The following is a 72089-nucleotide window of genomic DNA, read 5'->3' on the forward strand; positions in this document are numbered from 1 at the left end:
ATATACTATGCCACAAAGCAACTCTTAGCAAATATAAAAAAGTAGAAGTACTAATGCATTTTATCAGCTCATAATGGAATGAAATTAGAAATCAATGATAAAATAAGGAATAAAATCCACTCTAACACCTGGAGACTAATAATACTGAATGAACAATGTGTTGCAGAAAACATCAAAAAGGCGATTAAAAAAATTTTAGAGGTGAATGAGAACACAGATGCAACATATTGAAATATCTGGGACAATATGAAAGCAGTTCTAAGAGTAAAGTTCATTGCATGGAGTTCATTCATAAAAGAAGAAAAAGTCAACAAATAAATGACTTAACATTACATCTCAAAGCCCAAGAAAAAGAAGAACAAATCAACACCAAAAGCAGCAGAAGAGAGGAAATAATTAAAATTAGAGCATAAATCAATGAAATTGAAACAAAAAAAATTGAAAAAATTGACAGAACAAAAAGTTGCTTCTTTGAAAAAATAAATAAAATTGACAGACCCTTAGCCATGCTGATGAAGAGAAGGAGAGAGAAAACTCAAATCACTAACATATGTGATAAAAAAGGAAATATCACAACAGACACTACAGAAATATATTAGAAATATATATTAGAAATTATTTTGAAAACTTGTACTCCAATAAAATAGAAAATATTGAAGGTATCAACAAATTTCTAGAGTCATATAATTTGCCCAAATTGAATCAGGATGATATACACAATTTAAATAGATCAATTTCAAGTAATGAAATAGAAGACACCAACCAAGAAAAGCCCAGGACCGGATGGCTATACAGCTGAGTTCTACAAGACCTTTAGAGAAGAACTAATACCAATACTCTTCAATTTATTTCAGGAAATAGAAAAAGAGGCAGCACTTCCAAGCTCATTCTATGAAGCCAATATCCCCCTAGATCCAAAAACTAGGCAAAGACACATCAAAGAAAAAAACTTCAGACCAATATCTCCAATGAACATAGATGCAAAAATTCTCAATAAAATTCTGACAAATCAAATACAAAAACATATCAAAAAGATTGTGCACCACAATCACATGGGATTCATTCTGGGGATGCAAGGTTGGTTCAACATATGGAAATTAATAAATGTAATTCATCACATCAATAGACTCAAAGATAAGAATCATATGATCATCTCATTAGTTGCAGAAAAATCACTTGACAAAATACAGCATGCCTTTATGTTCAAAACACTAGAAAAACTGGGGATAACAGGAACATATCTCAACATTGTAAAGGCTATCTATGCTAAGTCCCAGGCCAACATCATTCTAAATGGAGAAAAATTGAAGGCATTCCCTCTAAAAACTGCAACAAGACAGGGAGCCCTTTTTCACCACTTCTATTTAACATAGTCCTTGAAACACTGGCCAGAGCAATTAGACAGACAAAAGAAATTAAAGAGATAAACATAGAAAAAGAAGAACTCAAATTGGCACTATTTGCTGACCATATAATTCTATACCTAGAAGACCCTAAAAGTTCCACCAGAAAACTTCTAGAAGTAGTAATATGAATTCAGCAAAGTATTGGGATATAAAATCAACACCCATAAATCAAAGGCATTTCTGCATATCAGTGACAAATCCTCAGGAAAGGAACTGAAGAAAACTACCCCATTTACAATAGCCTCAAAAAAAAAATATATTTGGGAATCAACTTAATGAAAGAGGAGAAAGATCTATAGAATGAAAATTACAGAACCTTAAAGAATTAAGTTAAAGAAGACCTTAGAAGATGGAAAGATCTAACTTGCTCTTGGATAGGCAGAATTAATATTATCAAAATGACCATATTTCCAAAAGCACTATACAGATTTAATGCAATTTCAATCAAAATTCCAATGACATTCCCCATAGAGATAGAAAACAGAATTATGAAATTCATCTGGAAAAATAAGAGAGTCAGAATAGCTAAAGCAATCCTTGGCAACAAGAGTGAAGCAGGTTTCATCGCTATACCAGACCTTAAACTATACTACAGAGCAATAGTAACAAAAACAGCATGGTATTGGCACCAAAACAGACTAGTAGACCAAAATGGTACAGAATAGAGGACACAGAGACTAACCCATAAAATTACAATTATATATTAGACAAAGGTGCCAAAAACATGCATTGGAAAAAAGCCTCTTCAACAAATGGTGCTGGGAAAACTGGAAATCCATATGCAACAAAATGAAATTAAGCCCCTATCTCTCACCATGCACAAAACACAACTCAAAGTGGATCAAGGACTTAGGAATTAAACCAGAGACACTCCATCTAATAGAAGAAAAAGTAGGCCCTAATCTTCATCATGTGGAATTAGGCCCCAACTTCCTTAATAAGACTCCTATAGCGCAAGAATTAAAACCAAGAACCAATAAATGAGATGGACTCAAACTAAAAAGTTTCTTCTCAGCAAAAGAAACAATCTGTGAGGTGAACAGAGAGCCTGCATCTTGGGAGCAAATCTTTACCCCTCACACATCAGATAGAGCAGTAATCTCTAGGGTATATAAAGAACTCAAAAAACTAAGCACCAAAAACACAAATAATCCAATCAATAAATAGGTCAAGGACCTAAACAGACACTTCCCAGAAGAGGATATTCAATCAATCAACAAATATATGAAAATATGTTCATCATTTCTAGAAATGAGAGAAATGCAAATCAAAACTACTCTAAGATGCCATCTCACTCCAGTCAGAATGACAGCTATTATGAAGACAAACATCAGTAAGTGTTGGCGAGGATGTGGGGAAAATGTACACTCATACACTGCTGGTGGGACTGCAAATTGGTACAGCCAATATGGAAAGCAGTATGGAGATTCCTTGGAAAACTTAGAATGGAACCACCATTTGACCCAGCTATCCCTCTCCTCAGTCTATACCCAAAGGACTTAAAAACAGCATACTACAGGGACACAGCCACATCAATGTTTATAGAAGCACAATTCACAATAGCTAAACTGTGGAACCAACTTAGATGCCCTTTAGTAGATGAATGGATTTTAAAAATGTGGCATGTATATACAATGGAATATTACTCAGCAATAAAAGAGAATAAAATCATGGCATTTTCAGGTAAATGGATGGAGTTGGAGAAGATAATGCTAAGTGAGGTTAGCCAATCCCCAAAAAACAAATGGAGAATGTTTTCTCTGATATAAGGTGACGGGACTCATAGGGGCATGGGAGGAATAGATGAACTCTAGATAGGGCAGAGGGGTGGGAGGGGAACGGAGGGGACAAGGGGTTAGCAATGATGGTGGAATGTGATGAACAACATTATCCAAAGTACATGTATGCAGACATGAATTGATGTGAACATACTTTATATACAAACAGAGATACAAAAAATTGTGTTCTATATGTGTAATAAGAATTGTGATGCATTCCACTATCATGTATTTAAAAATAAAAGCAATTTAAAAAAAGATAACCATTACCAAAAACAACAAAAAAAGGTAGCCCCTAATTTCCATCATGTGGGATTAGGTCCCAACTTCCTTAATAAGACTCCTTTGGTGCAAGAATTAAAATTAAGAATCAATAAATGGGATGGACTCAAACTAAAAAGTTTCTTCTCAGCAAAAGAAACAATCTGTGTGGTGAACAGAGAGCCTACATCCTGGGAGCAAATATTTACCCCTCACACATCAGATAGAGCACTAATCTCTAAGGTATATAAAGAACTCAAAAAGTTAAAAACACACAAAAAATAAGTAACCCGATCAATAAATGGGCCAGGGACCTAAACAGACACTTCTTAGAAGAGGATATACAATCAATCAACAAATATATTAAAAAATGTTCATCATTGCTAGCAATTAGGGAACTGCAAATCAAAACCACTCTAAGATTTCATCTCACTCCATTCAGATTGGCAGCTATTATGAAGACAAACAACAATAAGTGTTGGCAAGGATGTGGGGGAAAAGGGTACACTCATATACTGCTAGGGGAACTGCAAATTGGTGCAGCCAAAATGGAAGGCAGTATGAAGATTTCTTGGAAAATTGGGGATGGAACCACCGTTTGACCCAGCTATCCCTCTCCTTGGTCTATACCCAAAGGACTTAAAAACAGCATACTATAGGAACACAGTCACATCAATGTTTATAGCAACACAATTCACAATAGCTAAACTGTGGAACCAACCTAGATGCCCTTCAATAGATGAATGGATAAAGAAAGTGTGGCATATATACACAATGGAATATTACTGAGCAATAAAAGAAAATAAAATCACGGCATTTGCAGATAAATGGATGGAGTTAGAGAAGATAATGCTAAGTGAGGTTAGCCAATCCCCAAAAACCTAATGCTGAATGTTTTCTTTGATATAAGGAGGCTGATTCATAGTGAGGTAGGGAGCAGGAGCATGGGAGGAATAGATAAAGTCTAGATGGGGCAGAAGGGTTGGAGGGGAAGGGAAGGGGCATGGGTTATAAATGATGGTGGAATGTGATGATCATCATTATCCAAAGTACATGTATGAAGACACAAATTGGTGTAAATATACTTTGTATACAACCAGAGATATGAAAAATTGTGCTCTATATGTGAAATAAGAATTGTAATGCATTCTGCTGTCATATATAAATAAACAATTAATTAAATTTTTAAAAAAGGAATGTATAACTGGATTATCTTTTTATGCATTATTTATACAATCATTGTCATGAGAGAGAAGATCACATGGAACAACTAATAAGGGCAGGCCATACTGCAGAGGTAGCAAGCATCTCAGACTCTGCCCTCAAAGGGTTTCTAAACTGGCTATGCCTCCATTCACTCACCAGATTCTTCCAATGGACAGTCAGTGGCTCAGATGTGGCTATGGAGCTGAGGCCTTATCCCAGCATACTGCTGACTCTCAGTATCTACAGTTTCTTTATCCATGGATTCAACCAACTATGGATCAAAAATATTAGAAAAACATTGTTCCTCTACTGAACATGTAGAGATTTTTTTCTTATCATATCCCTAGAAAATACAGCATGACAGTTGTTTACATAGCAGTTATATTGATTGGGTATTATGAGTAACTATAAGTAATCTAGAGATGATTTAAAGTATACAGGAGGACATAGTAGGTTCTATGCAAATTCCATGACATTTGGGGTGGGGGGTTACTGGGGATTGAACTCAGGGTTGCTCAGCCACTAACCCGCATCCCCAGCCCTATTTTGTATTTTTACTTAGAGACAAGGTCACCCTGAGTTTCTTAGCACCTTGCTTTTACTGAGACTGGTTTTGAACTGTCAATCCTCCTACCTCAGCCTGCTGGGATTGAAGGCGTGTGCCACTGTGCCTGGCCCATGGCATTTTTTATAAAGGATTTGGGCATCCATAATATTTAATACCCTTCCAGGTCCTAGAACCAATTCCCCACATATGACAATATGCACATCTATATTACACACACACACGGGTGACTGGCCCTTCATTCTCCTAGATCAATGCTGTATTTGAATGAGGCCTTCACTCACGTTATGTCAGCACTAGCACCATATTTTCCCACATCAGAGCCCGCAGCACCTCCTCATCCTCTCACAACAAACATCAGAAGCGTTGGAGGGGAGGAATGAACTCACAGCATCCTTGTCTCCACCTAGTACTATTTACATTATATATTTGCTGTAAACAAAAGTAAGGGGATCAATGAGGTTGAAACAAAGAGAGAAAAGTGGCAAATGAAGCACTGTGGAAGGGTAACAGCATGTTTGTGATCCCCAAACACAAGTGCCATGCCACGGTGCCACCAAGAAGCTGGGGAGATCATAAGTACCACTGTGAGAGTCATAGCCCATGCACATGTGTGAAGATGAACCCTTGCAGATGAGATTAGGAAGTATTTTCTTTCTTACTATCTAGGGAATCAGGGAATAGTAGATACTGCTCAAGGGACAGACCAGAGACCACCCTCCAGGTTTCCAGGAAGCCCAGCATCACTCTCTTGGACTTGCTCCTTGAATTTTCAAGTTATCCCACACAGGCGGGGCCCAACAAGCCAAAGATGGAGTCCAAGAGTAGAGGACCTGGGGCTTCTCCTGCAATGTCCTCTCAAGACTAAAGAGCATCTCTTAAAAGTCTTGGTGGGCCAAAGGTTTTGAGTGGTCACTTAAGGACTGAGTACACAGGATAACAGAATGCCTCTTAAGAATCCAAAAAGGCCTCCATAGGAGAAAGTCAAGGCTGCCTGGGAAGCTTCCCATCCCTCCCATCTCGTCCTGAAGATTTCAAGTGGTTGGCAGAAAGCAGTGGCTGCAGAAAGCTTGCCAACTGCTTCAGTCATCTCCATGTTATCGTAAGCACAGCTGCATATGTTGGCATCCATTGAACACCCATCTCTGAGTTAAAAAAAAATGAGTCCTAGCAAACAGGAAGAGCCAGTGCAATATTTGATTTTCTGAACTATGATGATTTTGGCACACAGAAAAAGAATACAAATTCATCTATGCTATGACTATGAAGATACATGGATATGACTATGGAAAGCAAAGAGAAAACTTTAAACGCAAAATCCCTGAGGATTGTAGAAGAATGGAAAATGTTGTCCCCATAAATATATCTTTAAATAATGTCATCTTTAGAGATGACAAATGTAACACATGCTCAACACAATCTCTGAGACAATGCAGAGAATAAAGGAGGTATTAAGCTATCACACACCCTTTCTCCATTTATTCCCCAAATCATAACAACCTAATCCTAAACTCAAAGGAAAACATAGACACGTAATGCTTTGAGTTACTATGCTTACAGAAAAATGGAAGATAGATGGATAAATACAGACATGCATAGGCACACATGATACTCCTCCACCTTTTCCCATTTAAAATATCACAAACACTGCACCAGGTCAAGAGACAAATTGATTCTTTTGGGAAGCTTCACAGTATTCACAGTATGGATGTCCCATGGCATATCCAACTTTCTTGTTGATGGACTTTCAAGTTATCAGGTTGTACTCATTTTTTACTGTTAAAAGCAAGCAGACATTACTGTGAATGGTAGGCTGATGACCTCCAGAAATTGACTCCTTCATACCAGCAACATTGTCATGAAAACTGTCACTATCACCTTTCCTGACCTCTGAAAAATAGCCAAAATTTGCACTAATTCAGGGATCCTTTATGCAAGTCAAGCAGCCAAATCTCAGCAAGAACAGAAAGTTTTGTAGCACTTTTAACTTGCCCTATTCCTATCTCCTCCTCCCTAGGTCCTTGATAGCTTTGAAAACCAACAACTGGCAGCCACACTGAACCAGCAGCCTGCAACCTCTGAAGAGAGAAAAGGGTTGGAAGCCCTTCAAAGTTCAGGCCCCAGAGAATTATCATTATGTGACTTCTCAAGTGCTCCCCCAAAGAGTCCCAACAACAAGGCTTTTCTTTATTTGATCTGTGTCAAATAAAGAGCAAACAGTATAAATAGCCTTTGGAGAGATACACGGGAAGGACAATTGTGGAAAACAGATGAGTAGTGACTGTTGTATGTCATGACTACCTGAGGCAGTGGTAACAGGTGGAACAACCTATAAGCTAATAAAAAAGGAAAAGTTAGGCAATCAGATGACTGCGGAAAGCTTGGAAAATCTCTGACATGTTCTTGGGAACCAAGAAGGCACACCTAGGATTGTGAGAATGTTAAGGAAAAAAAACTAAGACCTTCCCATGTTCTCATTTCTGGTTGACCTTCAGGCTCTATGCAAACAGAAAGTAATGGCTAAAGTAAAAAAATGTCAACTCAGTTGCTGAGCAGTAAAAGCATTCCCCAAGACACAAAAAGGCCCTTGGAAAAGATGGAGAATGTTCTGGTTCCAGATATATAAATATAAAAAGTTGCTCTCCAATTATCAGCTAACCACTGAGATAACAGCACATATTTCAATGACCACACATGACAAAGAACACAGACTTGATAGAATTAGTTCAGAAAAGACACTAAACAACAAAAATGACAACAAAAATCACAATGAATCCTGAAGGGGGGGAAGAATTTGATTTATAGAATTATAACATTATATAATTTTCAATGTCTAGTTTTTAAATAGAAAATTACAAGACAAGCAAAGAAATTGTAAATTATGGTCCAGATATGGAGTGGGGAGCAATCAAAAGAAAATATGTCCAGAAAATGTTCCCAGAAAGCCCAGACATTAAACTTATTAAAGATTTTAAATCAGCAATTTTAAACTAAAGGCAACCACATATTTCTTAGAACATTAAAGTTGGGTTTCTCCCAAGAAAATCATAAATGAGTGGAACTCGATTTCAGTTCATGTTCCCCTCTTCCCCCACCCTATTCTCCGACCCCTATTCTACAGATCTTTCTTTTGTTCATCTATTTATTTTATTTCTGATTGGTTCTTTCTATTTATACCTAAAGGTGAAATTCCCTGTGGCATATTTATATAGACACACAGAATGATTTTTAAGAATTCATTCCACATTTCTTCCCCTCTTTCCCTCTTGATCTCCTTCTTCTACTTCAATGATCTTCCCTAAATTGTTATGATATCATCCTCTCCTCCTTTCCTTTTTTTAAGGCAACCACATCTTATAAAGAAACTATGAGAATTATATCACCAAATGTAGACTATCAATAAAGAGATAGAAAAAATAATAATAAGTGAATCAAAAATGAGCAGAGCCACAGAGACCCTTGAGATACCACCAAGTATATGAACATCTGCATAATGAGAGTTCAAAGAAGAGAGGAGAGAAAAAGTATATTTGAAGAAATATAATGATCCAAATAGTCCTAGAATTGACAAAAATGCTAATCTACATGTTTGAGAATTTCAATGAACCCCAAGAAGGGTAAACACATAGAAAGGAAGTCTTAGGTACATCATAATCAAACTTTCAAAGGCAAAGAGGCCATCACAAAAGCTGCAAGGAAAGAAGTAACCTCTCACATGCAGGGGTGAGGGGGGCTGCTCAATCAAGTTAACAACTGATTTCTCATCAAAATCATGAAGGTCATAAAGCAATAGGATCACATTCAAAATACTGAATGAAAAAACTACCAACCAAGAATTCTATATCCAGCAAAATTATCATTCAAACATAAAGAAGAAATTAAGATAAATTTGTTGCTAGCCAACCTGCCCTACAACAAGTAGCAGAAGGGGTATTTGGGGCTAAAATGAAAGGATACTGGACAGTAGCTCAAATCCACATGAAAAAATAAAGAGTACAGATGAAGATTGCATAGTTAATATAAAAGAGTATGTAATTACGTTTTTGTTTATAACATTTTTTCACCAGCCTAATTTAAAAGACACACCATAAAGCAATAACTATAAATCCATGCTGATAATCATACAATGTGTAAAGATATAAAGTGTATGACAATAACAGAAAAAGGAGAGGGAGTAAATAGAGTTATGTAGCAGCAAAGTTTTTATATACATTTTAAATTATTTGATATCAATCCAAGGTAGATTGCTATAACTTAGACTATTGATTGTAATCCCCAGGGCAAAAATCAAGAAAACGCCACTTAAAAGAAATGATGTGAATTTAAGTGACTATAAAAAATATCTGTGAAGTTAAGTGATAATGTGTATCTATGTAATACAAAGTGTTACTAATATAATACCAGACCAAAGACCTAAAACATAATAGAGGAACAAAGTGTAAATGGATAAGCCAGTCCAATCACAAAAAGAGAGATTGGTAGAATGGGTTTTAAACACATAAGCCAATCATGCTTTCAAAAACAGATAAATTTTACATTCAAATATGCAGATAGATTGTAAATATATAGAAGAAGGTATAACAAGCAACAACAAAATACATTTTAAGACCAAAATAATGTTACTGGAGACACAGAGAACATTTTATAATGATAAAAGGGTCAATTCATCAAAAAATATATACCAATTATAAACATATGCATCAAACAACAGAATCCCCAAAATATATAAAGCAAAAACTGCCAAAATTAAAGGGAAAAATGAAACCCTTAACAATAATTATCGGAGACTTCAATACTCTACTTTTAATAATAGACAAAATGCTGAGGCAGAAGGAAACAGGACAATTAAACCATACTGTGAAACAACTAGACCTACCAGACATCTATAGAAATTCCACCCCACAACAGCAAAATGCATGCTTGTTCTCGAATACATATGGAACATTGTCTAGGACACACCATATTTGAATCCATAAAAGAAGTTTTAATAAGTTTAAATGAATTTAAATAATACAAAGTATGTTTTTCTGAACAAAATTAAATGAAATTACAAATCAATAACAGAAGTAAGCTTGGGTAATTCACAAGTATATGGAAAATAAATAACATATTCCTAAATAACCAATGATTCAATGAAAAAATTATAAGGAAAATCAGAAAATACTTTGAGATGAATGATCACAAAAACAAATTATACCAAAACTTTGGAAATACAGTGAAATAAATGCTTAAAAGTAAATTTATAGCTATAAGCACCTAAAAATTATTTTTTTTAAGATTTCAAATCAATAACCTAACCTTCCATTTTAAGAAATTAGAAAAAAAATTTAAAAGCAGTAAAAGGAAGTAATAAAGATTAAAATAGAAATTAATTAAATACAGACAGAAAAACAATAAACAAAACCAATGAGACAAAACTTGTTTGAAAAAAAAATCAACAAAATTAACAAACCTTTAGCTAGACTGACCAAGAAAAAAAGATGACTCAAATGACTAAATTTAGAAATTCAAAAAGGAACACTACTGCTGGATTCCTTCCTTATACCATATTTAAAAATTTAACTCCTTTTGGATCATAGACATAAATGAAGTGCTAAAACCATAAAATTCTTAGAAGAAAATGTTGACATAATCTTCATGACCTCAATGAGGCAAAGGCTTCTTATACACAACCCCAAAAGCACAAGGGACCAAAGAGAAACAGATAGCTTGAACTTCATCAAATTAAAGTCTTCAAGGGATGGGGATGTATCTTAGGGGTAGAAGGCTCACTTAGCATGCACCAGGACCTGGGTTCAACACCCAGCATTTGAAGAAGAAGGAGGAGGAGGAGGAGGAGGAGAAACTTTAGTGCTTTAAAGGGCACTAATAAGAAAGCAAAGTGATAACCCATAGAATGGGAGAAAGTATCTGTAAATCATGTCTCTGAAAAGGGCTTTATATTTAGAATAAGGTTGTCACAAAGACACTAACTAGTGTTGGTAAGGATATGCAGGAATTGGAAACCTCAATGCATGCTGGTGAGGATTCAAAATGGGCAGCCACTTTGGAAACTATTTGCATAATTCTTCATAATGATAAATGTGAAGGTGCTATGTGACTGAGCAATTCCAATCTTAAGAACACACTCAATAAATTTCAGAACACATGTCCATCACAAATCTGACTTAAATCTGTCAGATCAACTCTACCAGCATTTTGATACCTACTATGTTCATAGTAGAGTTATTTATAATAGCCAAAACGTGAAACAATCCAAATGTCTACTAACTGATAAAAAGAAAAATGTGATAACTCCATAAAATAGAATTTTATGTGGTCATAAAAAGAAATGAAATACTGACACATGCCACAATACGGATGAACCTTATACACACTACTAACTGAAGGAAGCCAGACACAAAACACCATATATTGTTCGATTCCACTTATATGAAATGTTCAGGATGGGCAGATCCATAGAGACCAAAAACAGGGGTTGGAGGAAGGAGAGAATAGGGAACAACTGCTAGTGTGTACAGGGGTTTTTATTGTTGTTGTCATAGAATGAATATGATCTTGATTTAGGTAATGATGATGGTTACACAACTTTGTGAATATAAGAAAGCCTACTGAGTTATGCACTTTAAATGGATGGATTTTATGAAATGTGTATCTCAATAAAAATAAAAATGGAGAAACAAACATCTCTCTGTACATGTATTGCTGCATGCTGCGGTTTTATTTCTAAAGAACATATTCCCAAGTAAGAGATGGATATAAATATCAAAGAACTTTTCCCCCTAATTTTGTATATTGCCAGATTATTTTTCCAAAGTGGTACACTAATTCATACACAACTAAAATGCACTGAAAGTTTCATCTCTTTCAGAGTTCTGTCTCACTAATTTTTACCAAACTGATGGGTGAAAACAAGATCATTATTTAAGCTCCATTTCCCTCTTTAATTTTATCAATATGCAAACTTTCTTTTTATCAATATACAAATGAGATTTCTCCAATTTTGAATTGCCAAACTGTATCTTTTGCCTATTTTTCTATTAGGTTGTTTACCTTTTTCTTAACAATTTGAGAGCTTTGTGTATGTTAAATTTTTGTCAACCTTTAGCTGTCTTAGTATTAACAATTTTACCTTTTTGTTTATGGTATCTACATCCTTAAGATATTATATGCAGATACCATAAACATCCTTAACATGTCCATTTAGATTAGTAGGATATGATTTGAACTATTTGAAAAAGCAAGAAATAACCACATGACAGATTCGAGTCATGATACAATAATATTAAAAATTAAATCTATTTCTTGAAATTAGCACTTCTAAGCTTGATCTTGTCAAAATTCCAGAGCATTGTTTTTCACATTTTTTTTCTTTTTTGGTTTCAAGACCTCTTCAAACTCTTAAAATTGAGGATCCCTGGGATTTTTTTGTGTAGGTGGTTTATACCTATCCATTTTTAATGTATTTATTCGTTTCATTTAAAATATTTATTCATTCATTTACTTTAAAGAACAATAATGAATAGACTGCATACTAGCATCAATAAAATAGTGTATGAAAAAATAAGTATATTTTCTTAAAAAAACAAATTAGACAAATGGGCCACATTATTTTATATATTTACAAATCTCTTCACCTGCTGTCTTGATAGACAGTTCAATTCTCATTTCGGTATCACATTTAACCTATTTGTAATAAGTTGTTTTGCTTTAAGTATATGATGAAAACTCAAATTCAAACAGTCAGGTAAGTAAGAAAGGTTTAGGGGAGACATTTAACTGACTTTTCAGGTAATTGTGGATATTCTTTGATAACACATCAAAACTAGAAAAGTACCAGGTGTGGTGGCACATGACTACAAAACTCAGAGACTCGGGAAGCTAAGCCAGGAGGACCACAAATTTGAAGCCAACTTGGGCAATTTAGAGAGGCAACTTAATGAGACCCTGTCTCAAAATTAAAAATAAAGCTGAGTGTGGTGGCATACACCTATAATCCCAGAAGCTCAGGAGGCTGAGACAGGAGGATCACGAGTTCAAAGCCAGCCTCAGTAAAAGCCAGGTGCTAAGCAATTCAGTGAGATCCTGTCTCTAAATAAAATACAAAATAGAGCTGGGATGTAGCTTAGTGGTAAAGTGTCCCTGGGTTCAATCCCCAGTTTAAAAAAAAAAAAAACCTTGAAAAATGATAGTTGCTTAAAAGTACTCACAATGTGAAATCTGAAACAATATCAATGAACTTTTTTACTGTTACAAGAAAACATACTGGGCTGGGGATGTGGCTCAAGCGGTAATGCGCTTGCCTGGCATGCGCGGGGTGGGGGGGGGGCCGCTGGGTTCGATCCTTAGCACCACATAAAATAAAGATGTTGTATCCACCGAAAACTGAAAAATAAATATTAAAAAAAAAATATCTCTCTCTCTCTTTTCTCTCTCTCTCTTTAAAAAAAAAAGAAAGAAAGAAAACATACTGATCTAGCATTATACCTTGACATTAGGAAAACTCATTTGCTAAAGCAAAAGATTTTCTAAAATGGACATGTTTTATGAAACAAGCATTTTAAGAATAACATTTATTAATATCACCACTTATTTTAGCTGAAAAAGTCCTGATGTGTTAGGAATCCATCAAGATCACAATGATGGACACAAGTTTTCCAAAATTCTAATGTTTACTAGAAAACCCAGATTTTACCATTAGCAAGAAATACTATCAGTTCGTGTTTTCTCAAAGTGACAAACACACGTTTTTGATGTTTTTGGTGTTTTGTTTTGTTTTGTTTTGTGTGGTGCTGGGAATTGAAACCTGGGCCTCAAGCATGCCAGACACACACTCTACCACCAACATATATCCCCCCATAATTCATTCATTTTTAAGAAAAAGTCTACCAAATACCTCAATCAGAATAATCACATTTTTTCAGTGATTTTGCAATTAAAACTGGTGTTCTCTGGGTTGGGGGAGCAGGGAGCAGCTAATTCAGCTGCCAGTCCAAACAATGTGCCTGAGCTTTTGCTGAACGTAACCATTGTAGTATGCAGTGGAGGAGGTTGATGGGCACTCCCTGTTTTGTCACGGAAGCCATTCAAAAGGTATAGAACCAAGAGAAAGTTAGTGGTTCTCACTTCTTCACCAAGGCATTCTAAAGGAATACTAGGTCTTAAAAAAAAAAAAATGAATGTGTAAAAAACAAAATGACTAGTAGTTCAGGGCAGTTAGGTACCCCTGACTGTATGTATGACAAGAAACAAGCAGTTTGACTCACCATCAGTGCAAAGGGCAACACAGTCACTCCAGGACAAGCCATGAGATTCTGAAAGGCTATTCACCATTTTGAATATTTCACGACCCTGTGTTTGTCAATTACCCCGAACTCCCATTAAACACAGCTTCCTTTAAGGACATGTTCATTGGATTAGCTGAAACCAACAGAACAGTAAGACCAGCCTCCACTTATCAGCTAAAAGGACAATTTTGCAAACAAGCTATTAACTTAATCTTCATGTTCACAGCTACAGCTTTAATTCAAAGGTTACGATGTTGTTGGCGAGGGGCAGTGCCACCTCTTGGCTGACTCTTCATTACTAGTGCAAAGCCGGCTGGGCAAGGCTTCCCTAAGCTGTGTGATCACTTACCCAGCCCGTGCAATATGGTTACTTACTCTAAGATGCTGGTTGTTCTTTCATGTCGACTTTGAAAAGCTGTAACAAATAATTTTGGAGTTCTAAAGGAACTCATCATGTCTATGTTTAAAATACTCAATTGTTTTTTTCTTAAAACTCTGAATAATCGGTCCAAAAAAATGAAGTCACAACTTAATTACCACCATAATAACACTTCATTTTTTTTTCTGTTGCCTAAGACACAACACAGTGAATTTTTAACATCTACAGCGCTGAGGTGGGAAATGGCTTTCTTCACATTTTCATTTCTTATTTACCATTTCTTCCAGTGTCTGTGGATTAAATGTTGCCCTTCAACTCCGTCCTCTTCAGCATCTTTCTGCACCTTCGGGAAAGCACATCTTCGAATCCCCTCTTTTAAAGTTAATGATCCACTCTCAAAAATAATGAAAATATGTTATAAATTCCATTTTATTTTTAAATGAAATATTCGGTTCTAAAAGAGTAACAATTTCAGACAAAATTATCAAATTTACAAGAGTTTTTTTTTTTCAGAAAAAGATAAAATTCTGAAAGAAGACAAAAGTTTATTTACATTTTGTTATATTTCTGTACAAGTGCAAGAAAACTGTTGGGACTTCCAAATAGCAATTTATGAAGATTACAGTAGAAATAGTTAAGACACCAAGAACAAAAGTACTGAGGACAAATGGAGTTGAACTCAAAAAACGTGCACATATACCCCTCGACTACACTAACTTAGAAAATTCTAGAGAACCTAAGAATACACAAACACACGTTCCATTGCCCACCAGAACAATGACATTGTCACATTCTATAGAGCTTTTGGAAAACTCTATTGTACTCTCATGTAAAAAGGAAATATCGTCTTAGTATTATAATGAAAATGGTTTCAACCCACAGACTCCCTGTCAAGGTCCCAGACACCCCAGAGATCTGCAAGAGCACATTGTAAAAATCTACCATCCTTGATGGTTTTATTTGGAAGCTTCAGGGATGCTGGGTTGAACTGGTCCTGAAGGTGAAATCCAAAAACAGAAAGAAAATTGAGGCATAGGAAACTTGGTCTTTTCTGTAGCCTTTTGAGCTTCTAACCAGGCTCAGGAGACTTGATTTCTCTGGACAGGAAGTTTCATAAACACCCACGTCTTCTTGGGCCTCCTCTGGCAGCTGCAGGCTTCCAAAAGAGAAAAGACAATCAAGGACAGCCCACACGTCATTCTTGCTTCCCTGAAGCTTTTCTCCCTGTTCCTGGGGATGCGTTCAAACTGCACTGTCAACCTCTCACATGTGCACACCATTCTGGAGATGGGTCATAAACATTTAAACTATATTGGCTCCATAATGGGGACATTTTGGCTCCAGACTGTGCTGAACTTTGCCCATTCCAGAAATAACCCGTAAGACATTCCCAAGGCACTGAGTGATGCAAACCACATTTATCCACTTACCATGGACAAAAATGTGACTGCAAAGCAGAACCTCGACTTCTTCCCAGATTAAAGCAAGGATGTGAATAGTGTCCCTAACACAAAACCTGCTTTTACCCTTGCCTTGAAAACAATTTTCCAAGGCTCACGACAGAATCTTTCAACTGTAAAGGTGATTTTTTGTTTCACATCAGGTACCATCTCCATCCTCTGCCCTAAAACAGAGTTGAGGGGATGAGGTCCAGCAGACTCTCATGTTCAGGAGATTTGCAAACCATAATTAATCGTAACTATAACAGGTGTCGTAGTTAAAGCAGTAACAATGTGTCTGCCCCATATATTACAGGCACAGCCGTCAAACATGAGAATTTATTCCATAGGTACTTTCAAAAACTTCAGTATTATCTGGTCCTATACCAAGATAGCAGAAGGCTGCCATTTGACTCAGTGCCCTCCCTGGAACACGATTCCTTTCCTATCTCGTTAAGGAGCTGTCTATCTGGATTAGTGATCTCTGGCCGCCATAACAAAGTACCATAAACTAAGCAGCTTGAACAACAAACGTTTATTTTTCTCATGGTTCTGGAGGAGGAAGTCCAAGATCAAAGCATGGGCAGAGCTGGTTTCTCCTGAGGGCTCTTTTCTTAACTTTCGGAAGGCCGTCTTCCCCCTGCATCTTTTATTTAACTATTATTATTCTCATTTGTTATATATGACAGCAGAATTCATTACAATTCATATTACACAATTCATAGTACACATATTACACAACAGAGCACAATTTTTCATATCTCTGGTTGTACACAAAGTGTCTTCACACCTTTCGGCGTGTGTCTGTGTCCTGATCTCTTCTTGAAGAGACACCAGTAACATTGCATTAGCAACAACTCCAAAGCCTCATTATATCTAATTACCTCTTTTTAGGACTCTATCTCCAAGTTTAATCTCATTCTGAGGTTCTAGGGGATAGTAAAGTGGCGGAGGGGACACAATTCAGCCTATAATATTAGCTAGCCTGTTACCACTTCAAATTTCCCTGAATTTTTTTTCAGTGTCGGCCAGGCAGCAAATTTTATCTACCTTGTACACCTGGGAATAGACAGCACTTAGCATGCAGTGATACATTAATAAACAGTTTTTGAAACATATGAAAGTTTACAAATGTTCACTTATAGATTATCAGCATATCAAAGATGAAAAAATATTAAAACTTAAAAAATCCTATTGAGGTAACTCAGTTCTACAGTTTTATAATAACAAATGCTCCTTTATTTCCAAAGTGCCCCCAAAGAAGCAACAGACCTGAAGATTATTACATGATGTCATTCTAGGGCCTCAAATTATGTTCTGAATGGTAACTGAAAATAAGAGATCCAAATACACTTTTCAAATATAATTTTCAGAATGAGGCTTAGGATTGATTTACCATGTCACTACACGAGAAAAGTTTTATTTTTAAACTGTGCTATACATGGGCTAAATCCTCCCATATTGATAAGTCAGTCTGCCTGCGCATGTGAAGGAGCCTTCTCACAAACCACAGCATGTGCAGATTAAAGGAAAATGCTTTTTCATCAAAAGTGTCCCACATATGCTCTCACACCATTGAAGTTCATATGTAAATGAACTCATTTAAAGTGCAAGTATTGAAAACAGGAAATTAAGCAAATCTGGGTGGCTGGGTTGGCTTTTTGTTTCTTGTATTTTTTTTTTTTATCCCTCTCTGTAAATAGGAAAACGGGTGCTCCCCAAGGCATACAGGAAAGTTGGGACATTTATATCCTCTATTCCATGAACTCAGAAACATCTGCATTTGCATCTGACATTATATGGCCTGAGTATCTAAACTGAAAATCATCCACATACTATATCTGGAAAATTATTCATCAAAAGGAAAAGTATTGCAAAATGTAGCCGGCCACTGGAAGGTCATGGAAAAAAATATTAAAAAAAAAAAAAGAGAGAGAGAGAGAGAGAGAGAATTAAAGAATTCTAAACTTCATAGAATTAACCGGAAACTTCAGAAGTTCAAGATTGGTTGCTGCTGGTTTTAGTCTTAAAGACCAGGGAACTCTGAAATACCTTTACTAGGGACAACAGAAACAGAAATAGAGACATTGTGTGGACCTCAGTGGGCCACCCCAGACACTCAGCAGTCCAAAAACAATCTCTCGTGCCACATTTAGGGAAAAGCACAATTTTAGGAAATCCAAACAACCTGTGAACTCTCTGACCTACAGATAACCTATTCGGCAACAATGAAACTCGAAAAAAGATTTCAGTTAAGAAAAAAAAAAGGAAAAGGAAAAAGAAACTTGTAGAAGAAAAAAAAAAATCCCCATTTCAGGAATCATGTTGATAAAATCTCAGATATTTCGGATCCTTGCCTTCATGGGTCTGCTCTGGTTTGGAAATCTTGCTGATTTTCCTGCAATACTGAATTAACTGTGGAGCAGACCTCCTACTGTGGCCTCCAAATGCAGAGCCTATCATCCCCACAGCTATGGGGGATCAAACCCAGGGCCTTGCACCTACTAGGCAAGTGTTCTCCCACTTAGAATGTGCAACCACAAGAGGTGAAGATCCAGGCAAGAGGGGACGAAGTTTGAATATGTTGTGGAATTGTTCTGGAAACTTCCCTCTGCTTTATGCAAAAACCATGGCCAATGGACTATACATTTGATTTCCATCCAAAAAAAAAAAAAGTACTTGAAAAAAAATTGTTTTTGCATTTGAATTGTGCAGACCTGGAAAAGCAGGAAAACTTTGACTTTTTTGTTTGGTTGTTTCTGACTTTTTTTTTTTTTTTTTTTTTTAAGTACTGAGGATTCAACCCAGGGTTGCTTTACCACTGAGCTACATCCATAGTCCTTTTTATTTTTTGTTTTGGGACTGGGTCTTGCTAAGTTGCTTAGAGTTTCCCTAGATTGCTGAGGCTGGCCTTGAACTTGCAGTCCTCCTGCTTCAGCCTCCCATATTTCTGGGATTATGAACAAATGTCAGCATGCGACTTGACATTTCTTTTTGTCCCTGGGATGAGAGGAACTTTTTGACAATAAGAAATTTAGCAAGCTTTTCCCATATCAAAGGCAAAGGGAGGAGCTGGGATCAGGGCTCAGGGGTACGTGTGAGGCACTGGGTTCAATTCACATCCCTGCATACAAATACATAAAGGCCCATTAACAACTTTAAAAAAAAAAGTGAGAAGAGTTGGAATAACCACCTTGAATAAATAGAGCTCACTCCTAATCAAAATAGGGAAACATAAAAATAAAAATGGGGAAACCTAAGACTTTTTTAAAAAGAAGCCAGTTCATATGAAAGATATTGGAATCAAAAACGAGGGTGTGGTGAGAACAGAGAAGACCCTGGATGAACAATAGCAGGTAGTATCAGAGGAAACCCAATGCCACAAAACAAAAAATGGCGTGTGTCCCCGAGGCTGTCCCTGGTGTGTGGGAAGTCCAGCCTCACTCATCTCCTCATCCCACCAGGTGTCCAACTCTGAAGGAACCAGATAATGAAGACATAACCCAGTCCAGGACCAACCCAAGAACAGCCCCATCCACAGGGTCCAGCCCTGAGTGAGGACACTGGAAGTTCAAACGACAATCTCCTTCCCTTTCTACTTCCTGAGCTGGCCCATTGCCCATGTGCACCTCCCAAAAATGTTGTCAGATTTTTGTTCTTAAGGATGGACCTTTGAGCTTGGTGTGGTGGTATACACCTGTAACCCCAGCTACTCGGAGGCTGAGGCAGGAGGATAGCAAATCCAAGGATGGCCTGGACAACTTAGTGAGACCCTGACTCAAGATAACTTTTTACATGGAGGGGGATTGGCTCAATCTCCAGGAACACACAAAAAAAGAAAAGGATGAACCCTTAGGCACACATTCTCCCTTTCTATTTTAAAAGGAAGATAAAAGTCTATTTTATAAACTTCAGATTGCCAAACACAGACCTTCTGGATAACGATTTAAAGGAGAAATACTATCAAGTTGGACAGGAAGAGAAAGGAGGACGTATGCTCCCCCACAATAAACCAGTGTTTATGTTCGCAACAGTTTATATGTGATCGAGGACATTTTGTGACCAGCAGTGTACCCCGTGAAGCAGAACCATAAAGTGATTCTCTTAATCCCCTTTAAGTTATAAAAATTAAGCCAGATGGCTCTTCAATGGCTCAGAGATACCAAAAAGACTCACTTTCATAAACTCCAATCTATGTTTCCGATGGACTTCATCAGAGTGCCAGACACTCTCAGCGGCAGGAGAGACAAAATAACTGGCAGAAAATCTTCACACTTGAGCTCTCTCTTTGCCTTCATTACTATGGATTCTAAAAGGAAGCTTTCTCCACTCATAGGGAAAATTATTTGTTTTCTTTCCTAGTCATGATTTTTTGTTATTATTATTATTACTATTATTATTATTATTATTTTATGGTACTGGAGATGGAACCCAGGGCCTCCTGGCATGTGCTTACACCCTCAGCCACATCTGTCCTAGTCCCTCTGAAACCTTTCTGACCTCACAAAAAAAAAAAAAAAGTGCAACGTAAAGACTATGAACTAACACTTCATCGCCAGTTTCTGAGCCTTCCCTTCACTTATGTTTCAACTTACATTTTTTTTTTCCATTCATTCAAATAAAATTTCCATGGCTGGGGATCAAGCTCAGTGTTACAGCACTTGCCTAAAATGTGAGAGGCCTTGGGTAAAATCTGGAACAACAGGAACATTAATTAATTAATTTCCAAAATTTCAACAGGTCCCAGATTGGCAATAAATAGCAAGAGGGAAGGGAAGGTAGGAGTCAACAGGTTCTGTCAAAGAGACGGCAGAAACTAACTTGTATTCTGCCACCCTCTTGGATTAGGACTACATAGTTCCTCCTAAAACCACCCTGCACCCATAGGCAAAATTGAAGACATGTGTAGGAATCAGGCTTTGCATAATCTGACTACATCTCATTCTAACAATCCTCGAGGAGGGAAGGTGGGAGGAAATTACTTGGACCATGAAAAAACGCCCTTACTGAAGACAGGGAAAGGCCAGGGAAGGTTTTATAATAAGGTTTATAATAGAACATTTGGGCGGGGATGGGCTCATTGCTCAGCCTCAGGGTGTGCTGTTAATAAAAGCAAGCACTGGTTGGCCGCTGTTTTTAAGTGCCATAGAACTTATGATGTCAGAACTCATTATGCACACAGGGGCTATTTACTGCCTCATAAACTTGTAGACAAGGAAATTGTTAGTGGGAAAAAAAAAAAAAAAAGGTTTCCAAAGCTCAAACGCAATCCCTCTTTGCCAGTTTCCCCCAAGGACTAACAAGTCCATCTCCAAGGATTTCTCCAGCCAAAAGCAAAGTTCTGTGTCCAGAATGATTAAAAAAAAAAAAAATCTTCCTGTGCTGTTTTTATTTTGAATACTTATGCTACTTCTGAGCCAGGGTTGGGTCAGGTTGGAGTGCATAGAAGAAGCTTGTCCATCATGGCTAGCATGAGAAAGGGTGAGGAGAGAGAGATAAAATGAAGAAAGGAGAAGACCAAAGACAGAAATCCCCGCCTCATCAGTTCTATTATCATAAGGATGCCAATAGCCCCACCTCAAAGCCAACTCTTCAAAACTCGGCTTAAGTTGACAATGTAGGCACCACAAGACACTAAATGCTATTAGAGACATATCTTGTTCACAATAGGCACTCAAAAAATATTTGCTGAATAAATGATGAGCAAGAAAAATGTCATCCACATCCTTCAGTCTTGGGAATAGATAATAAATAAACCCAAATATCATCCTTCTGGGAGAAAATGCATGTGTTTTTACAGCAGCCCTTGAAAGCAGTCCCTCCTCCTGCAAAAATATTGCCAGGTTCTGGAGAGGTAGTTCACTGGTAGAGTGCTTGCCTAGCATGCACAAAGCCCTTAGCTCAACCCCCAGAGCTGCATATATTCATCTCATAGCCTATCTTTGAATTTTCTCTCCTATGAGAAACTTCATATTCAACATCCATTTCTGGTTCTTTAAGTCAGAAAATAAGAATTAAGCATTCTTAATATAATAAATGATATCCAAATCTATCTTAAACTCATGCCCAACATTATGGTTAATGACAAAATAGTAGGAACATTCTCACTAAATGAGGGAGACAATAAAATATTCATTATCACCAATATCATTTACCACCATGTAGACATTCTAGCCAATGCAATAAAACATGAAACAAATATAAGAGGTACAATGATTAGCAGCATTTCCCAAAGCATGTTCCTTGGAACACTACTTTTCTGGAATGTTAAACTAAGTCAGTTTCTTTGCTGTAAGACTTCTCAAAAACCTTTAAATATCCCAAGATTTGCTGAGCCTCCAAGATGGGAAATATGATCTGGTGTTTCCCAACTTTTTGTATATTGAATTGTTTTATTACCAGAGAATTTAAAAAGCCTCTGGTTCCTTGGAATACTCTTTGGAAACTCCAATTACATTTCTTTTGATCTTTCAGTTATTTTAATTTATGTATTCATTCAAATACATCTGTCTTCTGTGAGCTAGAACAGTTGTTATAAACAACAGCTTTGGCATTAGAAAAACCTGGGTGTAAATCCTACATCCATGCTGAATAAGGGACTAAAAAGGATTCTTTTGTCTTCCTTGACCTTTGGTTCTCTCATATGTAAAATGGAGATTACAGGAAATAACTAGGTTAGCAAATACATGGAAAATTGTTTACCCTCCAGCACATTTTAAAAATCTTATTAAAACAACCATGAGATACCACTTCTTTATAAAATAATCATAGCTGAAAAGAGTGCAGTGAAATAAGGGCTTCTCTTATCATGTCTAGTAAAGCAAAGAAAACAATTTGAAAATTTAATCAAAAGTCTTTAAAATTATTAACATCTTTCCATCCAGCAATTTCATTTCCAGGAAATAAAAGTATAATAAAGATATTATTGATATTTCCTGATAGTCACAAAACACTGGAAGGAATACAAATGTCCATCAATAGAATATTAGTAAGGTGAGGCTCTTAAATTCCTAGTACCTAGTACCACAGGTAATTCTAGTGACAGTTTTAGGAAAGATGCTCTTTTGCTTCTACTCCACCATGCCCCATGTTCAGACAGAATCAGATACAGAATTTGAGATAAATAAAATTTTATTCTGCCTCAACCTTCTGTTTGCCTCTGGGATTACAGGAATGTGCCACTGCTCCTGATTTCATTTCTTAATCCCATGAGAACATGAGACGCAAGAGACTGTGTGGTTTAGAGAAGGGTAGCCCCATTCCCATCTCTAGAAGGATGTCCTGAGTCGTGCCAGTCAATTCTATTGAACAAGCCTATGATTGGCTTCGAAAATCTGTAACCTTCCCTTGGAGACTGTCACCAGTCTGGGGAGAAACATGGATATAAGTTGATGTCCCTTCCCCCCCCCCACAACAAACAACAAAACAAAAAGGGAAAACTTCCATTCCACTATTGGACATCTTTTCCACTTTTATCCTTTTGGATCATGAAGGAAATAATGAAGCACATAACTGTCACTGGTGCTATCTAACAACCAGGACACAAATAATTTCTAGGATGAATTATATTTTTTAGCCAGATATCTGTGGACTAGTTAAACAACCTGCTCCAAAACCTGCCCTACTCCAATATATGCCTGTACTCTTATTAGATGAGATAACACACTTAATATTCACGCCTCCTTGAGTAAGGAATTCTATTGCTTGCACCCTAAACCATCCTAATTGATAACATTCTGTTTCATTATAGGTTAAAAATTTGACAAACCACTTTTGATTTTGGGAGGTGAATCTTCACCTCCTTAAAGACCACAATTAAAATACCTCTTTAGAACCAAATGCTCCTTAAACATGTGAGCTTCCCATCGTGAGTACCATCCTTCATCTCTTGAATCAGAGTCATGATTCTCTTCAGAACCTCCTCCTAGCATTCTGAGTTCCAGCCCTGGAAGCATCACCTGGCATGGGTTGAATAGTGTGTTGAACAGCTTTACATACCTGTAATACTCTTATGGCCCAACTTCAGTTCTTACAGCAATTAGGAATGATCTGTGACTGAAATGGGAGAAATCAACACACCTACCTACATGTGCCATTACAGTGTGAGTGCTTCATGTAAAAAGTAGGGAAGGCTGGGTTGTAGCTCAGTGGTAGAGTGCTTTCCTGGCATGTGTGAGGTGCTGAGTTCAATTCTCAGCACCATATATAAATAAATAAAATAAAGGTATTGTGTCCATCTACACCTAAATATATACATATATTAAAAAAAAAGGTAGGGAAAGTCAGGTGGCTGTCAAAAGCATTGTAACCTACTGAGCTATACTGAAAAAGTCCAGCAATGCCATGTGGTTGCAATAAAATGGCAGGTGTTTAAGGGTTGACTGTATAGAAAAAGAAGAGCCCAAAGGTCAGACTGTACCATTAACACTGTCTCTTTGATTCCAAACAACTAGCACCTAAATGGGGAAGGACAATCCAGGTCCCTTGCTCTTCTTGATGTTTTTTGAACATCCTATAATCATTTATTAGGGTCCCTGAATCTGTTGCTCTTTATCTGCACCAAATCATTTCATAGTTGACTGCTCCCAGACATCTTATCTCTCTGTCTTATCACCAAGGTGGATCACCATCATGGACCTTATTTTCTCATTCAGATAGGGTCTATGCTTATAGCACTTTTCTTTAGCTGAAAGATTCTTGTGCATTTGCTTATTGTCTATTTATCTCCCTATCCCTCAAAGTTAAACATTGAAAGCAGAGAACTTGAGTGCATTTCCTGATTATTTCCCAGGACCTAGAGTGCCCAGCTTAGAGCAGGCACTTAAAACCTGTTTGGGAAACAACAGAACTGGGTGATTAAGGAAAACTCCAGGACCCACCTCCAACAATGCTGTCAGCCCACTCACTGTTTCTACAGCCTCTGCTTCTGTCTGTGCACTGGTTTCTTCTATTCTAATGGGCTTCCCTAAAAAGCCAGAGAAGTGATGAGATGGCTACTGAAACGTCCAAGTATGCACTCTTGATGCCCTAATCCAGGAGAAAAAGATGAAGAAAAGTTATCTCTTACTGTCTTTGCTAACAAGACCAGAGAAGGACTCTAAATGACAGAAGTTGATCCTGTGCCTGTACTTTGACCAATCACTGTGGTAGCATAGGCAGGCACAGGTTACATGACCACCCGGGGTCTAATGGTATCACTGCTGGGTGATTGCACCAGGAGGGAATGGAAGGAAAGAGTAGAGATCCTTAACAATATGGAGATGCTGACACCAGTTCAGGAAAGGAAGAAAAACCCGGCAAACCAAAGAAACATACCCTCAGCCCTGTATATTCACAGGTTTTAGATCCTCAGATTCAACCAACCCTGGATGGAAAACATTTAAAATTTTAGAAAAATTGTATCTGTGCTGGACATATATAGATGGTTTTGGGTCCTTATTCTCTAAAAATAGATTATCATAACTACTTATATGTATTTACCTCATATCATGTATTATAAATAATCTAGACATGATTTAAAGTATATGGGAGGATATGCATATGGTACATGCAAATAATACATCATTTCTTAATTGACACAATAATTTTATATATTTATGGGGTACAATGTTATTTTTAAAACATGTATACATTGCACAACAATCAAATCAGGGTTTTTAGCACATTCATTGCCTAATATCATTTCTTTATGGCAAGACCATTGAAAAACTTCTCTTCTAGGTATTTTGAAATACATAATACATTATTGTTATGTGTAATCACCCTACTGTGCAACAGATCATCAGACCTTACTTCTCCCATATAACTGTAACTTTGTGTCTGCTGAGCAATCTGTCTCTACCCTCCCAATCCCTGCTCTCTGCTCCAAGTCTCCAGTAACCACTATTCTACTCTTTACTTATATGCTGTTAACTATTTTAGATTCTACAAATGAATACAATCTTACAGAATGTGCCTTTCTGCACCTGGCTTATTTCTCTTAACATAATGTCCTCCTGGTCCATCTATATTGTCAGAAATAACAGTATGAAGAATGAAAATTCCTTTTACAGCTGCATAGTATTTTATATATATATATATAAAATATCACATTTTATTTATCCTTTCATTCATTCTTGGACACTTGGGTTGTTTCCACATCTTGACTATTGTGAACATGGAAGTGTGGATATCTCTTCCACATACTGATTTCATTTCCTTTCTATATATACCTACTATCAGGATTACTGGGTCATGTGGTACCACTCTTTTTAATTTTTTGAGGAACCTTCATATTATTTTCAAAAATGGTCATACTAACTTACATTCCCATTATTGGTGTGCATGTGTTCCCTTTTCTTTACACCCTCATCAACAGTGGTTGTCTTTTGATAATAGCACCACACCCTAGTTAGAATAGCCATCTCATTCTGGTCTCAATTTGCATTTCCTGATGATTAAGCATTTTTTTAAATCTGTATATCTTCTTTTGAGAAATGTCTCTTAAGGTGTTTGTCTATTTTTTTTTCCTTTTTTTTATTGTTGGTTGTTCAAAACATTACATAGTTCTTGATATATCATCTTTCACACTTTGCTTCAAGTGGGTTATGAACTCCCATTTTTAGCCCATATACAGATTGCAGAATCACATCAATTACACATCCATTGATTTACATATTGCCATACTAGTGTCTGTTGTATTCTGCTACCTTTCCTATCCTCTACTATCCCCTCTCCCCTCCCCTCCCCACCCCTCTTCTCTCTCTACCCCCTCTACTGACCTTCATTTCTCCCCCTTGTATTATTTTTCCCTTTCCCCTCATTTCCTCTTGTATGTTCTTTTGTATAACCCTGAGGGTCTCCTTCCATTTCCATGCAATTTCCCTTCTCTCTCCCTTTCCCTCCCACCTCTCATCTCTGTTTAATGTTAATCTTCTTCTCATGCTCTTCGTCCCTACTCTGTTCTTAGTTACTCTCCTTATATCAAAGAAGACATTTGGCATTTGTTTTTTAGGGATTGGCTAGCTTCACTTAGCATAATCTGCTCTAGTGCCATCCATTTCCCTGCAAATTCTATGATTTTGTCATTTTTTAATGCAGAGTAATATTCCATTGTGTATAAATGCCACATTTTTTAATCCATTCGTCTATTGAAGGGCATCTGGGTTGGTTCCACAGTCTAGCTATTGTCTATTTTTTTAATAGAACTATTTGGGTTTTTGCTATTGAGTTGTTTTCCTTACATATTCTGGATATTAATTCCTCATCAGATGCTCAGTTTGCAAATATTTTCTCTCATTCTGTACATTGTCTTTTCACCCTGTTGATTGCTTCCTTTGCTGTGCAAAAGCTTTTTAGTTTGATGTAATTCCATTTGTCTATTTTTGCCTGGTTGTCTGGTATATTTTCTTTCTTCAGGGATTCCTAGATTGTGTATGGATACCAGTACATCTAGAAAATGTTCTACATATAGCAAAGTACTTAAATTTTTATACCATATTCTACCATACTGCTTTCTTTCAAAATTCCCAATTATTACTAGCAATGTCAAGCTACATTGACTTCAGGGTTTACTTTTACTCTTCTAATGACTCCATTTTCCTAGTTTCAAAGACTAATATGCCAAGTTGTTTCTGTTCTCTAGAAAATATGCCAAGTTGTTTCTGTTCTCTAGAAAAGACAAGCAAGTTACCCAAAAAATTGCAATGCAGGTTATTACATTTAAAAAATGTAGAATCTTTTTAAAGTCATTTAAATTTTCAAAATTTAATCCTTTTCTTAAAGTAATGTTTAAAGACAACATGAACTGGGTTAAGAAATGGTTTTTGTTTTGTCTCGTATTTCAGATTCTGGATGCTTTAATCAGCTTTTTTGCCACTGTGACCAAAAGCTGACAAGAACAATTTTAGAAGAGGACAAATTTAATTGACTTACAGCTTCAGAAGTCTTAGTCCACAGACAGACAAATCCATTGCTCTGGGTTCAAGGTGAAGCCAAACATCTTGTGGAAGGGTGTGGCAGAGGAAAACAGCTTATTGGATGAAAATCAGGAAGCACAGAAAGCTCTTTCTCACCAGGGACAAAATATAAACCTCAAAGGCGTGCCCACAGTAACCCACTTCCCCCAGCCACACCCCACTGGCCTACAATTACCACCCAGTTAATCCCTATCAGGCGATGAATACACTGATTAGGTTAGAACTCCCATAATCCAATCATTTGTATCACTAAACTTCCTGGCATTTTTCACACTTGAATTTCTGGGGGTCACTTCACACCTAATCCATAGCACTGTGGAAGGAACCCAGGGCATTCTGCAAAAACATAGGTTAAATGGAAGACGTAGAGGTAACTTTAATGATGCAAATGAGCTTTTCTGCATCACTTAAGACACCTAAAATTCCACTTTTTAATTCAAGATATGAAAGTAAATTGCATTATGTGATTATATCAGAAAAGTGAATATAAAAACGTAAAGAGTATAAATGCATAGGTCAGGAAAAATAATATTTTTAGGTGGTATTACCTACACTGCCAACTCCAATCTTCATTTGCAGGAACATCCAAAGTCCAGACATCAGTCAAATATTGGCCTTGAAATAGTTCCCTAGTTAGAAAAGGATAAGAAATACATTAGAATGAATTTAAGACACCCCAAATTTCTGATCCCTTTCACATTACTAAGAACTTATACATTCTGATGTCCAAAAATAAACACAAAACAAAATGACTAAACTTGTTCTTCAGTCATGCTTACCTACAACATGCACCTAAATTCTATTCCATTTTATTAAATCCTTATGGCCATAAAATGCACAACTCAACTGCATTTTTTGAAACTGATTTACAAATGGAAAGGTTTTAGGTCTCAGATCTTTTCTGAGAGCCCTCCAATTAAAAAAAAAAAGTTTTCCATAGGTAAGAAATTACAAATGGAGTCTATTAAATTCTGTTTTATCTGGGTTCAGTAGAACAGATATCTTCAGCCAGACACCAGCATGTATCCTCTCACCTACACAAAGCATCTTACCAGAGATGGGCAAGGGACACTTAAATCTGTTTTTCATATGAAAAATTCTATGGAAACCCATTCTGTCACTCCCCACCACTTGACTTTGCTCTCTCTGACACAATGCAGAGTCCCCAAAGGCACTGTCCTTTTATTCAGGTGAGCATCATTGTTCAAAGAATCTACACAGCCCCTGTCTTCTTCAACTTCCATCCCTAAATTCTGTCTGCCCAATTGGCCTACTTAGCTTTCCACACTCATTTTGCTCCAAGACACAGGTTCTGGAGGTTTAGTCTATATTTTCATGTCACCAAAGAACATTTCTTTTCATGGGAGGAAAAAAATGTTTAAACCGCATTCCCCCCAATACCACCACTTTGCTGAATGAAAAGATGACATATGGAAACAACTCCCAATTTCTCAGATTCTTGACATAGTTTAGCTCCAGAGACTTGAAGAGTAAAATAGGTGAATGTCTGGCTGATCCAGAGGGCCAAAGTCTTTTTAGTCAAGTCCTACTTGCAGCTGTGACTTTCATTAGAATTGCTGCAGTCAGATACTCCATAATCACTCTCATTTGCTAGATAATAACCACAAAAGCCAAATGAAATGACATTTGCTTTTTCAAAAGTACATTATCCATCCAAATAAGAAAATAAAATCCTGAGTCTATCTTTTGTCCATGTTCATAGGGAAAGTCATGTAGGGAATTACATTAGGGCAGAGGGTAAAGTTAGACACATAAAAACCCTGACTACCTGCCTGAAGATGAAACCTAAACAGCAAAAGCCAGTAATTAAAAGAAGGGAGAAAAAGAAAGAGCTGAGATAAAGAAAAGCTATTTTGTGCCAGGTTGGTTTGACCAAGAGTTAATATGAATAATTTATTTAAAGGGCTATTAAACTGCAAAGGTGTTTATATATGTAAAATATTCCTATTGGAGGAAGTCAGCTGGTAGCTTCACCCTCCTAAGGGAAAATCCAAAGTTCATTACCAAGAGTCGGTCTACCGCAGAGAAATCTGCAAACCCCAGGGGCCTGGAACTCTTAAAAAAAGACCATTCAAGCCTCAGGTGAACTCCATTTCCCTATCCTTCCGCTTTTCTTTCCTTAAAAAACTTCTTATAGTATTTGAATTTGATGAGGTTCAAGAGGTCACTTCCCCTGTCACTCTCCCACTCCTGGCTCCTCTGAGCAGCGGCGTCCGGACCTCCTCCTGAATGCCGGCCCAGCCCGCAGTGCCAGGGGCCGTCCGCGCTGCCTGAGGTTTCGCGCCTCGCATCCTGCGGCCGCGGTGCCGCCGCCGCCAGAGCCACTTTCTCCTTCCAGAGGCCTGCAGCCCTGCCATTGGGCCCCGCGCCCCCTCCCAAGTCCCAGAGAGGCCCGAGCTGATCTCACCGCAGGGGTCGACAGCCTAAGAGTGGCTGTTGATTGACTTTGCCAAGCAGTGTTTGGAGACAGGTCCTCGCCGGGGGACCAAACTGATGGCCAGTGTCATGTTTGGGAGAGAGGACACTTCAAAACGGAAATATTGTGGGTGCTTTCACCCCTGACTTCTACAGTTGTCGCCCTCGATGTCTTCCCTGTCTGATCCATTCGTACCCTGGAAGGATACCCTCCCATTTTGGAGTCTCCCCTGCTCTCCGCTGCTCAAAGCGCTGCGCACTTCCCAGACCCCAAGTAACACGAACATTGAGCAGGTGGAGTGCTACCTCCAAGGCAAGAAGCAGCAGCGCGAAACCAAGTCCGACTCCCGACGCCAAGTCCCTTCTCAAAAAACTGGACCAGCCCCAATAAGCAGGAGCCCCAGCTGCGCCCAGAAAGTCCTGGCCTGGCCACGCGCACCTGCTTCGTGCCACTGCTACTCTGGGCTTAAGCTTTCTGCCTCAGGCTCCTGCCAGGGCCTTTTCGTACTTTCTCCCTCCTAAGTCTTTAAATCAAATCCTAAAAACTAAGCCCAGGAGTTTCATTGGGGTTGGGACAGGCGCAGGGGCCAAGGTACCCTTAGCATGGTGGGCCACAAAGTGAAATCACCCCGGAGAAAGCGGAGCCCTTACCACTTCAAGTTCAGAAGAATCTGCACCATGGATTTCAACACCGATGTCTATTGAGCGCTTCCCACATACCGCACGCTGGTCTAAGCATTTGGCTTTTACTAATTCGTTTAATCCTTCCAATAACGCTGTTACTATAATTATGATCCCAATTATTAAAAAAGACAAAACCGAGGTGCAGGAAGATAAAGTAACGTGTTCAAAGTCAGATAACTAGTAAATGCAGAGAATATCAGAGAAGGAAAAGGAAGAGAAAAAACAGGAAAAACAAAACAAAAATAAATAAATGGGCGAAATCTATTTACAACCTTAATATCCCATACTTCACAAATAGCCAGAGCTGGGAGCCTCAAAAGTGTAGTTGGGGTGCCTTGTGGACCCCTGTAACCTGGCCTAATGAGGACTAGGGACCCACACGACTGTCGGCTGTCCAGGGCTCCAGGATTCGGTGGTGCATGCAGACAGCGAGGGTTCTTCTGCCCGGCAGCCTGCCTTCGAATGGTCCAGAGCATACAGGAAATAGGGCAGAAAGAAGAAAATCACATTCTGAAACAAATACTAAGGGTAGCCTTGCCCGCGGCCACATTGGCGAAGAACCGCAGAGGCGCGCTCGCCTCTCCTGCAGCAGCGCGGGCAGTGTCTTTCCGTCACACTTTCACGCCTTCTGGGTTCTAGGTTCAGAACTAATTCATCCAATGCAGACCAGACATCGGTGTTTTGACCCGGGGTAAGTGAGCCCAACGCCCACAAACCCAAGCTGCCCACGCAAAACGCGGGTTTTTCCGCAAAGCAGACCCTGCTTTGGATCACGAGAAGAGACTGACCCTCTACCTTGCTGCCTTGGTCCCTCCTTGATTAGTCCCCCCAAATAATGCTCAACTACACACACACACACACACACACACCTGTGCCATAGCCAGGGTGCCCAGAGCAAGCCTACAAAACACCACTAACCGCGCCGCGCTGCGAGGGTGCCTGCTCCGCCCGGGTGCTGCGAAAGAGTCAGATATATTCAGGAGCCGCAATGACCCCACCTAAAGAAACGTCTCTCTTTCCTTCTCTAGAATTCTCCCTTTGCGTTGGAGCCCCAGCCACAGTCCAGAAACATCCGGGAGAGCTGGCACCCCAGCCTGAAGAAGCGGGCAATTTGTACACATTGCACCCATTGTATCTTATCCTTATTAAGGACTAAACCAAATGTGCTTGTTCTAGAGATTGCTCAGGGAAGGAATGATCCCAAGTACGCATGAAACTTATGGGATGCCTTAAAACTAAACAGTGCTTTTTACCGGACTGGGCCAAAAATAACAGTATAAATGTGTATATGTCAGAATGTTAATGCTTTTTACAACCATTATTTCATTTTTATAGTCACCGTGGGAAGAGACATTATTATTTTAATTTTATTATTCCCATCTTACAAAAAAATAATAGAAACTGAAGCTTAGAAACATTAAGTTATTTACCCAAAATCACAGGGAGCAGGTGCAACTATGAACATGGTAGTGCATGGTAGCAGTACATGGTAGATTACCTACAACTACCACATAGCTCTTCATTTGCTGAAGGTTCCATTGAGGGTGAAGGAAAAGCTAAGAATGGTAACATTGTATTGTTCAAGGATTAGAAAAATCAGACAATCAATGAACAAATGTTTGTAAAATATGTGTAGAGTCATGTGATCTGGTGGTGGGATTAGGGAGAGGATTGCCTCTCCCTAAATTCTGCCACAAGCACTTTCAAACAATATGAAAAATCCTCTAACAGCTAGCCACTATATGAATAAACAATTTGAAAATTACTGAACAGTCCCCATGAATAAGCATACACCCATATTCATACTTATAGGTATTTTCAAAGGACATATGATCTTGCCACACATTCTGTATGAATGATCTGGCATGTGTGTATGGAGGGCAGTGTGGGGTTGACTCTGACAATGGAAGGAACCTGAATATCCCTTTTCACAGAATACAATGACAGCATGCATCCAGCTTCCATTGAAAGTGGTGGAGGGAAAGTTTGTCAACATCTCCCAGGATTCAGCAGTCCAAGGAAAGCCAACAAATTCAGGACTTAAAGTCACTTAAAGTCACTTGGGGGTGGGGGGAGCACCAGGATGGAGAATTCTCTCAGTAAAATTCACATCCAAAAACAAAGTGTCCCCTGTAAGTTTGAACTTCCCTAAGGGAAGGTTATGCTTGTCTGCATCAAAATGCAATCTTAGGTATGAGAGAAATAGACCTGAAAAGTGTGAAAAGTAGTAAGATACTTTTTTTTTAAACCTAGTGTCTAGATTTGCTTTAAAAAAATTTTAGCAAGAAATGAATGAGAAGAGATTAATAAAGTAAATGTGGCAAAACCTTGGTAATTGTTCCATTCAGGTGATGGATGTGGGAGGGCTTATTGCATGGCATCTTCACTATGTACTAAGAGATTTTTTTTTGTATTTGTTTTACAATAACAAATACAAAAGACAATCTATAAATACTCAACCTCTTCATTAGAAATGGATGTTTGATTGTATGTAAATTTTACCCCACTAAAGCTGATTTTTAGAGTTTTTTTTTTTTTTAGTCAGTTACTATGGAGAATAACTTATTGTCTCAGAAAAGAGGAAATCCAGTTCAGTATTAGACACCAACCGAAGAAGAGAGGCCAGCGGGTGATACCTGGGCGTCAAGTTCACAGCCCCTGGTTGAGCCTACCCTATCTGCATATTATCTCCCGGTTTGGATCCAGCCTGCCCCAAAAGGACCCCTCAAATCCCCTTTTATCTTGCAAACTTTCATCAGCACAAGTTTAGGGAATCGCAAGGGTTTTCTTTAGTTCAAAAATGAGAGATAATTATGAACGTAAATAGTTGTCTTCTTGACAGGACAGACACAAGAAGGTCAGACATAGCTTCACGTGTGAGCACACTAAGGTACAGAGAGGAAGGCCTTTCCAGCTACTCTTCGCTGCAGGACCAACCCGAACCTGCATCCTCCAGATGCTTGATGTTTCCTTTGTTCATTCATTCGTTTTCTACTAGACCTCAAGAGAGTTCCAGGAGCTCCAGGCTGAAAAATGAAGACACAGCGCCTGCCCCTTGCTGCCGGGAATCAAAATACCTGAACTGATTCTGCACTTGTGCCTTGCGAAGCCTGGTGTGCCTTGCGTTCAATACAGGAGTGTCAGGAGCCTGGCTCATTTTTCCCTGGAGGTGGAAACGGAGGGGTAAAGCCGAATGTGCTCTACAATGGCCAACGGAGTACGAGATGCGCGACAGTATTTGGAATTATGTGTCCACCTGAGGGCAAAACACTGGCTTGTCTCAGGCCGAGGATGGGGCCTGGGCCGCGGGGCCTCAGGGAACAGGGTCCATGGGTGTTGGGAGCCCAGAGCAGGTGGAAGGGAGCCGGTGGCGTTGAACCGCGCCTGGGCTGCCCCGCGGGCAGCGATTTCCGAGAGCCTGGCGCCACCCAGCGGAAGCTGAAGGAATTCCTGGCGCCTAAGGCTAAGGGGAGGCGCAGCTCCTGAGACCGCAAAAATCTTCGGACTCTCAAAAGGAAGGTGACACTTATTTGACAACTCCAAAGGGCCACACCTGGCCTTCCCAATTCATTCCTCTCCATGAAGATACCCCGCGACCAGGCCTTGAGAGCATGGTAACGAGGCCGAAATTCTGATCCCTCCCTGAACCCCCAAAAGAAAAACGCTTTCTCTCCTTAAATGCGAACTACCCATGGAAGAGCCTTCAGGGTTGACTTTCAACACAGAGTAGGGATGTGCGTTGGCCGTGCTGGCCGCAGAACTGCAGAAACAGGCAAGAGTCAAGTGGAAGGTGGGGAAGAGGGCGAGGGAGGCCGCGTAAATCATTTGGAGAGATTTTTGGCCCAAATCCCTGTTTCTGAAAGGTTGCGGGACTGCTTTGACGTTGATTATATAGCTGTTCTCTTTTCAAGTGCGCTCCCCTCCCCACCGCAGCCCGTCTGGTGTGCAAGGATTGTGTTTGAAAGGGAGGAAGCATTCTTGAAGTGGTGGGTGATGGATTGTCTAAACCCTCTGGGAAGTTCTGGGCGGGGGTTCTTGAGGCACCTCATCAATAAAGACCCCCCTGAAGAGAGGGGGGGGTGGCCGGCTGAACAGCACCCCCACCAAGTCCCAGGTCTGGAATAGAACCTCATGGCCAGGGTGATAGGGCATGAGAGGTGAGTGAGTGGACCCTGGGCAGGTGGAGACTTCTTGCTGGAACCCACTAACTTAGGGAAGCCTTTCAGGCTGGCAGTGTGGATATGGGTGACTTATTGGAGAAAGACGGACAGGTGGGTTGAAAGACTGTTGGGTTGCCAAGGCCATTGGTGACAAGGAAACCAGAAGGAGAGTGGAGATGCTGGACACACCTTCAGGCCAACTCCCTCCACTAGGACTATTTCACCCTTATTGCATCTCCCTAAAGAACTCCCACTAGCTAGATTCTCTACCATCCTGTTGCCTGTGGTTTTAACCTAGTGTAGATTTCCAGGCCCCAACCAAAATCCTATCCCAACTAGAGAGGAAATCCTTGGGGATTGAAGGGTGGCTAAGTATGACTGGGCTCAAAGCCATCCTCAGGAGCTCACCATATGAGACCTTTGAGGACCAAGCCCAGAACTGGCTCCCTGGCTTCTCCAGTAGCAACAGCACTCAGAGATGCCCTATCTCGGGCCCCCTCAGCCCCAACCACACATGGATCCTCCAGGAATAGAGGTGGGGGTCCGTTGGGTGCCCCATGAGGAAAGCTGTAGGCACATGCTCCAAGGGAGGAGTAAAAACCCTGAAGGCAAAGTGGACCTGGAGAGGCAGCTTTGGGATCCAAACTCTTCTAAGATGCAAGACCTGAGCTTTTCTGGCCTCCTCTTGTCTTATCTCCTTCCTACTTGGACCGACCTCGGGAGCTTTTCTCCTCCAAGGCTCTGGGGTTTTGCCCTCCATATCTTTCTCTGCGGCCTCATACCCAGACTGGGACCCATCGCCAGGCTGGGGGCAGAGAGAGAGAACAGGGGATGGGGGGACTCCCAAAAGGCAGCTCTTCTGAGATGGCGTCTGGGCGCCCCGAGGTCCCAAGTCAGCCTCTGGGCGCCGAGCACATTTTATTTATCCCCACAGAGGATGCTGGAGGACAAAAGAAATATTTGGACGTCAGAGCTCATTTATATTTTTGGAAGAGCTACGTTTCCTTTTCAGAAGAGAAGCAAGCGCGCCCCATATCCTGAGCTCGGCGGGGAGGACTGGAGCAGAGTTTTGATGCGCCAGGAAGTTCATCTATCGCCCAGGCGTAGGGTCCGGCGCCCTGCTGAGTTCGCTGCCCTTGGAGATATTTATTTATTTGGGGGGAAGGGAGGGCAGGGGGAGAGGAGGGGAACCAGACGAGAGATGAAAACCCGACCGGACTGGGTTGGGACCTCCAGGGCGCTTCCCTGGGAGCAGGCTCACAGCAGCGGGTTTCCCCTCTGCAGCGGGGGGCAATCTAGGATCAGTCTTGGGATCTCCGGGAGCAGTTGACTGGTGCCTCCCACAGCCCTTAGCTTACTCTCCTGGGTTCTGTGCCCGGGGTGACCACTCCAGCCCTGCGGGCGCCTCCCGGCTGGGCTCAGAGGGCCCACCCGCTTGCCTAACTTGTGTGGGAGGCCAAGCTACTTCATTTCGAGCCCCGGAAGGTGGGCGGAAGGAGGAGACCCGAGGCCTCGCCACCATAAGAGGCATGCCGGCCAGGGGGGAAGGGGTACCCTGGGCGGAGGCAGCTAAGAGGGTGCATCCAAGAGGTGCGGTGGTCCAGAGGTTCTCAGGTCCCTGCGCTGCACCTACTCCCAAGACAGCGCAGCCTGGCTCCTCCGGGATCTATTTCATCTTCAAAGTTTGGTCCTGTGCCCTAAAGCTGATTTTCTTCCCTCCCAGCTGCACAATGGACACAAAATTAACGTGCGGACGGTCACCAGGGCCCACAGTTGATTGCAAGAACGTGCGGTGCAGATTTCCCTATTATTTTATTTCTCTTCTGGGCGACCACTCGTTCTGCCGCCCTTTAGAGTCTCAGAGACAGATCTGCTCCAACCCAGGCCTTTTCTCCCCTGCCTTTTATTTGGAGCAAATTGCTCTCGCCATAGAAACCCTCTTCTATGCCCCCTGGCAGCCCGACCCTTCAACACCAGCAGGCTGTGGATGAAGTCTAAGTAGTACTCCACCTGGTACTGCTGTACCTGCACCTGGACTGGGGTGCACTGCAGGACGGTGGGCTGGTTCCTGCGAGCACCCCGAAAGTTTGCTCTCCCAGCTGATGAGTTCCTGGCCTTGCAATCTGGAAAGCGTGGAAGAAGCCCGGTCTTTGCATAGAGGGTCTGGCAGATTGGATCTTTCTCCTCCCTCAGCAAGCACCGTCAGACTTGGCCAAGTGGTTCACGGAGTCATGCCTACAGCCCAGCCCAGAAGATATGGGGGCTATCAGCAGATCTCTCAGGAAGGTGGCTATTAAAAAAAAAAATGCCTGCCCAGGACATAAACGTTGGGAGAGCGGAAGAATCGATCCAAATAAACATTCAGAATTGGGTGGCTGTTGTTCAAACCCGGAGGTCTGGGGGGTTCTGGACCGAGGAAGGCGAGCAGACGCCAGGAGAGGTGTAAAATTCCCAGTTACCCCTCCTAGCCACTTTCCCCTCTCTAATCCCTGAATTGGAGCGACAGCCTAATGCTGTTCCCGGCCAAATTTTCTATGATAACTTTAAGTTTCTATAGAGGTCTCTGCAGGAGGCATAGTGGTGCATTTCGGTCCTTTTCACAATTGCGCTGATATCCCTAAACCCCAACAATGAGCTCCTACCGTGTAAATTTAGAAAGGTCTCCAAGGAGTTCGGGAATCCTCTATGCCCCCGCATTAGTAACAGAGTTCCTAAACCCAGGGTGAAAACCGTAGCCAGTTTCAGACAGACCTGGGGAAAAGATTTTCCTCCTCCCTAGCCCAGGCGGAAGGAAGGGGGGGTGCCGCCGAGCGCGAACTACCCCAACAGTGTCTTAAATGGCTGTAAACTTTGTCGATGCAGATGCGTCTCTCCCGTCGGTAACCGGTTTAGTCTAAGCCATTTCATGTAAAACCCACGAAGCAGAGGAAGCGTGCTAAGAACATAAGATTTAAACCGCAATAATGAAGAGATTTCCTAGAATAAAACACTGATTACAGAGCAAAATCGGAGAAACCCAAGCTTCCCGAAGTTTACATTCCCTTGAGCTGGGGCAGGGGTGGGATCTAAAGTTTTGGGAGCGGGAAAGGAACCCACAGCCCTAGACCTTTTCTCCCGGATGGAGAAAAGGTCCGATGGACCCTGGGGCTGTATATTTCTGGTTAACCAAGAAGCGCCTGGGCTGATCTAGAATTATTTAAATGAACCATACCTTTCTTTTCCGTAGGGGGGGGGGATCAAGATGTTTTGTTGCTTATAAGGAGTTAAAGTCATTGGAGGAGAGTTCACCATCATAAGGGACCTCCTAGAGAGGAAAATTGACCCAAGCAAGGCTGTGCTTCCGAGACAAACACAGGTTTCCTCTTAAACTCTGTCGGCTGGGTTGGTGGTAGAGAGCCTACTTAACATGCATCTGAAGCCCTGGGTTCAATCACCAACACCACCAAAATCATAAACAAATAAATAAACCCTGCCTACTAAACAAAGTTATATTCTTGCCAGGCAAAAATAATTTGGTCTAATTTGTTATCACAATCATTCTTACCCAATAAATTCATACCAATCAGTGATAAAAACAAAGCACAGAGAAATTTTGCTGCAATGTGGTTTTTTTTTTTTTAAAAGCATTGAATTTGGAGCCCTGGACACCCACTATAGGTCAGCTGTATCACTTGCCCATGGATGATTTATGGCAAGTCATCTTAGGCAGCCTCTGCCAGGGACATGATCAGAGTGGGGGCTCCAAAGAAAGAGTTCTGGAGAGAAACCTTTCCTGCTCGAAAATTGAAGGTCACCAAGCTCCACATCCTTCTAGAGGGTAGTATTTAGATCCCTGGAAAGAAAGCAGACTTCAAGACAGCAGAACTCACCCAGGCTCTGTTGGTCAGTGCCCACTGCCTTTCCAGGAGCTGCCTGGGGCCCTGTGACACTCACCAAAATATAAGTGGGATTTCTTGAAAGTTTAGAGAATTTTGGTAAAATGGATATCATTGCTATTTGGATGGAGAAGGAAGCCTGGAAAAAAAAAATCCTTCATGATTTAACAAGTTGAATTAGTAAAAGCTAAAAACAAAATATGTAGAATGTGGATTTTAAAATCCTAAGCAAGCACAAAGTATTTTTGTATGTGTGTGTGGAGACAGGCTCCATCCATAGTTTCCGTCCATTCTTAAAATGCTCCATGGCCGGCATAGAAGGTTCTGGTGCTGCCTGGGGTTTCAATTTTATTCTTGAGTCCTGGGGTCTTACAACTTTTTCAGGCCTGTCTTAAAGCAGGTACTCCCCCCCCCCCCACTCAATACTCTGGGCCACTTAGAATTCCTAGGTGCAGAAAATCAGAGAGGGTCTGTGGCTAAATGACAATGATATCTACTTGATGAATGCTCCCCAAATACAATGTCCCTCTCCCCACATACAAAAAAAAAAAAAAAAAGTCTTCCTTCTTCCACTCTTCTCTTGGATGTCCCTCCTACCTAGGAAGATTACTACCACCCTCCCCATTCCAGATTATATTTTATTTATTTTCAGACACTTAGAGCACATTTTCAGACTTAGTGAGCACGTTTTTACTTCCATATTTAGTTATTACTTTTTTTAATTATTTCACACAAAATGACAAAAGACAGTAAGAGGGGGGAAAATGAATGGAATAAATGGGGACCTGTCCCCATCAAATGCTTACCAGTTAGTTATAGAAAAAAAAATGTTAGAAAGTGGAAACAACTGCAAACCCCCCACTCCAACTCAATCAAAACATCCCTTCCGGAAAAGAGCGACTTGTTTCTTTTTTCTCTTGGAAATGAGTGGTAAACTGAGTTCGGTTTGGTGGTGTTTTCTTAGCTGACTTTTGGCTACAATCAGGCCATTTTCGGACACATTCCCATGTAGGTACCAGGGGTGCTCTGGAGGAAGCTGTCGACGCCTGTTCAGCTAATTTAGGTTTTCTTTGTCTAATTACTGTGGAGCTTAGGGAAAAGGAGCCCGGCTCAGGGCAGTAAACTGACACTCGGTCTCTGTGTGTGGTATCCAGGCAGGGTTTGATGGAAAAAGCCTGCTTCCACTCAACTTCAGGTCACTGTCTGGGGCCAGCCCCAGCCCAACCCCCCTCCCCCTCCCCACCCCCTCTTTCCTCTGCTTTTACAGACCCACCAGTACTCCCAGCTAGGATCAGTCCCTGACGCACTCCAGGGGCACAGAGAGCTGGTGCCAGCCTCAAGGGGCTCAGCTCTGCTGCAGGGAAGGGTCTTTGCTGCATTCTTTACCTGGGTCCCTGCACCATCTCCCCTTCTTCTGTCCCCCCATTTCCCCAGGCAACAACAGATGCCCTTTCACCTTGATCCTTTAAGATAGATGCACAGTGGTGCCAGGCTCTGTCTCTCATTTGGTCCCCTATCTTTCCTCTGGGCCTCCCCATCAGCCCCTGTGTGGCCCGGCCTGCTCCTGGCCTCCTGCTCTCCTCCCGATTCCCAGCCCCTATCCCTGGTCAGACTACATTTCCCTACACGTGTAATCCAATAACTAACTGTCGGGTCTCATTGGAAATGATTTCTCCTGAGGGCACATCTCTCTCAGAGCCGGGACTCTAACAGAGAGAATAAGCCACAACTGGGATGGTGTGTTCTCTTACAGAAGGCAACTTAGAGATGGCACATTTTGGGGCGGGTAAGAAATGAGACTGAGAACGTTACAGCTGCAGGCTGCTTCGGGATTTCATTGAAATAAAGCTATCGAGCTTATCTCAGGGTGGGCCTTCTGGTTGCTTTTTTTTCCCCCCCTAAACAAACCATGAAGTGGGAAACCAAAAGGAAGTGGCATCAAATGCAAACATGAGTCCTATCGACCCAGGTTTCCAGAGTCTCTGAAGCTGGGCCAGATTTCTGTATCCAAACCCCTCTGGTCAAACTTCCCAAAATGTCCTCGATCGCCCGGGGCCGCACCCTGGGGCGTCGGCTTTCACCCTTTACTAAAACAATGGTCCGGAGCCTACAGTCCCGGCCAGAAAGAGAGGATTGGCACTTTACCTTTGGGCGTCTGGCACCCTGGCGTGTGGCTGAGGGCCGCAATGTCTAAATGAAGTTGACAGATGGTGTCACTTCGGGCACCGGGGAAGGCGGCTCCCGGCGGCGGCACCCGCGGCTGCACCACTCGGTTGGGGCCGGGCTGGGAGGAGGAAAGGGGGAGGGGGAGGGAAGGAGGGGTGGGTCCACTCCCAGGGGGGCAGCTGGTTTCTGGGAGGGGAAGTAGGGACTGCTGGAAGGGGCAAAGGGAACGTTTTTCGTGAAGTCATAGGTAGTCTTGTGGGGGAGGGGGCGTCGTCCTCCTAGCAAAACGTGAGTTGTTCAGTTATCCCTCCATTTGAAAGAGGGTGGGTGGGAAAAGAGAAAGAGGACCAGAGAACAACTAAAAGAGAGAGGGGGACCCAGGAGAGCTAAAAAGGAGATAAGAGAGGGAGCGGGCCTCCAGGTTGGGAGGGGGGAGGAGTGAGCGCAACGCCCGGAGCGCGCCCTCCCCGCAGCGGCCCGGAGCGAGAAGGGGGCAGGGCGGGGTAGGGGTGGAGGGAGGGAGCGAGGGAGGGAGGGAGGACGGCCGCGGGGAGGGCGCGGGAGGGAGGAAGTCCGAGAGACAGAGGGAGAAGCGCTCCTGAAGGGAGACGTCGGGTTCGTCCCCGGGGTCCCCGCCGCGGTCGTAGCTCACGGGCGCTGCCTCCCGGCGTCCGGCCGCTTCGGCTCCGCGGCCTGGGAGGAGGTTGCGCAAGGCGGGGGCCCGAGCCTCGAAAAGGGATGCGCCGGGCGTTGCCTCCAGCCCGCCGCCGCCGCCGCCGCCAGAAGCCCCAGAAGAGCTGAGGGAGGCGACGCCGAAGCGCTGGCCCGGAGTGACCACGGCTGCAGCCCGGGCGGCGGGCTAGGGCGCTCGCCCGGCTTCTGGGCCGACCCCGTTCTTGCGCCTCCGCTCCCGGCCCGGGGCCCGCCCCCCAGGCCGGGCCTCGCTCCCGGGTCCCAGATGACTACCGAGGGCGGGCCGCCGCCGCCCCCGCCGCGCCCGCCGCCAGCCCCGCTCCGCCGCGCGTGCAGCCCGGCCCCCGGCGCGCTCCAGGCCGCCTTGATGAGCCCGCCGCCCCCCGCCGCCGCCGCCGCCCTGGAGACCACCTCGTCCTCGTCGTCGTCGTCCTCCACCTCCTGTGCCTCGTCCTCCTCCAACTCGGCCAGCGCTCCCTCGGCCGCCTGCAAGAGCTCGGCTGGCGGCAGCGGCTCGGGCGCGGGGAGCGGGGGCACCAAGAAGGCGAACTCGGGGCTACGGCGTCCCGAGAAGCCGCCGTACTCTTACATCGCGCTCATCGTCATGGCCATCCAGAGCTCCCCCAGCAAGCGCCTGACGCTCAGCGAGATCTACCAGTTCCTGCAGGCGCGCTTCCCCTTCTTCCGCGGCGCCTACCAGGGCTGGAAGAACTCGGTGCGCCACAACCTCTCTCTCAACGAGTGCTTCATCAAGCTGCCCAAGGGCCTCGGACGGCCCGGCAAGGGCCACTACTGGACTATCGATCCGGCCAGCGAGTTTATGTTCGAGGAGGGCTCTTTCCGCCGCCGGCCGCGCGGATTCAGGCGGAAGTGCCAGGCGCTCAAGCCCATGTACCATCGCGTGGTGAGCGGCTTGGGCTTTGGGGCCTCGCTGCTGCCCCAGGGCTTCGACTTCCAGGCGCCCCCGTCGGCGCCTCTTGGCTGCCACGGCCAGGGCGGCTACGGTGGCCTCGACATGATGCCCGCAGGCTATGATGCCGGCGCAGGAGCCCCCGGCCACGCGCATCCGCACCACCACCACCACCACCACGTCCCACACATGTCGCCCAACCCGGGCTCCACCTACATGGCCAGCTGCCCCGTGCCCCCGGGTCCCGGAGGCGTCGGTGCAGCCGGCGGTGGTGGTGGCGGCGGCGGCGGGGACTATGGGCCGGACAGCAGCAGCAGCCCAGTGCCTTCATCCCCAGCCATGGCGAGCGCCATCGAGTGCCACTCGCCCTACACGAGTCCAGCGGCGCACTGGAGCTCGCCCGGCGCCTCGCCTTACCTCAAGCAGCCGCCCGCCCTGACGCCAAGCAGCAACCCCGCGGCCTCTGCAGGCCTGCACTCCAGCATGTCCTCCTACTCGCTGGAGCAGAGCTACTTGCACCAGAATGCCCGCGAGGACCTCTCAGGTAACGCATCGCGACCAGAGTGGTCCTCTGCGGGCCTACATCTATGCCTCTAGGTCCAGCCAGCGGCTACTGCCACTCCCTCTGGGACAACAAAGCTTCGGGTCTGAGGGCATGTGGGGGAGCGGATGCTGGGGAAAGCTGGAGCCTTATTCTTGTGGGGATGCCGGAGATCTGGGTCTCACTGCTCTCCCAGGTGCCCATAGCCAGGAGCAGGGCCTCCAGAATTGCCCAGCTTCTAGCTTCTAGGATGATGGTGCAAAGTCGCCTGCCTTTCTGGCCTCATGGATGGCTCTATATGGGCTTTGGATTTCCTGATTCAGGCCTGATTTAGTTTTGAGAGAAAGCATGTGGCCTTTGGGGGACCTTGACCAAGGAGTTGTGTTTGGTTCTAGTTCTTCTTGTCCTTTTTTTTTAAAGTTCATTTTTCTGTGCCTTTGTCAAAAAGTAAATGTCAGTTCTGTATCTTGGAGTGTATGTGTGTTGGGGGGGGGGGAGGATTTCTTAACTCAGCGAGTGTTGAGAGGAGGGGACAGGGAAGGCAGAGGGAAAAGCAGAATGGGGTCCCAGGGTCTTTCACTGGAGGAACATTGTCAGTGGAGGGGGCACTGGCTGTTGAGGAGTCCCACATGCAGTATGGACCTCGGTTGGTGACACATGAATGTCCCCAGGCAGCAGAACCTGAGAACTCTGCTGTAAATCCCCTGAGAAATGTGCCTGGAGGCTACTTGTAGTGTGGCTGATTTAAATTGTATGGGTTACAGATTATGAAAATTTATTGACTTGTGGAAAGCAGTGAAAGGTGGGAGGAGAGATTGGGGGGGTAGAGAGAATTTGAATATTTGGCCAGCTTTATCTGAAAAATAAACCCTTATTAACCCCTAAGGAGGACTGGGCTGCAGATTAAAATCCGAAGTCTGCCTGTCAAAGGCTGGGCCCAAAGGTGTTCTGCCTCACATTACCTCCCTCCCTGATTAGAAAATCGTTCACAGAATAATGCATACTTTATATGTTCATGATGTCGTGTGCAACAAGGACATCAGGGGAGAAAGGAAGCCCAGAAATGGGCAAAAGATGTTGGTTCCCTGAACAGAGAAATTTCCCAAATAGGCCTTTTAAATGCGGGTCTCAGAGGTTAACTAAACAAAGACAGTCTCGGCAGGACCACACCAGAGAGGATTTTAGCCTGACTTAACCCACTGAGAGCAGAGCCTTGTTCAATTTTATGGGAATTTCAACAAGTAACCAATACAGACACCCCTCTTATTCAGCACCCCCGCGCCGGCTGTCAATCTCTTTCCCACAGTAGGCTGGAGCCCACTGGCACCCTTGCTTGCCTGCCTGCTCTTCTCCCAGCCCCCAAAGCCACCTGGTCTTCTCGAAGTCCCTACTCAACTTGAACCCAGACTCCAAGGCTTCCTAGTGCCAGGAAACGGTAACAGAGGAAGAAACAAACAAACAAAACAGGCAGGAAAGGGGCTCCAGATCTTTACGTGAGGCCGACCTTGTCCCATCCCTCAAGCCAGGCCCACAGGCAAGCCCCTAAAAATCCCGGGGTCTGCAAGCACGATTCTAGGAGAAGACAAAAACTTCCGAAAGCAAGCAGGCCGGCGTCCGGGCTCCAGCCCATCACCTCCCGGGGCTGACCTTCCTGGGAACTCTCTGTCTGGGAACGCTCTGGAGGCCCTCAATAGCTCAGGCCTTCCTGTATCACTCTGAGGCCCGGGGACCTTTGGTTTGAGCCCAGTGTGCACAGGAGACCATAGCATCCTCCTTCCTCCTCTTGCTGTCTTCCCCGTCTTGTTGGCTTCTCCCAATCGGGCTTGCGAGGAAGGAGCAGACTGGGTGCGCCCGGCTCTAACTGGGCCTGGTTTGGAACCCACTGAGACTGAAGGCCGGGAGGCCGGACAGGGTTGAGGACGTCCACCACAGTTCAGCGAGTGTGCCCACATACACACGCACACAGCACGACCCTCCCGCCCCCAGCTCACCCACGCTTTCCATGCTGTCCAATTTTCCGATCCCATGACCGTGGCCGGTGTGTTGAGAGACCTCGGACAGCGAGGCCCGCAGGGGCCCGAGTGGCCTCGCGCTCTCATTCAGCCCCGAGATAGTAGTATCTCGGATTTTTGTCATCCCGCGCAGCACATTAAAGTGAAGACTGTTTGGAGGCATGAGCTCTTGCTCTCTGCCCTGCAGGAGCCTGCTCTTTCGTGGTCCAGGAACTGGCATTAGCGTGCTGAGCGAACGCACCTGTGTGCAGGGCAAACCGCACGGGTCCGGGACGCGTAGGTCAGCGGTTGCTTTAATAAAGCAGCGCAGTTTTTGTTAGCAGCTAGCACGCAGACGACCGCCAGGACCGAGTCGCCGGCCATTGAGCAGCCTGGTCTCTCCGCAGGAGCCTGGGGTGACGCGAACAGGGCCTAACCCTCATTGGTCCCGGGTACGGGGGTTTTTCTTCTACTGAAAAACTGAATCCCGCCCCCGGCATGAATGTGTGGTTTATGCTGCCCACACCACCAGGGTGACCACAAATGAACCAAGCAAATGAGCCTTACCCAGCCTGGCACCAAAAAGAGGCGGAGGCAGGAGATGCTGGGACCCAGAGCTTGCCGGACACCTTTGACCGATTGCGCTCCGGGGTCGGGCCGCCAAGAGGCGCCGAGAAAGCAAAAGCAAAAGTGGGCGGCGGGTCGGTGCTGAGAAGCGCCAGGCTCAGGCCCTGGGCGGAGAAGCAGTCCTTGGGGAGCAAGGTATAGGCCTTCACCATCCTCTACTAGCATGAGGCTCCCTCAAAATCTCCTTGTGCTGCTATATGCCTTCCCTGAGGAGCATTTCTCTGTCCCCAAAGTCCTGGCTTCTCTACATGAAGTCTTAAGACTATTGTGACTGAAGCCGCTTGTGGACAGAAGAGAGCTGCACTTACTTTTCCTGTCCCTTTCTCTTGCAATGGAATTATTTTTTGTCATCCCCCTTTGGCACAGGGAACCATCCCTGTGCTGCTCACTACTCTTACCAGGCCAATCAATTGGAAAATAAAGCTCAAAGCGAGAGGGGAAGAGGGCAGTGATGGTTCTGGGGGAGGGCGCTTGGTCCCGCATTGCACCCAGGATTCAGGGCCTGGATGTTGTGGTCTCAGCCTGCGCTCACCCGACTCAGACCACAGCTCTGACCCCCAGCCTCAGAGTGATATGGGAATTCAGGAATACAAGAGATCTTGCTCTTGCCTCAGACCACACCAAAACATGATTCCAGAGGCATCTAAGGACTAAGGACAGATAGTTTGAAACAGTGATTTTTCAGAGCTGGGTTTTATCTACCCCTCTTGCATCAGCAATGCACCAAAAGTACACACCAACAGTTCTGTACCCTGAGTCAAAATTAAGATGCGGTAAATTGAAATTTTAAAAACAATGCACCCCGTCATCAGTTGGGTGACTTTGTGTCTGAAATGAGCCCCCCTCTCTCTTACTTCTTTCAGTGGGACTGCCTCGTTACCAGCATCACTCAACTCCAGTGTGTGACAGAAAAGATTTCGTCCTCAATTTCAATGGCATTTCTTCTTTCCATCCTTCGGCAAGTGGGTCTTATTATCACCATCACCACCAGAGCGTGTGTCAGGATATTAAGCCCTGTGTCATGTGAATGGACAAAGGCCACATGAAGGCCCTCTCTCTTCTCTTTTCATCTTCCCCTAAGGGGCAGATAGGAACTTCGAAGGACTCACACAATGTGCACGCGGATAGCAGTAAGTAGCACTCTGTCACTTAGCCTGAATGCCCAGGAAAGCCTCGTATGCTGATTTTTTGCCTACCATTGGAAGAGAGAAAACCTTGGCAAGATAATGCACCAGATGAGGGAGAGCATGAACTAAGGGATGGTAACAAATTACCACATGTAAAACATAAACTTAAAACTCTGGGATGGCCATTGCCTTCAGTAATCAGGGTCTGAAAAAAAGCAGACAAGTTGCGTGTATGTGTGTGTTTTTTCTTGGTCTATGAAAACTTGTGTGCTTTTCAAAAAGGCAGTGCTAAGCACAAGATTTCAAGAAAGCCTCATCTTGTTGCCTAGCTAGTTAGGAGAATTCTGTTTCCCCCCCCAAACACTAGGTTTGTATACAGGTGCCAAAGAACATTAAGAAGAAATGATTTAGAACCAACCACATCTATTTTAAGAAAATGGTTCTCAGTATTGTGACAATACAACATTTTTACAAGGTTGTTTTCTACCACCATATTTTAAAGATATTTTTATGATCTTCTCGTATACTCACACTTTGCTTGTATTTTAAAAGGAGGATATATTTGCACTTATGTATACTTTTACAGTTTGCCAAAAAATATTTTGATGTAAAATTTTTTTTCAATAAAATGTATATAACAAGTAGTTGTTTTAGGGATCTGTTTCCTCTACAGGCACCCTGCTATGGATGCATCAGTGGCCAGGTTCTCCCCCACCCCACAACCCCCATCCAGCATTGCAACTCTACCCTGCCCACCCCCACATTGTATAATTGATGTGGTGTGGGGTCTGTGCCTTGAGTAACACAGGCCAGGTTGTGACTATGGGTCTTCTCAGGAGAAAAAAGAGGGAATGCTTTCTGTTATTTCTTTCTCTACTTCACCCTCACTTTTTTTTTCTGGCTAAACAAAAAACAGAAGGTGAAAGGAACTTAAATGAAAACCAGGAAAGATAAAGAAAGGCGGACAGTCTGATTTGAGGAAACAAGCTCTGTGTCCCTTTTGTTTTCTTTCCTGTGCCCCAAAAGATTTCTGTTCTTTGTTCTTTCCTCCTCCTCACCAGGTCAAGGTGGTGGGGGAAGATGTCGGGGCAGAGTGGTAAGCCGTCATCTAGCACCTGTGTGATTGGGGCTTACCAGCCCAGTGAGGGTAAGGTGCCCAAAGGACGGGACCTGCGTCTCCTTGGCAGGTTGCAGTTTTATTATGGCTGGTGACAGTACTGAAGGGTTCTTGGGGAAGGCTGCTGAGGGTTAGTGAAGGAAACCCCAAGCATCTGGGAGTTTAAAGCTGACACCCAGTTTTAACAGAGGTTTCGCTCAGGGGTTCCTTTAACCCCTTTTTTTCCTTCTCTTGTTGGGCTTCCCAATCATGAACACAACACAAAGAGCTGGTAAAGCTCTGGATTAAAAAGAAAGAAACAAACAAACAAACAAAAACAGACAACTAATAGAAGGCCTTATTTCTTCCCCAGACCATCCTCTCTGTCTGACCTTTCCTTCACTCTCTGAGCAGGAACAGAGAAATGTTCAGCCATAATCACACTGTGGTGGTTTTTCTGTTCAACTCAGATCTGGATCTTTGGTTTTGTTGTTGTTGTTGTTGTTTTTTTTTTTTTTTTTTTGCTTTTACTGAGTGGGATACTCACCTTTGTTTCTGAGCCCCTGAAAGGTCTTCCTGCTAATCCATTACTAGGCACTTAGTACCACTCTGGAGAACTCTTATATGTTGGGGATTTTGGTGTTCCAAGTGAATTTCAGTCCAGGGACTGTCTCCTGAGTAAAACGTCTTATTTTTAAAAGTCATCTTCCTAATCTTCCTTCCTCTATTTTACAAAAATTAAGCTGTGATTTAAACATTTTATTTTGTCTATTATATTTGTAGTTAAATAGGGACACACACACACACACACACACACACACACACACACACACACCCTTGCCCCCTTTCTTTTTCTTTTTCTTTTTTTTTTTTTTTTGTCTTTTCTTTTACACTGAGCTACTCGGGGGCCTGCTATAAATTATGAAGTCAGTTTCAGAGTTTGCTCCGACCACAGTGCTGTGTTTACATTCCTTCCGAGGCAGCCGGCATGGTCGTAATTTATATCCTAAACACTTGAACGTAACTTGTTTATACAGAGAATGACAGGACCTCAAAGACAAAAACTCCGCGTCTGTCTGACTGACCGCATTGGGAGGGCCAGCGCGCCCCCTGGTGGTGCAAGGAGACCCACGCATGGGGATCGCCGGTCCTGTAAAGAACTCCAGCAACTTTACAAAATGACCCATATCGTGGTGTATTGATGACAAACATTTAGAATATCTCACTTTGAGGAATTATACTTTACGGTTTTAGGGAATACTTTTTTGGTGTTTTCTGTTTTACTCTTTCTAATGTGTTCCTGAAACCTGATGGAGATTCGATTAATGTCATCCTGAAACGTGATGGAGATTCATGGACAGTCCTGACCATATTTAGTAGGTGCTAGAATCCTGACTAGCCATCTTGGTACGTTTCTAGATTTCTCCCTAGCTAAGGTTATTGTTCGTTTCTCTTCGAGTCAAAATTGCTTTTCTCCTAACTGCCCCTCCTTCAAAGACAAGTTAATATCTAGTTCTTTTCTTTTTCTTCTCTCTGATTCTCCCCCCTTTCTTCGAGAAGCATGCATTGCTTAGTCTTAAATGTTGCTCCAGCATTCGTAGTAAGTTCTCAAAGAAGCACTTCATTGCTTTTAGAAGTGAAAATAAATGAACTAACTTAACTGGGGGTAAATGTCGCTGGGTTTTGTTTGTTTGTTTGTTTGTTTTGGTGCTGAGGATTGGACCTAGGGCCTCTTACATACTAAGCAAATGCTCTACCACTGAGCTATATCCCCAGCCTATCCCTCAATTATCAAATGTATTTTGAACACTTAGTTTTCTATTCATTGACATAATAAAATGATTTATAAAAAGACATTTGACTATTTTGTGAAAGAATTGTTTTTATTTATTTTTAGTTAAGGAAAAGGCCCTATCCTTATGATGTGGGGTCAGTTAGCTGCTTTTCATCATCATAATTAATACCTAAGATAATCAACTCATAAGGAGGAAAAGTATGTTTTGGCTCAAAATTTTGGAGGTTTTAGCCAAACATGATCAATAGGCCTCATTCCATTCAGGACAGCAGTAAGGCAGAGCATCCTGGCAGAAGTGCATGGGGGTGGTAGAACAAATTGCTCACTTCATGACCAGAGAGTTAGAAAGGGAAGAAGATTGGGATTCCACCATCCCCTTTAAGGGCAACCCCCACTGACCTGAAGACCTCCCACTATGCCCCAGCTACTAAAGACTCTTCACCTCCTAATAACACCAAGGGCAGAGGACCAAACCTTTAACACTCAGGTCTTTAAGTGACATCCAGATCAAAATTAAAGCATAGGGATCTCAATTCTATTTGCAGATCTGCATTAAGTCATGGTTGTTATGGGTTCAGCCAATGTGTTCTGATTTCAGTTCCTTTCATGCATTTCCCAGTGTTATATAGGAGAACTTTACATTTGACATTGCAGACATAATGGCAGAGGTGGTCTGCACTCAGAAGTAGTTGTTCTCAAACTTGAGTGTGAATCTTCGTTGCCTGGAGAGCCCACACACATTTGCTCTTTCAGTGGGTCTGGGGCAGGTTTCAAGAATTGGTATTACTTCACTAGCACTGAAAAAAAAAAAATCACAAGTAATGCAGATGATACTGGTCCAGGGACTACACTTTGAGAACCATAGCTCTAGAAAGACAGTTTGACAGATATTTACAGGTTCCAATGGAGGGTGTTAAGTCTAGCCCATTAGTTAAGCACAGATCTAAAATGGAGAGTTGTTTTGTTTTGTTTTGTTTTTTAATTTGCCTACCCACATGCCTCTGTCATTAATTACTGGCCCCTGGGAAAACACTAGTCCTAACTTTGAACCCTGCACCACAAAATAGAATCTCCCCATTTTTATTCAAAGCCACAGCATGCTTGTTTTATTCCAAAAGATTTTGCACAGGGGAGTCAGGAGGAGTCATTAAAGTCTTCCTGGTCAGAAGAGCAATAAGTCTCAGTACTCACACACAGCAGCAATGTCAGAATTCTCCAAACAGGAGGTGGCTCAGGAAAAGAAATTCTCCTATTGGTTGTAAAACCTTTTGAGGGTGGAACAGAGAAGGGAAAGAAAAGGGGCTGTGATCTCAGAGTACAGCGATAGTGATGCTAGTTACAAGTGGGCCAGGCAGGATCCTGACGGTAGGAGAGGGGAGGCAGGAAGGAAGAGAGAGAAAAAAGAAAAAGGGGGAGGAAGAAACAGAGAGAGCAAGGGAGGGGAAGAGGAGGGAAAGAGAAGACAGAGATCTAGAGAGGAATCTAAAAACCCACTGTGAGAATGTAGAAGTCTGATTTCTGGAGAAAATCTTCAGGCAATCAGAACAGGCCACCGTACGACATTAAACAGAATTAGCAAGCTCCCGCCCGAAAGAAAAACTCTCTTTGCAGACTCATGTATAGCTAATTACTGTGCATCATGGTGATTAATTCAAAACAGGCACCAACTTATTTAGAATGGAAATATATTTTAATGTATTTTATCAGAGAGGAAATGTATCTTACCAAACCTGCCTCTCTGAAACACTATCTTAGCAAGGGAAAATATCACAAATGTAGACACTGGGAGGGCCAGGCACACAAACGTCAAGATCATTGGGGTAAAAATGAAAGTCCTGGAAGTTCTTTTGGAGTTCAGAGTGCCCCGAGGCCACAGCAATCCAAATGATAAATATTCAGCTCTCCATTTCCTGAGGCTTGTGTGTGTGATGCAGAACCCTGCCCATCCCATGGCTGAACTGCCAGCCCTCTTGGCATAAATGTATTCATGAGAGAACAGAGAAGAGTTCTGAGGAGCAGCAGGAAGCTGGTGCCCTGCACAGCTTTCCCTCCAGCAGGGCCCCATCCCACTCTTTACCCGGTCACCTAGAGCTGCTGCCTCTCACCCAGGGAGCCTCATCTACAGATGGGGCAGTGAGTCTGCAGGGTGGCAGGGCACCACCTCCCAGAACTGACAGAGTACCTCCCCCCATCCAAAATCCAAACTTATTTTTCTCCCTGCTGTGTATTGAACCTACGGTCATGCTAGGCGTGCACTCTACCACTGAGCTATATCCCCAGCTCTTTACAAGCTGCTTTTAATTGGGTCAAGTCCAGCCTCAGAGCACAGGGAGAGGAAGACCTGCCTTCTTGCTCTCTCAGTGATCATTGGGATGCCATGCCATCCCCCACTTCACCACCCTAAGCAATTCCACCTGGCCCTGAGCACCCAGGAATCATCAGTAGACCATGTGAATTGATGGGCTGAGCCATAGGACCCCATAATGGTCTGCCTTCCTTTTTTTTGTAGTGTTGGGAATGGAACCCAGGACCTTACACTTGCCTCCACCACTGAGCTACATCCCCAGCCCACATCTTCCAATCTTCAAGAAGGAGGAAAGGGAACAGACTTGCTATCAGAACAGAATTGCTCTAGCAGGGTGAAACACAAGGTACCCAGGCCCAGATTTTTTGTCTGAATAGAGATTTCAAAACCATTAAGTCACCCACCAGAAGCTCACTTCTGGGGCCAGCAGTTACTGGATGGTGAGTTTGTCTGCACAACTGGTTAGCAGCCTGAGTGAGTGCTGAGCAACCCAGAAGTTTGGAAAAGACAACTGTGGCTATGGCTGCTCTAGATCCCATCTGTCCTATTAGGTCAACTTGTCAGGGGTAGGGACTGGCCCTTTGTCCTTTAAATGCTCCCTGGGATGGGCAGTATCTTGTTGATGGTTTTCAGAGATTCTTGGAGGATGGCAGTTTACAGATGAGGAAATGTAGTCTCAGGTGTGTTAGTTCATAATCCCATGGGTTCTCCTGACCAAAATTGGACCCATGCACCTGGTTCACCTTATGTCTCCTGCTCAGCTCTGACAACCAGAAACCCAGCCTCCACTCCAAGCCATGACATCAGAATCTCTGGGTGGGCTTGAGGGTCTCCAGGTGATGAGCTGAGGTTGAGAATGGCTGCTTTAGAGCCATCTGCCCCAAAGGTCAAGTGTGCAGCTGTTCAACAGACCCTCAGACCCAGTTTTTGTATTAGTTTTGCAAACTCTACAGAAAAGGGAGGCCCAGCCAGGCAGGTCACCAGGTGTAACTACATTAATCAGGTACTCAGGCTCTTTCCTAAGAGATGAGTCAAGAAAGGAGAAGCAGGGAGGTCAAGGTCACCTTGGTGAGGCTCTGTGGACTCAATGTCATGAAGCATACCACCTTGTAGGCAAGACATAGGACATTTGGACAATAGGCCCAGAGATTTGGGCTCATCTTCCCATGGGCTCTCAGAAGGGCAGCTGACAATATGCTCGTTGGCATGGTGACCATGACTGTAGAGACACTAAAGAGTATAAAGACTATAAAGTCCACTCCCCTGTGCTCTAAGGCATAGTAGTCCAGTAGGAAGTGCCACAGAGGAGCTTGCCCTAGTGCCTAAGAGAGAACAAAACCAAAAAAGCAGGGTGCTCTAGGCCACGTATGACAAAGACACACACAGAGACATACACATGTAGACACACATACATGGACACACAAGCATACATACTCACACACATGCAAGCAGAGAAACAGAAATACAGGCAAACACACATAAATACAAAAACACACAGGCACACACACAGAGACACATGTAAACATATGCACACTCAGATACACACACAAACATACACAATCACATACAGACACCACAAGATAGACACAAAAAGCGCAAACACACACACACACATTCACACACAGAGACACACTCACATAGATGCACAGACACAGGCACCAACAATCACACACAATCCTATTCACTTGTCGTTCTAGCTCCAAGTCACAAAGGCTGACATTTATCATGCCTGCCATCTTTTTGAATCTCCAAACCCACCACCAGGGTTTAGTCCTTATTGTCTGAGGTTTCCTTTTTTTCTAATAGCAGGACTTTCCTCCTACTCTGATCCACAAAGCAGAAAACACTGCCTCTTTTAAATTAAATTTTGCTTTTGTTTCCCGAAGTTAAAATTATTTTGCTGGCTATGAATAAGGCCACCATCTAGAATCTGAGCAAAGTGCCAAGTTTCCCAGGATGCAAGTAGGGCACAGGGCTCTCTCAGGAAGCCAAGGCATGGCTACTGCACAGTCTAGGGGCTCAGACTCAGCCTCTGAACATGAGGAGTCCCCAGCAATGATAAGAATAAGGCTTGGTTACCCCTTTTACTTTGGATGGCCTATTCTTTCCAAACAGGTCCAAATTCCAAATGGAACCAGGCAGGTGATGAGGCAGGGATTTCTAGTCTGGATGTTACTCTCAATCAACAATGGTCTTTACCAGCAACGTACTTGACCAACAACATACATGCTCCAGCATCAATCTTCTCTGGTGGAGGTGCTGGCCTGCAAAGTTAGGGAACCCCACGAATAGGCCACTATAGGTAAACCCCCGCCTTTGTTGTTCCCTGGGAAATAGCTCCTAAAGAAAGTATATATGCTAAAAAAAAAAATTGTCTCATAGAGGGTATTGAGCAGATGATCCACCCACTCTCAGCCCCATAGGTCTCTTCCAAAAAGCAGTCCTGCTCACAAAGGAGTTAGCTGGGCCATCAGAGACAGGCAGACCTGATGACGTTATGGAAATCTTAGTCCTACCAATAATGTTGTGACTTACGCTGTTTGTGCTTCGGTTTCCTAAGCTGGGCAACAGGGGTACTAATATCAACTTTAAATCAGTGGGTGATCAACAGTGCTACAGAGCTGTTCCTTTCTGGCCTCATATAGGTGATCCTGATACTGTTCTCGTCCTCAGTTTTTCTATAAGCATAGAAGCTGGGAGGGTAAAGCTGCAGGGGATTGGATCTTCTCCCTCTGTGTATAAATGAATGGAGTCCCAATGAAGTCCTACAGAGACAAGGGAAAGGCTTCCATTAGCAGTGTAGGCAGATGAACAGATCGAGGTGCAGAAAGGGTATGAGGTTACTGAATTAGTATGCTAGGGCTGCTGCATCAAAGTACACCAAAGTATGACAGATTGGGTGACTTAAGCAATAAAAATCTATTGTTTCAAATGTTCTGAAGGCCATATCCCTAACTCACTGTGTTGGCAGGGGTGGTTTCTTCAAGGGCTGTGAGGGAGTAATCTGTTCCAGTCCTCTCTCCCTGGAGTGCAGACAGCCATATTCTCCCCATGGCTTTGTATCTCTTTCTCTTATATGTGTCTGTCTGTCTGTCCAATTTTCCCCTTTTTATGAGGACACCAGTCATATTGGATGGGGGCCCATTTTAAAGACTTCATTTTACCTTGATTTCCTCTGTAAAGACCATCCCTCCAAATAGGATCACTGGTAGTTAGGACTCTGATAGAGTTCTCCAGCCAGACAGAACCAATAGAATGTGTATATAACTATAGAGGGGACTCAGAGGCTTGAGAGTCCCACCACAACCTTCTGCAGGTTGGAGAAATGGGGAAACCAGAGCTGTTCAGTCCAAGAAGCTGGAGCTTCAGAACAAGAGGCACCAATGATGCAGCCCCAGTCTATGGCTGAAGGTCTGGAAGGCCCCTGGGTATTGGCAGGTATGAGTCTACATCCAAAGATTAGAGTCCAATGTCCATGGTCAATGGCAGCAGCGAAAACAAACAACCACAACAAAAATCCCACCCACTCAAAGAGTCCAGTGTGTACACCTGTGGGCTCCACCTTCTTTCACTTTTTATTCCTTCTGGGCCCCCAGGCTATTGGATGGTGCCGCCCACTCAGCTCACTGACCCACATGCCACCTTCAAGATACACACGGAAGTGTGCTTGACCAATCTTCTAGGCATCTCTCAAAATCTAGTCAGTTTGACAACCAGGATGAACCTTTATAGACTCCAACATATATCTTTTTGGAAGAGGAGTGGAGAGCTCAGTCAACACATGACAGTTGTGAATCAGGTTCACAGACGTAGACCTGATTTCCATGGTTCTTCACCCAGGCCTTCTGCCCTGCCCTTAAGAATTTAGATTAAATAAGCCCTCTGGGGGAAACTAATAAAAGGATCTCCCTTATCTCCATCTGTCCCCTTGAGCATTGAGAGTTCAGAAGCTAGATTTTGTTTCTTTCTTGCAAGTGAGCTATAGTCCCCAGGCAGTTCTGCAATTTCTCAGGGATGGCAAAGTCTTGGAGGAGCTGTGTTGTTTGCAGTCACACAGACTCTGTGTCAAGATTTAACTTCCCACAGAGAAAGATTAGTGCAAAGATATTTGCTCTTTCTGAACCTGGGAAACATTTGTTCTATTGACATAGCATTATGAACCATGAGCCCCTGAGCACCAGGCTCTGTTCATCAGCCATGTGGGAGATCTCTGGTCAGTCCTTGAAGATGAGCAAACTTGCTTATGGTCACATAGCTAGAAACTGAGATAGCTGAAATCCCAAACTGAATCCATCAGGATCTGGCTACTCAGGAAACGACAGGTGGCAGCCACAGTGGTAGTAGTTTTCCTGGGAGGATCCACATGCCTATGGTCACCCTGCCAATTCATGAGGTGCACCAGGCATGTACCAGGGTGTTTGTGCATCAATGGCCTGAAACCACAGTCCACACCATTGTGGACTACCCCCACCCTCATCTCACAGGGTAGACCTCAACAAAGGCATGTGCATGGCCACTAGGATACCTGTCCTTTCTCCAAAGATCCCAGCCAAGAACTAGCTGCTCTGAGAGACCCTGGGCTATACCAGAGTGGGATCCAGGAGTGTCTGGGTCCTAGCCTCAGCTCCCAGGGGACTGGGGTGGATGGGATAGAAGCTCACACTGAACAGGATCTGCTGGGCCTTCAGAGGCCAACTTCCTACTCAGGACATGAGCTGGTATTGCCCAAGAGAAAGAAAGCTGCAGATCCAACTTGGTGGGAGAAAACTTGCAGTGGGCACTTGCTAGAACTGCAGTTTTCCTGTATTTCCTGTATTTCTGACTTACGCAGCCCCAGCAACCTCCTGAGCCAGCTCTCCGGATTTCTCTTGCAGGACTCTTTGTTTCTCAGACTGGAGCTGAAGACTGAGTCATTGAGGGTTTTTAATTTGGAAAACAAGATTACAAAGAAAAAAAAAAAAAGAAACCACAATTCTATTAACAATTATATGCAGAACAAGGCCAAAGTTACAACTTTCCTTTTTCTTCCCTCAATTCAGTGCTGACATGAGATAAGTCTTTTCAGAATTTCTGAGCTGGCTCTCCTCTCAGGGAAGAAAACAAGAGGTGACTCCGCGGTAGGGAAGGAGAATGTGGGGGAGGGGGCACAGATGGCTTGAGACTAATACTTGTATTTCTATTATCATTAAAGCCCAGGTAAAAATGTTACATCTGGATGAACTACTGGGGACAGGAGAAAGCATAAAGAGCCTTTTTAGGATAAATTAAGGTACAAAGATGCTCTCTTGGAAATAGACATTAAAAACCTGAAAGCAAGAGTTCCCCGGTGAAAAGGATTAGATATGACGAATGGAACTCCACATGACCACCCTGGGTTGTTATTTTGTACCCTGGAGGAGGGGTGAGAGATCGAGACCCTCAGTGAACTGTGACTTGGAGACCACCCCACGTTCTTGACTTTGCAGTTTTTAAAAGCAGCCCCTGAATGTGAGGGCAGCAGGGCAGCCGGCTTTGTTTTCCTGTCTCCTCTGCCAGTCCCCTTCCAGTCCCCTTCAGAATAGGGCTGCTTCGGTCATTGCTTTGTTTGATATTTTCAGATCTGGCCTGAAGCAGATGATGGGGCTGCAGAAGGAGAGCCCTTCAGGGTGTCTTGTTTGGTTTGGAACTATTTTAATGTCTGCTGCATTTCCTTCAAGAGGGGAGAAGCCAGGGCCTGTGGGAGAAAGAGACCAGCACTCTGGCCTCCGCTCTGCAGGGTCCCCAGCTCCTCAGCAGTCACGTCCCTGGGACTGGATCCTGGTGCCCTCCTCAGCATCACGTTCCCACCCTCAGCACCATGAAAAACTCAGGATGCGTCCAGACCTTCCCCCACAACATGTTTACAGTCAAGTGACTCAGCTCAGCACTCTTGTAAGCCCGTGGAGCAATTGTCCGTGATTACAGAAACCTTCTTGGCTCCTGGAAAAATCGCCAGCACGTTATTAACTTCAGAGGCCAGACACATGTTTTCCATAGATTTCTTTAAATGCTAGTGGCCACCGCAGATGAACCTAGCCTTTTAGAATGAAGAGCGTGTAATTAAGACATAATCTCTTCTGCTTTGTAATATATGAAGCAGTAAATGGCTACTGAGATTGATTAAATTCTCCAGCTTCCCCCTTGGCAATTAACCCCCCACCCCCAAGCTGCAGAGCCCTTCCCCTTCACACTCACTCTGAAGGCTACTGTGACTTCACAGCACACCACAGCTGGGGACTCACAGCAAAAGACCTCCTTCCAGATCCTGGGCGCCTGATGTTGGTCAGATCTGAGATTTATACTAACGCCCACCTGGGAACCAACTTCATCGACAGAAGGCGCATGGGAAAGCAGGATATGATACTGATTGACTGATAGGGAATGGGCTTTGCTCAGTCAAAATATTGACTGGGGCAAGGGCTTGTGGTCAGAGGAGATTTGATTGTGTAAACACACAGCTCACCATTGCAGCTTCCTGCATCAGACACAAACTGGCGTTTCAGGGAAAAGAAGAAGAAAAAAGAAGAAAAAATAAACGTGCATAGTTTTTTTCATGTTTCTGAGGCCTGCCCTTGACAGGTTAAAAAACGAATCCTTTTATATTTTTCCATGTGAAGGAAAAACCCATCATTTTTACATGTGTCTATGCAGAGTTGACAAGGGCTCTGGCTGGCCACTCAAGGATACAGGTTTTTTGGCAATTGAGAGTCTCCATATTGAAGTTCTTGCCAGAGAAGATAAGCTTAAACCCTACTTGTTAAAGTCTTATCAGAAAGCTAATTTTTATTTTACTATTTTTAAAGAGATGGCAGTCTCCAAACTCCCCTATGTATATATATGAATATAGCACAGTGAACTTCACCTTTACTTTATCTATAATCATTAACTTTTTATACCCATAACCATAACTTTTTATAGAAGAAAAATTATAAGAAGAAAGATCAATAAAGTAGAGAAAAGAGAACAGGGAGAGAGAAAGGAGAAATACTGGGAACTGGAGCAAATTTTATGCCATACTCCTATAATTATATCAAAATGAACCCCAATATTGTATATAACTAAAATAAATTAATTTCAAAAAAGAGAGATAAGGGGTCTGATTGGTCTTCAATTCCCAGGCTCAAGTGATTTACCTACTTCAGCCTCCCACGAGGGAGGGCTTCAGGCACACACCATGACACCCATGTAAAGCTGATTTATTTTGTAATTTTTTTTTTATATATGACAGGAGAATGCATCACTAAAGCTGATTTTTAAAAATTTTTTAAGTTGTAGATGGACACAATACCTTTATTTTATTTTTGAAGTGGTGCTGAGGATTGAACCCAGTGCCTTCCATATGTGAAGCAAGCACTCTACCACTGAGTCACAACCCCAGCCCTAAAGCTGATTTTTAAGAAATAATTTTCATTAAAGATTATCCCAAGACCATACTACTGTTCACCCACTCAAAATTCTAGCATTGACTCACCAGCCTACCACACACAGTGCTAAGTACTTGGGAAATAAGTACTGATATAGATAGATAGATAGATAGATAGATAGATAGATATCTTTCCCTTTACCATTCTCTGATACCAAGATAAAGTACCCCTTAGTAGCACATGGGCATGAACATGAGGCCCATGTTGAGGGGCCTTACAGAGAACTGCTATTTGATACTCACTAGTGTATTTATTGCAGGAGGCTTATTAAGGTCATTTTTTTGCTCCATCAAGAGCAGCCTTGGGTACCAGTTGGCTTTTAACTGATGCACTTAAAATCACTTAAATAATAGTCATATGGCTCTTAGCTCTGACCAAGAAAATTTTTGAACTCAGCCACCTCCCACCCATCTCCCAAAACCATAGCGCTCTTTCTGTATGTGTCTCACATGCTGATCTCGCCCCTGACTTCCTCTCTTCTGTTAAATATATCTCTGCAAGCTCCTTCAAGTTCTTCTTCTTTCCCTCCTTATCTTAGAAAGCTCTGTGAGAAGTTTAGTTGTTTTGTTTACTTTGTCTTAAATTTTATTCTATTTTTTAATGGGTGCATGCACATAGTAGCTTTGCAATGGCTTATCTGCCCACCCAAATGTATATTGTCAAGTTACATATAGAAAGATTAGTTCATTTTGATATAATTATAGGAGTATGGCATAAAATTTGCTCCAGTTTAGTTCCCAGTATTTCTCCTCTATCCCTCCCTTCACCATCCTCTCCTTGGCAGAAGCAATCCGTGTGTTGTTACTTAGGAGTCCTTCTAAGATAGTCTACATGTATGTAAGTATGCAGAGATGCTCTTCAACTTACAATGGGGTCACGTCTTGATAAACTCAGCATAAATTGAAGATACCATCAGTCAAAAATACAATTTCACCCGCCTACACTACCATACATCCCAGTGTAGCCACACAGCACTCTGAAGAGGGTGGAATGTTCACCCTTGAGACCTTGGGGTGACTGGGAGCTGTGTGGTTCACTACTGCTTTCCAGCATGCAAAGAGATGGGGAGAGGGATGAGACTGCCAAGCATGATCTCTTTACCCAAAGTGTATCACTTTTACACCATCAGAAAGTCAAACCATCATAAATCAGAGTCCACCAGTATATGAAATAAATTTAACCTTTTTTATTATAATCTTGTTATGTGCTAAAACAAAGTATAACTTTCCCCAAATTTCCAGTTGGTTATTTTCTCTTTACTCATATGCATTTACTTTCAGTCCTTAAAAGTCTTACTGAAAATAATTGTGATTTTCCTTAAATACACATACACAAACACACACACACACACACACAAATCAATTCTTTTATGCATTGAAATGGGTAATATTTTTTCTGTTCTGGAGAGGAACACAAAACAATTCCACAGCCCCTGCAGCCATCGAATGACAGATGACAGAAACAATCCTGTTTCTGAAAGCTTGGTCAATGTCCAAGGACAGTGGCAGGCTGGTGTGTTCCCTGGGTTGCCTTCCTTTCACCCTCTGGGGCCTGACCAGAGCAGACCAGTGATCTGTATAGCGGCTGTGTCCAGAGGTGGAGGGGGAACACTCCACGGGAGGGAAACCTCAAGTCTTTGGTTTGGGAGCTTCAAACACAATCTTGTGGCTTTGGGTTTTCTTACAAGAATCAGAAAAACAAATACACTTTATTTATATGTAGATATGGAAACCATTGAACTGCAGTATAAAATGGCAATCTTGAGAGGGCATGGGAGGGTGGGAACCATCTATGTGGCCTGAGTCCTGAGTCATCCTGGTGACTATTCAGGTGAACTCAGGCAGGAGTGCCCACTGGTCTCCTTTTAGAAAACAACCAATCTGCCCAGGTGGGAGGAGAGAGGAGCTCAGACCTTCTTCTGGGTGGCCCAGCAATCAATGTCCTGGGCCAGTTTCCTGTTGGTAAGTAGAGACAGAACTCTTACCTAACAAGGTGATGCTGCTGTTTTACTAAAAGCAGACCCTTCCTGGGTAGGAGGCGACTTGGGGGCCAGATGGAGATGGGAATGAGAAGAACCCAGCCCCTCCAATAAGGCAGCTCCTTCACGTGTGTTATCTCATTTAGTCCTCACATTGATTTTATCAGAGACATCTCACGGTATTATCTATTTAAAAAAAAAAAAAAGGAAATCAAGCTAAGAAAGATGAAGTGACTTACCCAGAGGTGATGGGGTAGCCTTCCAAAGGACTGAGAGAGAGAAGCAGGCTCTGTGCTTAGGTTCTAAAAGTAAATGGTTGTCCTTCAGGGATCCAGACAGAGAATGGGGGCTTCATAACTTCCAAGTCCCTTTTGAGATCTTTCATGAACCCTTCTGGCCAAATCAAAAGATTTCAGAGAGTTGACACCAATGGTTCGCAGCTGGAGATGATTTTGTCCCTGAGGGGACACTTGGCAAGGCTCAGGCAGTTTTGGCTATGACACTGTAGGCAAGGTGGCTCCTTCTGATGTCTAGTAGGTATCAAGTGCAGGGATGCCGCTAAGATCCTATAATGCACAATAAAAAATAATTGGCCCCCAGTGTCATACTGGTTGACAGAGGTTGACAAACTATGTTTTTGTTTTTTGTCTTTTTTTGGGGGGGGGGTAATGAAGTCAAACCTTTTTTTTTTTTTTAAATCTGAGCCAAGTGACATTTTCTTAAATACCTGCCATTTATTTATTTATTTATTTATTTTAAAGAGAGAGAAAGAATTTTTTAATATTTATTTTTTAGTTATCGGCGGACACAACATCTTTGTTTGTATGTGGTTCTGAGGATCGAACCCGGGCCGCATGCATGCCAGGCGAGCGCACTACCGCTTGAGCCACATCCCCAGCCCCGAAGTCAAACCTTATAACTGTTTTTAACAAATGTTATTAATCTTTATGGGGAGCATTCCTTCTATAGTCACATTATATTCCACAAGTTCAATTTTCTATGTCTCTGGGTGAAAGGTATAATTCTGTTAGCTTCTGCCACAGGAGATTATATATTGCCCAAATAAGGGTATAATGGTCCTTCTTTATCCACAGTTTCACTTTCCATGGCTTCGGCTACCTCCAGTTGACCACAATGCAAAAAATATTAAATGGAAAACTCTAGAAATAAACAATTTGTAAGTTTTAAATTGTACACTATTTTGAGTGGCACAATGAAATCTTACAAAGCCCCACTTATTCCTTCCCTGGACACAAGTCATTCCTTTGTCCAGTGTATCCGTACTCTCTCTATATATTACCGGCCAGTTTGTCACTTAGTAGCCTTATCAGAGGAAATGCTGTGGTATCACAGTATTTATGTTCAAGTGACTTTACTGTACTTCTTAATAAAAAGTGGAAGAGTAGTGATGTTGGCAGCTTTGTTATACTATATTTCAATAATTATTCTATATTTTTAGTATTTATTATTGTTAATTACTCTTTGTGTCTAATTTATAAATTCATCCTAAATATACATGTATAGAAAAAAAACCAGCATAATGGTTTTGAAAACACTGAAACCTCCAGTGATAGCAATCGTTTGGAACTTTTGATGAAATGATGTTCCCAGAGTTTCTTGGGCTTATTATGGATTTTAACATTCCTTCTCAATGGCAGCTAGTTCCTCGTCATTCTACATCTGTCTCAGACACGGACGCAGCCCGAGCTGAACCAACCCACAGGGGACTCAAGAGCAGTCCCGGCACAGTGACGGTTCATCCTCCCCCAGATGAAAAAGGAGATGTTTGTAACGTGGCTGCTTCCCTGATTCATCACTCGGGGGCATGCTCACATCTGGCAGCACCAGAAACCACAAGTCAAACACAGAATAACTCAACTAGCTAACAAAGGAATGATCAAGAAAGCCTTTGGCAGTGGAACCTGCTATCATTTTATTTCTCTTCCTCCAACGGTTCCATTCTAAAATTTTCACGAATTCTGGAAGAACAGTATGACTAGAAGAATATACACATATTTATCCTTATACCAAAAAGTGAAACTCCCCTAAATTTTTTATGCATTATAATACAAAATTTTTGAAACCATATTAATGACAGTTTGAAAACAGAAAAAAAAATAGTTCTAATCTCACACTTCCAGGAATTTAAACAATAGACACTGAAGGAACTAGGAATAGGGAGGTGAACATGCAAAACTGGGAAGGCACAGTCTAAGAAAACCCCGCTCAGCTACAACCAGCTATGGACACACAGGTAGGTTGATTTTCCAGAAATTCAGATTTAATATAAAGTCTCCTGATTTCTAGATATTGGCATATATATATACATACATACATACATATACTAGGGATTGAACTTGGGGGCAGCGACCACTGAGCCACATCCCTAGCCCTATTTTGCATTTTATCTATAGACAGGCTCTCCCTGAGTTGCTTAGTGCCTTGTTGTTGCTGAGGCTGGCTTTGAACTCGTCTTTCTCCTGCCTCAGCCTCCCAAAGGCTCATATTTTTAAGCACTATTCCAGCTACATAGAATATATCTGCAAGTTGAATGTAAACAACAGGCTACCTATATTGAAACCTTTTTTTTTAATATTTTTTTTTAGTTGTAGTTGGACACATACCTTTATTTTTTTCTTATTTATGTTTATGTGGTGCTGAGGATCGAACCCAGAGCCCCACACATGCGAGGCAAGCACTCTACCACTGAGCCACAACCCCAGCCCTATATTGAAACCTTTGGAATGTAACTTTGCCTCCAAACAAAAATGAATTAAAGAAATTGGTTTGTGTCTACCTATTTTACCCTTTTAATAACCAGAACATATTTAAAGGAATGCTCTCAATAATATTAATGACTCTTAGGCCTTTGAACTTATTAAGGGGATATTGAGATAATAATGTTGCTAAAGAAAAGATGTTCTTTAATCAAAATTTCAGATTATATTGTCAGGCACGTTGGTGCATGCCTGTAATCCCAGCAGCTCAGGATTCTGTGGAAGGAGGATTGCAAGTTCAAAGCCAGCCTCAGCAACTTAGCAAGGCCCAAAGCAACTTAGCAAGACCCCATCTCTAAATAAAAAATGTAAAAAGGGGTTGGGATGTGGCTTAGTAGTTAAGCACTGTTGGGATCAAAATAAATAAAATTCCATATTATACATCTTTACCAGGAAAACAATTAGTCACTTAGTAGCCTTATCAGAGGAAATGATCCACCAGAGTTGCATATATATAATTAAACATGTATGTATGTATGTATGTATGTATGTATGTATTACTTTGGTACTGGGGATTGAACCCATAGGCTTTATCTCAGTCCTTTTTATTTTATATTTTGAGACAGGATTTCACGATTGTTGAGGCTATCCTCAAACTTGTGATCCTCCTGCTTCAGCCTCCTGAGACTGTGATTACAGGTGTATACCACTTGCACCCAGCTTATGAAATCCATCTTTAACAATAGGATTTTTTAGTAATATAAGAGTATATCAACTTACAAAGAAACTGAAAAGATTCTTGGGTAAGCAATGAAGTCTCTATACTATCATAGGGTCAGGACTTCTGGGGCAAAAACATCTTGTAATTATTACTAAACTATTAATAATAAAAACAGCCTTTCAGTGCTCAAGCCACAAGAATTAAATTATACCTCATTTCAGAAGCAGATATTGCTGTAGATTAACTGTGGGGTGTCCCACTTTCATTACTGCATACAAATTTCCATCTTTATAATAAAGGAACAAATTGGGCCATTTCAGGGACATTGAAAAGAGTGTATCTGCCATAACTTGAATTCTACGATTATTTGTTCATCATTCAAGTTCACCCAGGTGCTGAATTTTATCTGTTCTATATGCTTTGGGTATCCTCTATGTCCTAGCTCCTGGGAATACAAAGATGAACAAAATAGACCTGGCCCCTGCCCTCACAGACATGGTATCTGGTGTGAGAAAGGCAAAATAAATGTAAGTATCCAAACCCTTATGTTAATTGTGAAAAGGTGCTAAGTGCAATGAAGGTGCCAAGCAGCCTGGAGAAATGCTCATGGATCCCATCTGCATAAGCAATCTGAAAATAAATAGGGGAAAAAATTAAAGACATTTAAATTAACTCTTGGAGGGAGCTCTGAGGTGCACCCAAATCCCAGCCCAGGAATCCTGCCCAAAACTGTGAAAAGCATAAAATTTCTTTAAAGTGTGAAGGTAAAAGCAGTATTGTGAATTATTCAGATGACGTTCTTAAAAACAAATACATCGCTTGAAAGAAGTAGCTCATTACCTCATGAAGACCGAGGAAGGACACTCTAACCACTTTACACAGCAATGGTGTTGCAGATTGAGGGAGAAGAGGGTGACTCTTGCTGGTAAATCCTACTGCGGCCTGGTATTTTATAATAGACTGCTAGTCCTGAGAGGGAGCTTGCAGGTCATCCCCCACTCCCAGATTCTAGAACAAGGCAACCTCCGTCCAACCCCCAGACGATTTATTAAGTACCTGTTCTTCTGAGGCAATTTCCTCTTGAGCTTATGATCTATCATCACCAAAATGATTTGCTATTGAGGACACACAGACAAGTAACCCTGGAACGTAAAACAGGGGCATACCCAAATAAAGATTTATTTTTGTTTCCTGCAGTGAATGCTTTGAGTTAGGGATTGTCGATGAGGTGCTAGCGAATGTCAGACCTATAAAGTCTCCTAACGCTAATTCCAGGCATGTGAAGGAATGAAACGCAAAGTTCTTTCTGTAATTTCCCTGCATCTTCTTTATGAATGAAGGTGAGAATTAGGCTGTGGGGTTTTCACAGGCGAGGCCAATCTGAAACAAGAATCCGGCTGTTTCCTCCCTGGGCCGTTTCATTGCCAATCACAATAAGATCCTAGCAGGGCTGCAGAGAACATGCAGATTGACTCTTCCTGGTGCTCCTTCTCCAGACCCACAGTCCAGCCTGAAAAAGGCTGAGAAAATAGCTGCCAAACACATCACCTGCTGGGGTGGATTTGCACTCACGCTCTGAACATCTATTCTGTGCAGGTCCCTTCCCTAAAGCTGGCTGGAGGTGGCATCTCTGCTAGAGACCAAAGAAGACTGTTGAAAGATGCAGCAAGAGAATTCAGGCCAAGTGCTTCTGGCAGCTCCTGTAACATAGTGGGTGCTCAGTACGTTCCGCCATGATGATGATTTCCTACTCAGTGCTCTTCAGCTCCTCACTTCCTTTTTCTGGGTATTTCTTCATCAAAAGTAAAGAGAGTAGTCCAGGTCATCTCTAAATGCCTCCTGGCTCCAAAACTCTAAAAGGCTAAGAGTGAATGTTAAGGGCTTTCAGAAGTGTCTTCTTTTGAAATTGTAAGAGCAGAACTGGGGTGTAGCTCAGTGGTAGAGGGCCCTGGGTTCCATCCCCAGCATTGCAAAAAAAGAAAAGGAAGAGCTTATGGAGTCTCAACTCCCTACCAGAACTATAAGCCTAGAATAATATAGTAGAGTAAAATTCAAACAAATTCATTTGATGGTTAAGAGCTGGGGGCACCCCCCAGACTCAAGGGGGATCCTATCCCCACCAACACAGATCACAGAAAATGTTTATCAGTTCTACATTTAACAGGTCAAAAAGATAACTTTTATATCAATAATAACTTTTATATCAATAAAATATTTTATATATGTTTTATATTTTATATCAATAATAACTTTTATATCAATATTAATCTCAATCTTTCTAAGAGTTACCATTATTGAAAACTTACATGTATTAGATACCATAGTAAGAGATTTATATATTTTTCTCTAATATTTCCAATATCTTTCTCAGGTAGATTTTTGTGGATTGGGAAACAAGGATCATATATAGAGTAAGTAAGTTGCCCAAGGTCACAGCGTTATTAACCCGCACGCTAAATGACACACTCTAGAGCCGGTCTCTGAGAAGCGCACTCTCTCTTCCTCATGTCATATGCCTCCCGTGTTTACTGAGTGTTTGCAAGAAAGAAATTTTTATTAACATGCATAAAACAAAGATGCACCGATAGCTTTTGCGGGCTGCTTACAGGGAGCAGGTGTGAGCACAGGAGTCAGCACAGTGAGCCGTATGTGTGTCACAGTGGGCTTGGATCCCTCAAGAGAGGCAGCTGACAGTCAGAGAGAGGGGACACAGGCCTGGAGGAAGCCACTACCCCCAGTGGTAAACAGGGATGCTGACTGTACAGTGAAGAAAAGCCACTCTCAAATTTCCACTCCACTCCGTGTGGCTTCTCGGCGTTGGGAAAACCAAGGCTGCTGGTATCATCCACCACCAAAGAGCAAGGAGCCGGAGGCCCTGGCGGAGGGACCACCCGCGAGAATGTCTAATCAGGATCAGGCTTCCCAGCACCGAGGACATGGGGTGCACCAGGATGAGAAAGTCACCACCGTGAAATGCCTTGCAAACCTCCCCTCTGAGCAGAAGCCCATGGCAACCACAAGAGCCGGGAGAGAGCTGTAGGGGGCATGGCACGGGTCCTGGCCCCATGGTGTGTAGGTAACCCAGCCAGAGGCCTGACGCACCTCATCTTTGTCTCCTTACTCAGTCTCGCTTTTCTTCTCAGCTGCCAGCTTTGCACTGTTTGGATGCCATTCTTCCAGCCCAGAGCCTTCCTTTGACTCTTCTCCATCACCTCGGGCCCAAGCCCCTACAGAGTGCCTGTTCTATGGCTCCCACCCACAGAGGACACTGGGTTTTAGAGGTGAACTAACAGAGGCTAGGAGCGGGAACGAATTTTCCCCTGGCCACAGAGCAAGCAAGAGACAGAATGAGCCTCCAGCCCGTAACAGTTGGCCGCAGGGGGCTGGCTCAATTGTAAACTACAGGAGAATGTACATAAGCACATTAACAGCTCACCAATAAAGAAAAGAACGATTCAAAACCGAAGATGTGTCCTGGGCTTGACTCAGTGCTTCTGGGAGGCCCTGCTGGCATCCAGCAGAGATGGGATCGGGCCAGCAGATGAATGGTTTGCTTTTCTGAAACCTTTTATTCTCCTGGGCCCTGCCGATGAAGCCCCCTTGTTCCAGGGGCTTCCTCTGCTGGCCATTCTCCACCTGTGCACACCTTCGTGGACAGCCCCTGGGTCTCCCTCCAATGCCACCTGCCCTTCCTTTCTCTACAATGTTGTCCTCTTGGAGGTCCAAGGACTCTGTGTCCCTCTTCGAGGTCCCCATAACCTTGCCCGTAGGGCTGCCTCACCACCACGGCTCCTGCTTCACTCACCAGCCTCCTCTCTGCCCACGCCCCTCCTCACCCCTGTCCTCACAGGAGGCTTTCCCATGGCCGTCCCTTCACCAACCTAACCCTGTGCAACCCGCCCAAGTTGCACTGTGCAAGTGTCAAGTGTCACATGGGTTGGCATGTAAATACTCCCTGGTGGTTTCTTCTGTGTTGATTTGGGCACAGATGGCCTGTGAGGTAAGTGGATTGCAGAGATACTATTTTATATTCTGAAAAAGTTCCCCCACAGGGCTCAGTCCTCCCCTCGCCCCTGTTTTTGTTTTTTATTTTGTTTTTCTTGACCGGGTCTTGCTGGGCTGGTCTCTGAACTCTTGGGCTCAAGCCATCCTCTTACCTCCCTGTAGCTGGATCTATAGGCACCACCGCACCTGGCTCTCAGTGCCCATCAGTTAGACAGGAACTGTGTCAAACTGCAAGTGCGCTCTCGCTCTCTCTCCCTCTCTCTCTCGCTCTCTCGCTCTCTCTTTTTCTTTTGGTACCAGGGATTGAACCCAGGGGGATTTAACCGTGGAGCCACATCCCTAGCCCTTTTTTATTCTTTTCTTTTGAAGTGGTATTTCTCCAAGTTGCTTAGGGCCTCATTCAGTTGCTGAGGCTGGCTTTGAACTTTCGATCCTCTGCCTCAGCCTCCTGATTGCAGGAGTTACAGGTGAGTACCACTGCGCCCAGCTAGCAAGTCTTTTTGCTATGGCTTGATGAGTTCCCTGCTTTCTGTCCTTTGGGACGCAGGCATATTGAAGGAAAGATGCACTCTGAGGCTGACTTTCCAGGGTCATCAGGAAATAGAATCCTCTGTGAAGTGGGGACAAGGGGGAACACAGAACCAGCCAGAGGCAAGACAAAGGGTGGTCCCCACCATGTCAACCCTAGGCTTACTGTTCCCAGTCACTTCCTGAATCTGCACAGGTCCTTCCCTCTGGCGCATACCATGACCCCCACTCATTTAACCAGGCACACTTATTTTTTATCATTCTTTCTTCCTAATAACAAGCTCTAGGTGCAGGTTCAAAGGGTGCAACTTGGAGGGTTCACTCTAGATGAGGGCCTGGCAAACCTCTTTTTTTTTTTTGCAAGTGACCGGATGGTAAATAGTTTAGCTTCGCAAGAGAAGCAGTCTTCAGGACAGTATGTAAATAAATGGATTATCTTCCAATAAAATTTTATTTATTTATAAAGTTGGCTTGTCGAACGCCATGCTAGGATGGTGATTCTTGATTGAGATCCTTTAAAAGTTAACCAGTGTAAATTGCTGATTAGGGTACTTCAAATGTTAACTGTTTTTAGGGTGCAGTTTTCAGGTATACATACCCATATACCACAATATGAATACTATAGGATATTGAGTAAACAACAGATAATAGGACAGCAACACTATGAATAGTAACATTTAATGAGCACTTACTGTATGCTGAGTGCTATGGTTTGAATGTGTCTCCGAAGTTCATGTGCTGGAAAGTTAATTCCCATTGTAACTGTGTTAGGATTAGTGCCTCATCGTGGGAATCAGTTAGTTATCTCAGGAGAGGGATCCTGCTGAAAGGATGCGCTCAGTCTGTCTGTCTCCCCCTTTCTGCCATGTCATGGTGCAGCAAGATGGACCTCACCAGAGGCAGCCCCCTGTATCTTGGACTTCCAGTCTCCAGAACTGTGAGCTGAATAAACTCTATTGTTTGAAAGTCAACTCTGATTTCCATCTGCCACTGGGGGGAAATCTGAAGGTGAACTCTGGGAAAGCCAGCTGCCTGCTCTTGAGCTTCCATTTCCTTACCTGGAAAATGAGAGTAATAATTGTAGTGTTCACTTTAGATGGTTATCATGCAGTTGAAAAAAAGGGTAAATCTCCTAAGGTGCTTTATCTAGAATCTTAGTGCATTTTGTGCTGCTATAACACAATGCCTGAGACTGGGTAACTTCCAGACAATAGAATGTATTCAGCTTCCCAACTCTGCTCCATAACACCAGCTGTGTAATGCTGGGTACATCACACCATGTCTCAGTTTCCATATCTTCAAAATGGTGATGTTCATCGATCCTTTAGGGACTTTTGAGTGTATTATATAACACACCTGCGAAAATGTTCATCACAGAGCCAGATAGCTGGCTTTGAGAGCAAGCTCATTGAATCATTAATACCTTGATTGATATTGATATCAATAAATATAGAATATAAAATATACCACACAAAATATACAACTCACTGGTACTTAGAGTATTCACAAAGTCATGCAATCCTTCACCACAATCAATTTTAGAACACTTTCATCTCCCCAAAACAATCCTTGTGCCCTTTAGTCATCTTTCCCCATTCCGTACTGACACTTGGACTCTGGCCTTAGGCAACAACTAATCTACTTTCTGGCTCTTTGGGTTTATCTATTCTGGATCATTTAACGTGGGAGAGGATGACACAAGGTGCGGACTTTTGTGTCTGACTTCTTTCACTTGGTATAACATTTTCAACGTTTGTTCATGTTGTAGGGTGTTTCAGTACTGCATTTCTTTTTATCTCCAAATAGTATTCCATTGTATGCACATGGTCTATTTTAGTTATTGATTCATCAGTTGAGCATTGGGGTTGTTTCTATTTAGTAGCTATTATAAACAACACTGCGGTAAATACTCATGTCTGCTTATCGTGGAAGGTTTTAATTTCATCTGGCAATATGTAAATCAATGGATGTGTAACTGATGTGATTCTGCAATCTGTATATGGGGTAAAAATGG

At 42.8% G+C, this 72089-nt stretch overlaps 1 protein-coding gene and 1 long non-coding RNA gene across 2 annotated transcripts; one reads left to right on the forward strand and one right to left on the reverse strand.

Annotated features, from left to right (window-relative positions):
- Positions 1-14758: 14758 nt before the first annotated feature.
- Positions 14759-41701, reverse strand: LOC124098659 (uncharacterized). The gene is made up of 3 exons (XR_006853657.2): positions 41579-41701; positions 28827-28907; positions 14759-16038 (listed from the first exon to the last, which is right to left on the reverse strand). It is a non-coding gene; the product is annotated as an uncharacterized LOC124098659 (long non-coding RNA).
- A 487-nt stretch (positions 41702-42188) lies between these two features.
- On the forward strand, positions 42189-50440 carry Foxf2 (forkhead box F2). The gene is made up of 2 exons (XM_046453520.2): positions 42189-43746; positions 47225-50440. The coding sequence occupies exons 1-2, from the start codon at positions 42558-42560 to the stop codon at positions 47386-47388; spliced, it is 1353 nt and encodes a 450-aa protein (XP_046309476.1). The 5' UTR covers positions 42189-42557; the 3' UTR covers positions 47389-50440.
- The last annotated feature ends 21649 nt before the right edge of the window (positions 50441-72089 follow it).

This window comes from Marmota monax, unplaced genomic scaffold (assembly GCF_021218885.2).
Source record: "Marmota monax isolate L192 unplaced genomic scaffold, Marmota_monax_Labrador192_F-V1.1 WCK01_AAM20220418_F8-fsc00029, whole genome shotgun sequence".
Taxonomy (NCBI): Eukaryota; Metazoa; Chordata; class Mammalia; order Rodentia; family Sciuridae; genus Marmota; species Marmota monax.

Bases quoted from the DNA above. Each gene is read 5' to 3' on its own strand.
- Foxf2 (XM_046453520.2), top strand. From the start codon at position 42,558: ATGACTACCGAGGGCGGGCCGCCGCCGCCCCCGCCGCGCCCGCCGCCA. The intron at 43,747-47,224 runs GTAACGCATCGC...TACTTCTTTCAG, and splicing joins TGCCCGCGAGGACCTCTCAG to TGGGACTGCCTCGTTACCAG.